The sequence below is a fragment of the Thermobia domestica genome, chromosome 18 (genome assembly GCF_964235325.1).
Source record: "Thermobia domestica chromosome 18, izTheDome1.hap1.1, whole genome shotgun sequence".
In the NCBI taxonomy this organism is placed as follows: Eukaryota; Metazoa; Arthropoda; class Insecta; order Zygentoma; family Lepismatidae; genus Thermobia; species Thermobia domestica.
Window position 1 is genome coordinate 161,772,298 of NC_137471.1, and position 72,089 is coordinate 161,844,386.

Genomic DNA, 72,089 nt, shown 5'->3' on the forward strand with positions numbered 1-72,089 from the left:
TCTGTGGTCTCGGGTTGGATCACCAAACAAGTTACATTCAAAGTCCGATGTTTCGTATAGTTCGCGTCTCACTTTAAGTACATTCTGTTTCTTATACAAGTTCATAAGGTCGTAATGTATTACATAAGCATATATCCAGTGCCATAACATCGATTAAGCTTATTCCTGAACTCTCAGCAGTGCATGTGATCTTTATTCGAGAAAACTAATCGTGCGTTCATTATGTTGAAATTTTATATTGATTGAAAATTACTTGCGAAACATGAACATACATATTATATAAGTGTATAGGTAATTCAAGCTATATGTATCTATTTTCTCTGTCCCGGCAATACGAGTGATTCTTAACATTCTAGTTTTCTTTTCTATTAATTTTCGTACTTTTGCTGCAATATGAAGAGTCAACATTGTATATATTTTTTTTATCGCTGTACGAATTTCGTTAATTTTTGGATCCCTTTTTACCCTACCTTACCCAGTAAAAGTTTATATATATGAATTTTAGAGGTAGACTATGCTAAGTCACTTTTTGGTCGAAACAGATTTAATAATACTTTTTAATAGATTATGTTCTTTCTAGTGGTGTAATAATATAAGTCTAAAAGCATCCTATTACTTTGTATCTACTTAGTATAGTTTGAAAAACAGTACGATAGGTCTTACTTAAGGAACTGGTTTTTCGCTTCTATTGTAAAATTACGAAATTATGACTTGGTTTAGTCTAACTCTGAGGTCCAGATATAATAAAATCTTAATCAACCATTATAAACCCACTCCTAGATGAAGGTCTTTCCAAGTCTTCTCTACAAATATTTATCTTGAGCAATTCTTTCTTTCTCAGGTTACTCCCCAGTTGTCCTTGATTTCGTCAAACCTTCTTGTACAAAAACGTTTTCTAGGCTGTTTATAGCTTGTGGTATCCTGTCTAGAATTGTTTTTGTTCATTGATCATAATTTCTTGCAATATGTCCAGCACATTTTCCAGCCCATATTAAAAAATCATTTCATTAGTACTAGTCATTAGTTGCCAAATAATTCATTTCTACTGTATATATTTGTCCTACAAATAGTTCAAATCCGCTACTTTTGGAACACAGACACGCTAGTTTTTGATCTTCGAATCTGACAACACTGACTCAATGCTTAAAGTCAACACAATGTGAGGACTCCATTTGGTCTAGTGGCTAGCACGCTTGACTTCGGTTCGCGTGGTCCCGAATTCGATTTCCTGTGGGAGTACAGTTGAACGACCGAAGTGGTTCGGATTCCATTATTATCATTAGCTCCACGTCTCCTTTAGACGCCCTAGCACAATTGTGAGACTAAAACAAACCAAACCAAAAATCAACACAATGTGTATTACTAACTGTAAGTCCTTGAATAACTGCATACAGCTATGGTATGGATCGGGTTTGAGGTGGTCGGTGATCAAACTAAAACAAGTGAAATGTAACTAGGGTGTAATTATAACTTTTAATTACCCATGGTTTTGTGTATATCACGATTAAGGCTTAGGGAAACAACCAGTGTTACTAAAAAATTATCAGTTACATTTAATTTCAGTTACAATTTGCATTTACGTGTATTGCTGGAACCAAAACTTTGACATTAACATTAACATTATAAACAACTACGAAAAACATCGTCCTTTGAAAACATTCTTGCACCATAAAATAAATTACGAGTAATTTAAAAATATTTTGCAGTTTAGCTACGTTATTTGCACTAGAAATATATATTTAAAATAATATTGGCAACACTAAAAATAATGGAACTGCGACTTGTAATTAAAACCACTAAAAACTGTTGTTGTAATGTTATAGAAGCAAACTAAAGCAATAATCATTATAAAAATTTAACACAAATACGTTATTTTAAGCAGTACAACAATCACTATCCATGTGTTTGGTATCTCTGAAACGGTTTGAAATAACAACTGTTGTAAATGACATTATGATCACTTCAGTCTTTTGGAAGCATCTACATGATGAGACGTGATATGTCAGCACGTTTTCGAAGTCAAGTCTTTAGAAAAAGTTATTTTTTTCATTCCTTGTAACTTTGATCCTTCATTCATTTGAAATACATTATACCATGATCATAGTATTTGACGCTAAGATACAAATGATGCACATTGCACCGTCTATGCCATTTGAGTTATTAGATATCTCCAAAATGTTGATGTTGGTGATACTGTATTGCCCGTTGTTACAATGAATAATGTATGTGGTATTGTGGTTTTATTTAATATCTAAATTAGCAGTAGGAGATGCCTTACATAGTTCAATTTGAGAAAATACAACTTTATTTTGCGTTACCAACACTGCTTGTTTATCTACTGGTATTGCAGAGTATCTAGAATAATTTTCCCTTCAATATTTCACACAACACGGTACAAATTTTCAGTATTATATATATATATATGCGTGGATCCAAGGGAAGAGCTATAGGGGCCATATCCTCCCTTAACGCTCAGGTATATACGGAATAAAATGAACTTCAACCCTGCTTTACACTGGATAAAGAAGCAAAGTATGGTTTAACCCCTCCCTTGATCATATCCTGGATCCGCTCCTGTATATATATATATATAGGCGTGGATCCAAGGGAAGAGCTATAGGGGCCATATCCTCCCTTAACGCCCATATCCTCCCTTATTTATCTACGAGGCATGCACAGTAGTATATTTCAGAATAGTTACTGTTTAGCTCAGAAAACGAAGAAAGGGGTATAAAAATGCAAATATGTCGCGTCAACGAAATCGGAATTGATAGAGGCGGAAGCAGATGTGTAGTAATACAACAACTTGGTTAAATTGATAATTGGTTCTTTATTCTGTAGTAGATCGTATCACAACTTTACGGGAGAGCAGAGAAAGACTTACTAACGCTGTCATATATAAAGCTTTAGTAACACGATCACATAGACACACATGGATGTAACTGTGAGTACTACAACTTGGATTTAACGAAAGCCGTTTAGATATTCAGTGGTTTGCAGGGTTGTATGAGACACAAAAGGATAAGACAATACAATTCTTCATACCTCACCTTCCAGAAGCTAGATACGTGCAATTTCTGGATAGATACTGAAACTGCGGTCGGATTTAAATACATGACGTATTGCAAGATACAAAATGCTTTGCATTACTTGTTTGTTTGTAGACAGGTACTAGCTTAGTGTTCTGAAAGATTGTGTATAAACTAGGGTTCGGAACATTCCGATTTTGGAATAATTCCGGAATTCGGAAAAATCCGGCATTTAGAAATTTCTGATTTTGTTAACATTCTGGAATTCAGAAAAATCCGAATTTTTCGAAATTCGGAGTTTTCTCAATTCCGGAATTTTCTAAATTCCGGATTGTTTCCGAGTTCCGGAATTCTTCTGAATTCCGGAGTTTAACTGAATTCCATAATTTTCCGAAATCCGAAAAGTGGAAATCCCGCTTCCGAAAAATGAATTTATTTTGGTTAATATTAATCGTGGCGAGAATAAGTCTTTGACCAGGTAATGGCGACTGCTTTGAAGGAAATGGGGTGTATGAGAATTCAATCTGTCATATTTGTAGTTTCGTGTGGAGAAAAAGCAAACTTGTGAACCAGCGGTTTAAACAACTTCAGTTATTTATGTAAACTTTTCCGACTTCATAAAAGAAATACGAAAGACATTTTGAATCGAAGAAATATAATATACAAGTTTGCAAGCGGAGACAAAGAAACCTAAGGTAACCAGACTAAAAACGAATCTTTTACCGCGTAGCGATCGCGGTTCAGTGGTCATGGTGCTTGTGCGAATGCACGTTGAATTTTTTTTTACTTTAGGATTTTTGATGGCGATTGATTGGCGATAACATATGTTTTATTATATTCAGATATTTGAATACTCGGATGTTTCAATACTTGAACTATCAAATCTTCAGCAATAATAATAGTAATAATAATAAACTAATAATAATTATTATTATCTCGTAAAAGATTAAAAGCTAGGAGCTAATTATCGCTCAGGTCATACCATTACAAGCAGAAACGTGACATTTGGAAATAATATTTTGGTTTGGTTTAATGTTGCTCACGAGAAGAGGAGTTTCTCATCTCGTTTCTAAAACAAATAAAATAACATGAGAATTAACATTTTACATTCGAGACGGGTCAAGGCTAACTCAAAATTATCGTTTCACTTTGGAGATGAGAATCGAGACGAGACGAAAAGTATGGTAAACATTTCCCGTCTTATCTCGATTCTCGAAATAGTGTAGGTCCATTCTTGAAGTAACAATTGCTCTGTAGACTAAATCTCATAGGCTATTTCGTTACATTATATTTCAGAGTTCATTGAATTATGCTCTGTGTAGGTATTTTGTAGCAAAGCTTTTATATTTACCTCTGCATATCCTAAAAATTAGTTTATTATATGCCGTACTGTTGCGTGATATTCAGTTATATTTATTACAGTTATTTCTTTAAAACATACAGTAGAATACTTTCTACATGAAACTTCAATGGAACGTTGCAGTTTAAAATGTTGGTAGTTGCAGAGGTGTGTCTTGAAGGTACGGAACCCTTTCCCCGAAATCTCTACTTTTAAGTAAGATTTGCCAAATTTCAACAGCAAGTTTAAAACTTATTATTATTATTATTATTATTATTATTATTATTATTATTATTATTATTATTATTATTATTATTATTATTATTATTATTATTATTATTATTACTATTATTATTATTATTACTATTATTATTATTATTATTATTATTATTATTCTTATTCTTATTATTATTATTATATCAACACCGTGTATAATCTTTAAAAGATATACGGTTTGTATCTGAATAATAAACACCAATTGACTGTCGATCTCGGTCGTAGAGAAGTCTTCAGGAGGGAAGGACAGCGGTCACGCTCTGGGTTTGAGTTCCGAAGGGGCAAGTATTTGGGCTCGAGCCAAAAATTGTTAAAAGTTATAGGCTTCAGCCAAACATGTTCAAAATAGCTGGAACTGGGTTTAGGCTTCTCAACGGCTCGAGCGGCTCGGCTTACAGCTTATTAGCTTCGAACAGAACCGAGAAGTGAGCCGAGCCAACAGCTCACCCAACCGAGCCGATTTGAGCCATCGGCTTAGTTGAGCTGAATCGAAACGTGCCGATGGACTAGTTTCAACTTAGCTGGCTTGAACTGGTTCACATGAGCCGAGTAGAGAACCCATCCCAACCGAGAAAGCTCGAGCCATTGGCTCAATTGAGCTGAGTCGATGGCTCGTTCCAACTGAACCGGCTCGGGTCATCGGCTCATCCCAACCGAGTCGACTCGAGCTGTTCGCTCAGTTGAAACGAGCCGAGCCGGTTGATATCACTACCCGAGTTGGTCTTCTGCTTGGGCTCAAGAATTCGACAGTGAAGGTCTCAACCTTGATTTTAAGAGCTACCGTATATACTTATATTGGTGACTACGACATTTGAGGCTGTCTCGTAATAATAATAATAAAAAACTCTTGTCTTCTCGTTATCTAGACGAGACGAGATACACTAAAATTGACCCACGAGATGCACTAAAATTACGAGACGAGACACACCCCTGTCGTGAGCAACACTAAAAGTATTCCACATTACTGCTTACATTTCTCATGGCTTTCGCTTTCCAGTCTAATCAGACCATTATTTCAAAACGAGTTAAAAAGAGTTGAACGAGCGAGCGAGCCATTATCAAACTCGACTCAACTCGAAACTCGCCCTCGAAAACAGCTTGACCTTGATCGCTACCCGGTAAACGATTCGTCTTTAGTCTGGTTATGTTAGTTTTCTTTGTCTCCGCTTGCAAACTTGTATGTTATATTTCTTCGATTCAAAATGTCTTTGGTATTTCTTTTATGATGTCGGAAAAATTTACATTAATAACTTGAGTTTTTCTTAAACCGTTGGTTCACAAGTTTGTTTTTCTCCACACGACACTACAAATATGACAGATTGAATTGAATTGAATACACCCCATTTCTTTCAAAGCAGTCGCCATTACCTAGTCAAAGACTTATTTCCGCCACGATTCATATTAACAAAACAAAAATCATTTTTCGGAAGCGCAACTTTCACTTTCCGGATTTCGGAAAATTATGGAATTCAGTTAAACTCCCTAATTCAAAAGAATTCCGGAACTCGGGAAGAATCCGGAATTTAGAAAATTCCGGAATTGAGAAAAACTCAGGATTTCGAAAAAATCCGGATTTTTCCGAATTCCGGAATGTTAACGAAATCGGAAATTTCTAAATAACGGATTTTTCCGAATTCCGGAATAATTCAAAAATCAGAATTTTCCGAATTCCGAAATTTGTCCGCTTTTACCTTTAGGAGTCCGGAAAGTAATAATTCCGGAATTGGCTATCTCTAGTTTATACACAACATTTCAGAACACTAAGCTAGTAGCTGTCTACAAACAAACAAGTAATGCAAAGCATTTTGTATTATGCAATACGTCATGTATTAAAATCCGACAGCAGTTTCAGTATCTAGCCAGAAATTACATTTATCTAGTTACTGGAAGCTGAGGTATGAAGAATTGTATTGTGTCTTATCTTTTTGTGTCTTATACAACCCTGCAAACCAACGAATATCTAAACGGCTTTCGTTAAATCCAAGTTGTAGTACTCACAGTTACGTCCATTTGTGTCTGTATGATCGTGTTACTAAAGCTTAATATACGGCAGCGTTAGTAAGTCTTTCTCTGCTCTCCCGTAAAGCTGTGAGACGATCTACTACAGAATAAAGAACCAATTATCAATTTAACCAAGTGGTTGTATTACTACATATTTCCTTCCGCCTCTGCCAACTTTGGTCAATCTCGTTGACGCGACATATTTGCATTTTTATACCCCTTTCTTCGTTTACTGAACTAAACAGTAACTATTCTGAAATATACTACTGCGCATGCCTCGTAGATAAATATTTCTGGTTCCAAGAGTTTCCGTTTTGTCCAAGGAATGTTCTTTTCCTTATTCCCAGCATGACCCTTTTATTACATTATATGAAGAGCATGTAGGCCTAAATACCTCATGTATTACATAGAATGTAGGTTTAACTATTCCAGCAAAGAAGAAACATGTGATCATAGTATACAACCCACAGAAGTGATAGCTGGCAATACAGTGGTCGTAATCCCTAACGACACAGGAAGTAAGCGGTGTCCTCCCCGCTGGTCTAGTGGCTAGCATGTGCGCCGAATGTATGTTGTATGGTGTCCCGGGTTCGATTCCCGGCGGGAAAGCATCTCTGCTTTTTTAACTGTCCTCGATGTTTCTGTGTTCGTGTCCCTGTCGTTGTAAGTTATTAGAAAAAGCAAGTTAAACGAGTGAAGCAAGTAAAATTAGCAATAAGTAACTTACTGAAACACTTTCGGTGAGTCAGTTTAAAAAAACTGGACAAAGCACTGACTTTTTGCGCCGTCCATGCGAGTTCGAATCTATCTCGGCTTGAATTTTTATCCATTTGAAAGAAAGTATTGTTTGTTTTCGCTACAGGTAGCCACTCTTTTCGTATTTTTCTCCGTCGTTCACAGTTAAAGTAACTGACTATTCTTATTTTTTTCTACGAATGATGGATCTTCTCTTTGGTTTCATGTCAAACATGCACACGTAATGAAAAGACGCTGTTGATAATAACAATAATATGAAATATTACTAGCTAACTCGTGTGTGTACTTCGACAATATAATTTTATATTATTATGTAGAAGTAAGTAAGGTTGGCTGGCGCCCGCCCTCCTAATTTTTTTCGATGCGCCTTATGGGTAGTGATAAGCGCAAGAGTCTTGGTCTTGCAGTTTTTGCAAGAGTCTTGCATGCAAGACCAAGACCAAGACCAAGACCAGGTATCCCGATGCAAGACCAAGACCAAGACCAAGGGGTGCAAGACCAAGACCAAGACCATACCTGCAAGACCAAGACCCAGACCAAGACTCTTGTGCAAGAGTCTTGTACAAGTACCGACTACTTGATTTTTTTATATATAGAATGTAAAAAGAAGGAAATGGATTTCTTGGCTTCAGTAAAAATGCTGCTGGAGTGAATGTGCCCCAGTAGTTTATGCAATCCGTGTGAGTCGATCTGACTCTGAAGCATATAGCTACAGTATGTCGACTTCTGAATTGATTGTTCGGTTTTCTGTAGATATTGCTCGTTTCCAATGCACACAGGTGTCATCTTGCGTAATGTGAGCTTTTTTAGTGGACAAACACTGTGTGCGTGGATTTTCTCGGTGTTTTTCTATTTCCTCCTACTTTCTTCATTCCACCATTTCAGTCGTTTCTCATCATTACCGTCTCCCTTATCCTTGATGCATAATTGTGCAACGTTAAACTAGATACTTCATTTCATTTCAAAGCATATTAGTGGTGTTCTTCTTCCAAAACTAAAGAGAAATGTAGCATTGAACATCGGTAATACCGTACACCATAGGTGTCGACTCATGAGTATGGCCTTGGCTCCGAGACTCAAGCATCCGTTGGAAATTTTTAATGTGTGCTCATAAAATTAATATCGAAATAACATTTTCATGACACTGACAAAAACTTAGTGCATGTGCCCGCAATTTGATTTAATGCTTGTACGTTGGCAAGTTTGGACGGATGCTTGTACGTTGAATAATTGTTTATTAATATATATTTTTGCCTCCTTATGCATACGGCACATCGAGGATTGAGCGATATAATATTATACTACAATAATAAATCTATATTATAAAATTGAAAGTGACTATTTTTGTGACTACTAATCTCTGGAACCACCTGACCGATCTCGATAAAATTTTCAACATAGATGAAGTTTGAGCCTGGGAGTGTTTTCATCATTTCACTTTGACGGAGCAACGTAGGGGAGGAGGGGGAGGGGAAGATATACAAAAATCAATTTAAATAGAAATAAAAGTGATAAGTTTGTGACTAAACAATTCCTGAAGCGATCTCAATCAAATTTTTAACATGTATAAGGTTCGGTATAATATATAATATATAAGAAAACTTAATAACTTTTGAAACACCTGATCGATCTTGATCAAATGTTCAACATAGATGAAGTTAAGGCCTGGAGAGATTTTTATAATTTTACTTTGATGGTGTAACGTAGGGGAGAGGCAGGAGGGGGATACATGTAAACAATAAAAACATGTGACTGTCTTTTTAACTTCATCACTCTTGAGCAAGCAGATCGATCTCAATCAAATTTTCAACATAAGTGAGGTTCGGACTTAGGGTGTTTTTTTGTCATATTACTTTCACGGTAGAACTTAGAGGAGGAGGAGGGGAGGAGAAGTGAACAAAAATAAATGAAACTTAATAACTCTTGAACCACCCAACCGATCTCGATCAAATTTTCAACATAGATGAGCTTCGGAGCTCAGATTGGTTTCTGCTATATCACTTTGATAGTGTAGCTTAGGGGAGGGGGAGGGAGAGATATTGAAAATGGCCGATATTAGAGTGGAATCTATAGTTTAGGTGGTCGATGAGATAAGGAGTGACACTTCCGATGCTGTTTAAATCCAAATTCAGCCCCGTAGCTTCGGGAGAAGGAGAGTAGAGAAATATAAAAATATTCGAAAGTGATTGATTCTCAGAGAGCGATTTACTAATAGTAAAAAGTAACTGACTAACGAAATATATATATATATATATATATATATATATATATATATATATATATATATATATATATATATATATATAATTTTTACCCAATTGTCTTGACGTAACAATTTTGTTTTAATACCTTCTTTCAACTACAGTCTCCTTCGCTCCCATTCCATCTACAATACCCGCCAGCACGTCCCTCATAATACAGTTGTTCCTCAGCCAATATCCTAACCAGTTTCTCTTCCTCCTCTTTAACAATATCTAAAATTCTTCTTTTTTCTCTACTGTGTGAGCGTGTGGCCCCCCTCACTCCCATTCCATTTTAATTTTCCCAGTTCTTCTTGGCTGAATTGGAATAAGGGTCCATGCACTGTACGCCGACGCAAACTGTGTTATAGTTTTATCTTTTTCTATGAGTTGGCAGTCCTGTGAGTGGTGACTTGTACTTCCTGTTCACCGAACAAAAGGGATGTGATGTGGTCGTGACGTTATAAAATATAGTACGATCGAATCAAACTTAATCGAAGAATATTTTTATTATTTTTAATATTTTAATTGTTACATGTTAATGGTGAACTCATTTAACGCCTTACGATATATATATTTCTTGTAAAGAATACTTCTTATGGATATTTTTAATATAATCTTCTGTCGTGACTGGCGCAGACTTACTGACGCTTAGTCTGAAAGGCGTGAGGGTGTGTTTGGTGATGATGGCTGCATAGGCTGTCCTGCATATGTTGCGTCCATCGAAAAATCTAAGACTTCCTTAACCATCGTTGAAAATGTCCTGAATTTAGTTATGTGAAAACGAAGTAAAACCGGAATAACTGCTTAAACGTAAAATTTTCACGAAACCAATGAACGTATGCTAAAACATCGCCTGATATCGAAAACAATGAAAACCCACGATTTATGAGCAAGGAATCCATGCAGGTAAAAGGTTGATTACGTTCACAGTTGAGGAGCAATAACCAGAACGGAGCCTAAATCATGACCATTGGACGGACAACGATAATCAATAAGAAATTTCATTACTGGGAATTACTACATGACCCTCCCCCAAATCCATCAATTTACAGTGCAGTAAAGTGTAGTGCGAAAAATTGCGTGTGTTGAGTGTTAATGCATCGTGTAATGTAAATTCTAGCCGGCATCTACAGTGCGTTATTTTCTTCAAAGAAACAAAGAAATCAATCATTCATTATTACATCTTCGTATAAATTCTAAATGAGTATAAATATGGGCTTATAGTGTGTTAGTACATGTTGAGTAAATTTCTCAATAAAATGTAATGTTATACACGTAAGTATTATACATTACCTGTGTTAATTGAATAAAAGTTACATATTGTACATGTTTTGTTTGCAATTATCTTTACTGTATTTACTACTCGAATCACTACTGGAATGGTGGATATTATATCTGACCACTTGTGTCTATACTGTTGATGTCAGCAGGCGTTGCGAGGACGGTGGGCACCCGAAGTCGCAACCTCAATTGAAAGTTATATTGTTTCGAGATCCAACTTGGAGGTTTGCGCATTCTTCACTTTGGTATTGTCAGCTGTGAAGCGAATGTCCTTTTCCCATCAACTACTAGAATCCACCATAGGTAAGGCGTACCGAACAAGAGTCAAACCCAGTGGGGTCATAAGAACTACTTATCCCGAACAGGAATACAAACCCTACCGGTTATAAAAATGGCGCTCCGAAACAGAGACAGAACTCCTGCACCGTACATGCAAAAAGTAGTGATTCGTGTGTAGAAACGTAAAGGTACAAGGTAAGTTTCTGACTCGTATTTAGAATTTTTACATAATTGTGAAAAATGGATGCAAGTAACGTTAAGTCATTGTTAGATGCAATTAAAGCTGAAATGCAAATGTTGCATGAGTCATTAGAAACTAAAAGTGCTGCTTCTAATAAAGAAATGCAAAATTTACGCGAATCTTTAGAAAATAAAATAGAAAAAAGTAATGCATCTTTAGAAAACAAAATAGAAAAAAGTAATGAGTCTCTAGAAAGTAAAATACTTGAAATGAATGAATCTTTAGAAAATAAGATAGCTGAAGTCAGCGACCAAACCAATAAAGTGCGTGAGTCTTTAGAAAATAAGACTTAGAAATATCAGAGGTAACAAAAAAGCAGATCGACGATAAACTTGAGGTGCAATTAGAAATAATCAGAAAAGAATGTGTAGGTAGATATGAACAAATATCCAAAGAAATTGACGAGAAATGTGAAAAGGTAAATGATAAATGTGAGAAAATATGGGGGAAAACAGTACAGAATTATCAAGGACTCGAGAACATTACGGTCGATTTGGGTAAATGTGAAGAAAAGGTGGACCGAGCATTCGAGAAAATTGAAGTAATTGAGGAATCGGTAAATAAAATTGAAGGTAATTTAGAAAACAAAGAAAAAATGATAGTGAGATTAAATGTTACAACTCATAAGTTAGAAAGAAATGTTGCAATATGGCACAGTAGGGTTGATACTCTGTCACAGAACACTACCCCTCCCGGTATTGATGTAATCAATATGAATCAGAACATTTCTTTAATAAGCGATAGGTTGTCAGGTTTAGAAATAAAGGTAGATGAAACCCAAACGAAGTTAACCTCATTAACTGAACATGCTAGCAGAGAGGGGAGTGAACGTAGTTGGCGTAGATCAAGTATATCCGGTGACGATAGGAGTAGCCATAAGTTAAAATACAGTAGTAAGGAAGAATTTAGTAGTGCCAACCAAATGGATTGTAGTTCTTCAACAGCAAGTGAGACAACAAAATTAAAGAAGCGAATTAAAGTAAGAAAATCAGACAGGGATGTCGTAAAAAGGGCTAGACGACGGATATTGCGTCATGGTGACATCGAAATGTTCCCAAAGTTTTTAGGTTTAGAAGATGATGAGTCACCAACTTCTTTTTTAGAGCAGTTTAAGATTGCAGCGCACGCTGTAAATGTACCTGAATCCCAATATTTAGATGTATTAGGGTTTGTTTTTACCGGTAACACTCGCGAGTGGTACAACTCAAAATTAGGTACATTTCGTTCATTTAAAGATTTCACTAAAGAATTTAAAGTTCAATTTGCTTCTGAGCAAGTCATTGCAAGTAAACGTTCGGTGTTGCAATCGCAAGCGTTCAACCCAAAAACTGATGGTACTGTCACCGACTTTGTTCACAAAAGATTCAATAAGATACGTGGTTTGTCACCTGATATACCGGATACTTTCATTGTGAACACGATTAAAAAGTTGATCCCTATTAGCATTGTTCCCAAATTTAGATTTCAGTTCATTTTTAACCGCTATACAAAATCTTGAAGCACTGTATTACGATAGCCGAAATATTAATGATAGGAACAACTTTCATGGTAGAACTGTACGTGTCAATCAGGTAGATGAAGTGCCTGGGAATTATGAAAATTTTAATAAAAGGTGAAATTATTGCAATGAAAACCGCAAAAATTCAGGTACAGGTAAGTTTGACGGACCCAAAAGGAAGGGAAGTCCGAATAAGAGAAAGTTCCATTGTAACAAAGGTAAGAATAGGTATGCTAGAAATAATGATCGCAGCGAGGGCCAAGGTAATAATCGTACTAATTACGAAGATGATCACGAGTATGAAAAGTCAAATCAAAATGAAAGAGTGAACTTTGTAAATAGTAACCATGATGAAGGTATGAACCGAATACAGCCAATGCCCACATATACTCAATCTGCACCACAATTTCCGTATTATAGTCCAAGGGTTATGTTTCCACAAAATAAAGATCAAAATTTAAACTAAAAGTGCTCTCCAACGCGAGTGCGGTTGGCAGAGTTGGTAATGCAAATGGTAATTTTGGTACTGAAAGTCAAAATGCACTCAAAAATGATTCGCAATGCAAGCTTGTTGTAATTGGAAAGAACGTAGTTAATGTTGTAAGCTGGGACACCGATTCATCTGAAAGCAGTGATGAAGAACAAAAATTTAATAGTCAATCTAGGTCAGCTGAGATAAAGGTACAGATTTTAAATCAACCAATAGTAACCTTGTGTGACTCTGGAGCATCAGTTAGCCTTTTGTCTTTAGAGACATGGAAACGAGTAGCGTCTATTTTTTCCCATCCTCACTTGCGACCTACTCCACATATTTTGTTGATGGATTTTTCAGGTAATAAAAAGAAACAGGTGCAAGGTGAAACAATAATGTGTATTGAAATAGGGAAAGTTAGTTTTGACGTACGTGTGTTAGTTGTCTTTGACTTAAATACTGAGTGCTTGTTGGGTAGAAATTTCCTTACTCAATCCAAGGCAAAGATAGATTTTGGTGATAATTCTATTACGGTTGAAAAGGAAGGAGAAATCGTTAACGTACCTATGCTAGGTGGTCAAGTTGACAATACTAAGGTTACGGAAAATTCTGACTAAAGATGATGTACAGAAAAAGGTAAATTTTGTGTCTCAGTTTGGTATTGAAACTAAAATGAATGTTACTAGCGACAGTGATGATGAATCGGAAATTTTATTTGAGATTGGAAAAGTGAATGTAGAATGTCCCATAGTAAATAATTTGGTAAGTGAAAAGCAAAAATTAGAAAAAGAATGGGTTAATCATGTTGTTCTTTCCGATCAAGCTTATAATAAAATTCGTAATTCTTGTTGTAATGAAAAGGAAATGAAAGTGTGAAATTTAGAAGAAGCTAATGAAGATAAATTTTTGTTTGATTACTATTCACAACAAATGTCAGAAATTGATTGTGAGATCGAAAAATCGCATTATAAATCGTTAAATAGAGCTGCAGTCTGTAATACATTTGATAGTAAAATAGAAAGTGAATTTGTTTCGATTTCAGAAATACGGGAAAAGGTTAGGGAAGCTCAATTGTCTGATTTTGAGAAAGATAAATTGTTCAAATTGTTGTTGAAACATAGGAAAATCTTTAAAAATATTCCCGGACGTTGTACCAAATTTGAGTATGAAATTGAGGTAGACACTGACCAACCTTTGGTTAAAAGGCAGTATACATTACCATATAAATTCAAAGAACATATTGATTCGCAAATTGATGAGTGGTTACAATGTGGTGTAATAGAATCTTGTGTATCAATCCATTCACACCCAATCTTCTGCCTGCCGAAGAAAAATACTAGTAAAATGCGAGTAGTAGTGGATCTGACAGTTTTGAACAAGCACGTGAAAATAAAACAATTAAAGGTAAACAAAATTGATGATTTGTGGTTAAAGTTTCAGGGTGCAAAGTACGTATCAAATATTGATTTAGTAGGAAGTTATACACAAGTTCCAATTTCTGAAAATATTACAGATTACATAGCATTCTTGTGGAATGGTAAAATGTATAGATTTACATCTATCCCTTTTGGATACGCAAACGGAGGCGTAGAATTAATGGCTTGTCTTTTGGTTGTGTTAGGTCATGCATTGTTTGATAAATTAGTTACGTATATTGATGACATTTCTGTACCAACTTTTTCTTTTGATGAACAGTTAGAAATTTTGAATTTATTGTTTACGAAATTAGAAGAAGCTAATATGACTGTAAATTTAAAGAAATCCTCATTTTGCAATACGAGTTTTCAATTTCTTGGTTTCATAGTCACGTAAAGTTTTGTTAAGTTGAAAGAATGATTATCAGAAGAGGTGCTGTTAAATCATCCGCTGTTAGATCACGATTTTTGTTTAGTGACAGATAGTTCCTTGGTAGCAGTGGGAAGTATATTATTCCAAGAAGTTAATGGTGAAACACACATACTTAGTTTTTACAGTAAAACTCTGAATAGTGCACAGCGAAATTTTACTATCACGGAGTTAGAGGCGTATGCAATCGTTACAGCCATACGTAAATGGGGACATTATAATATGGCCATCACGTGAAAGTTTACACAGACCATAACTCACTAGTGTTTTTGAATAAAATTCGCCATTGGAACTCTCGTTTGGCTCGGTGGAGTCTCGAACTACATGGATTTAATTTAGAAATAAAGCACATTTCAGGGAGTGAAAATGTTACCAGTGATGCATTGTCCAGGATAGTTTTAGCCCCTCCTAGTGAAATTTTGAACATAAACAACTTAGAAGTTCTCCCATCATTTTTCAGAAACCTCACATCAGGAGAGTTAACCGAAAAACAAAAAGAGTATCCTGAGTGCAGTAAATTATTAAATTTTTAGAGAAACCAAACGATCCCTACAGTAAGATGCAAAATAGAAATGTAGAGAAATTCTACAAACTAGAGAGCGGTATATTGTTGTATAAGAACTTCCATTTCCCTAATAGTTGGAGAATTTGCATCCCACAATCTGTAGTAAATCTGGTAATTGAAGAAATGCATAACAACCGTGGACATTTCGGGTGTGAAAGAACTGTAAGCTTCATCAGCGAGATCTGTTATTGGAATTTCGAGAAATAGGCAGGAAGAAAAGTCGTGTGTGGCAATGTTACATGCAAAATTAAAAAAAGGAAGGACATGCAAATATTTTGAACATACATCTTTAAGCGCAAATGTTGACAAAATGGTGGGGTATCTGTGTTCTGGCAGTTACCCAACCTAATTTGTTTATAACATTTAGAAATTTATTCCGCCTTATGCATAGTCGTTTTGACAAATGATTAGCGTCATGCTAAACGCCCGACATCTGAAGGAAGCATATGTAAGTCGAACGCTTTAGTATGGTACTAATCACAACCAGAAGAACTCTGCATATGGCCCAGTTTTCTTTATCATCTCTGACGAGTATGATCATTTCTAATTCATTTTCGTACTCATTGATAATTAAATTGCATCAAAGTGTTGCAAATCACTCATCTTCTGCTCCAACTGATATTTGATTCTTAAATCTGCGCCTTAGTTTGTCTTTTAACAATTCACTTACATGAAGGAGGTTAATGCCAGCAGCCCGCCCCATTTTTCCCACACTGACCTAACAATAACTCGAGCTTACTACGACACACTGGCCCGCCAGACTGATCATCACTCAGCACCTATAACGAGGAATTTAACTGCTAGTGTTTCGAAGGATAGATGGCGTTGTCGGCGGAAAACGAGTTTTACACGGGAATGACTTATCATACAGTGTTCAGTACTTAGTCCTGTATATGTATACCAAGTTTTATACCGACCATCGCGTTCTAACCGAAACATGTCCCTTGTTAGAAAAAATCATATGACTAGTTATATAAAATACAGTCAACGAATTTTAATTTTTGTAACCTCCAAATTGTTTAAAACCTAGAAGTATATCATAATAAATGAAAATAAAGTTATTTCTCATACTTTTCTTATAATTTGGAAAATAAAATAAAGAAATGGTAATAAATTCCTTCCCGGAAATTGATATGCAAGAGAACAACCCGGGAATATTCCCGTTTTTTATTTTCCTTTCCACCCTAAATATTCCCTCTGCCTATCACTACTCTTGAATGAGTTGACATTGGTAAAAGTTAACATTTTACAAATAGAATAAACGAAAAAATAACTAGTGTATTTTAATTTGCGGTGGAAAACAATAATGACATCAAAACAAAAGTACAAAGAAAACACACCAACCACTTTTCGTTCATTGTTATGCATATCATTATTATTATTATTATCATTATAATAATAATAATAATAATAATAATTATTATTATTATTATTATTAATAATATAAATAATAATAATATATAAAGTCAGCGGTCGCTCATGCCTTCAACATGTATACAACGGTGGCTTAAAACACATTATAAATTTCCAATGGTCTTTGTCAGGTCGGGCTTTATATTTGTGAGGAAGAAGAAGAAGAAGAACTAATTCTTTCAATAAACAAGTATTCTGTATCATTTTAAAACCTGATCGTATATTTGATTGCAACTACCGTCTATAATTGCCAGGAGAGTATCCATGAAATATCGAGTAGAGTGGCCGTTATGGCGAGTGCATCGTTTGTGTTTCCTGAGATGACGAGAGTTGTGTGGGGCTTTCTATATATATTTACTAAACTTACACACGTTTTCTTTCCTTTACACGTTCATAGATTCCCTCCTTTTTCTATATTTTTCCCAGTCATTTTACACTCCAAAATTTTCTCTACCTCTTGTTCTGTTGAACTTTGCCTTCAGCCCCGTTTATCTGTCCGAAATTCTCTCCTTATTCTGATCTTTTCATATTGTACCATATTTCTCTCCAAAAAATCACAGAAGAAACAATTAAAGAGAAAGCGCAGGAAAAGTGGTATGAAGAAGTTGTCAAGAAGAGCAGTTTGAAAGGAATAAACACATATAAAAGGCGTTATGAGAAAATAAATTATATGAACAATGATTTGCGAAGCATTTTTATTTCCAAAGCCAGGTCAGGGAGCTTTGAAACAGGGGTAAGATTGAAAAAATTTAAAGAAGTGAAAGAAAAATGTCAATTATGTTTTAAGGAAGATGAAACATTAGAACAGTTATTGTTAAAATGTGAAGAAACCCTAAAAATCAGGGAAAAATGGAAATGGATCGATGAAATGAAAAAGGAAGGAATTTTTTTTAAATTAGCTTGGAGGCTAGGCTTTAATGTAAATGGAAGGGAACTAAGTGAGAAAGAAATAGAAAAAAAACAAAGAACTTCTTGAATTTTGGTGGAAAAAGAAAATGGAAAACTTTAAATGAAAAAAGGGCAGTACTTACTTTCTCTTTTTTTTTCTTTTTTTCAAGAACCACACTTCCGAAGAGAAGGAAGGAAAATACCTTGAACCTGAACCTGAGCCTGAAATTTGACTTTTTCCCGATTGCGACACTTCTTTTTTCACGTATTTTCGCTTTATCATACTTACTACTTTCTATCTGTTTTATGAATTTGTACACATCTTGTTACTTTTTTATCATTTTCCAACTATTCTAATCTTTACATTTTACACGTTTAATTACCTTTCTAAATTGCCGATATTCTTGTTCAATACAGTGATAATGATACTGTGCAAAACTTTTGTAATGCTTACTACAAACAAACAATCAATTGCCGAGAGAGGAGTAGTAGTTGATGAAGAAGAATAAGAGGAAGAAGAAGAAGATTGGAAATATAAATTTGCTTTTGTGAACGTACTTCTAATTCATTTCATTAACGCTGGCAGCGTAAAATATAAGGGGAGTATAAGAATAGTGTTAAATTCTTATTATATTTCAATTCACAATGGCTGGTAAGGCGTCTGTTAAGTTGGAATTGATGTGCAAAGAAGAAATTGCTTATGACTTATCTTGTGATGATCCGCTCGAAGGGAGAGGGTGGACATACGAACTAAAGAATGACAACAAAGAGTTAATATTATCTACAACGGAAGGAGATGTATCAGTGGACAAGGATAAAGCTATGTGCTCTTTGGATGTGAAACTAAACGTTGATAGGGTGAAACCAGAATTAGCACTAGAAGAAGATCCTGAATTTGAAAGTAATATAGAAACGCTAAAAAAAATTGTGGTTCAGGAGACTGGTGCGTCGTATTCTAATGACTCCCAACAATTAACAACAAAAAGTTTAAATTCAGTTCGGCCAGAAAGGTAATGTTCAATTCTTCATTAACTAATTGGCTCAGATTGATAATACGGTTACATGGTTTCGGAAATTTTGTTGGTTAAAAGCAATACTTTACGAGAAATATTTAGGTATGGGAGATATCATGAACGTAAGTTAGTAGCCTACAATTTGGAAATTTCATGGCACACATAGACAAGCTGTATACCAAAAAAAAAAAAAAAAAAATAACAAGATTGATACGATCCATACAATTCTTATGTAGTTCGTATCTTGATAAAATAATTACTTCTTTATTATTGGTTACACATTTCTCACTAATTGTGGTACATATTTCAAATATGGGTGCTCGATGATATTGTTTTATTTATATAGAGACTTATGTAAAATAAATAATGAGAATGGTGATTATCCTAAAATTTTACAAATGTAAACCTGTAATGTATTATATTCGAACATAAACTATGGACGTTTGTGATTTTATTTTGATTTAGCTTGATTTTTCCGGCGGGCTCCGAAAAACATAAGTAAAACATAAGATAAAGAATATTTTAACCAACAATGGATGTTCATTATTTGTAGAGGTCCATACAACAGTCCATTTCATAGCTGCACTCATTTTTTCAAGGAAGTCGACTTTTTACTTTTCCAGGAATCTTTTTTATGGTATGGACCTGCATTTCTCAATATGGGATCACTTTAGGGGCTTGGTGTACGTACATAGTATATGAATTATTGTAAAATCAACGCTAATCAGCATGTGCTAGATGGCCGGTAAAAATGAGATTGCTATGCAGATTAGGGCATTACGCAGAATGTGGGTAAACAAGGATAGTGCAAAATTCTGTATTTAGGATGACTTACATGTCTTACGTGTTGAATGTGTTCTTGTACGTTCCTAAGTATTTTATAGGTAACATGTTGAAATGCTTTCTTTGCTTGTATATTTGTGTTCCAAAGTAACACAATACATTGACGTAACTTCTTAATTATATGGATCCCTTCATTCCCAAACATTTTCATAGTTACGTGTTATGATTTGCCACACTAAATTTTGATACTTCATTTCGCTTACAGTGGCACATCGGGCATTACTTCGCACAAAATATGAAGAGAATTTCACAGTCCTCCGTCGGTAAAACCATGAACTGTATACAAGAAGTTTCAGCTACCCCCTACGATAGAACATGTAACTTTATTTTGGTGTTAATGTTGGGGTCAGCATCAGTTCTAATTCAGAGAGGGTTTGTTGTTGTAGTGGCGTGGAAAACAGTCACTGTAAGGACCGCCAAATTTTAAAAGAATTTCCGTTAATGTTAAGTCTGTTTCGTTATATTATACAATGTAACTAATAACCGTTTGAACATTTTAATACAAATAAATTAGTTAAACGGCGGTTAAGCCCTACGGAGCGCCATTCTCTGCGTAATTATTTGACAACACAGGTTGTAAGTCATGCATAAAAAATACAGATTAATGAATTGGATCCTAAAACCAACGGTGCTGACAATCTCTTAAAGTTGAGGCTTGCAGGGTCCCTGACGATTCGAATGAATCGCTCTTACCATAAGACCTTACATAACACCCTAGTTGCATGCCTTCGGCATTCAAGTCTTGACAAATCAGAGTTAATTTCCGAACCCCAATTGGGCTGTCAACATTCAGGCCTTGAGGAGGCATTATAAGAAAATAAATATAATGAAAAGGACGGCAAGAAATACACCCTGGGAGGAGATTAAATGCTACAACATCACATTTCAATTCATCAATTTTTTAGTCATTAGTATTACTTCAGGCCCGCTCGTACCTACAAAATTGGTAGGTTTTCAAATGTAACTTTTTAAAGAGCGCTAGCTAATACTTATGTGTGGCTTACTAGCAATTGCACTTATCCTTATCGAGAATAAAGTCACATCCGAGAGCATTTGTCAGAATAGTGAAACACAAGATAACAGTAATATTAACTTGTTCATTAAATATTATTTTTGTTCAGGGCCTACTCGTACGTAACAATCTTAATATTTTCTCATAACATAAACCTTAATTTTACCATATACTGCTTAACTGACGTAGGCACTCCGTACTATCGATACATCATAATATCCGGTTTTTATCGTAGTAAAGAGTGAAATCGTAAACGGGCTTCCCTTTTTCTTTTTCTCGAGATCGGTTTATGATTCCCGGCACAAGAATACAGGAGTTATTTTCAAATATCAAAAAGAATAACATTTAATTTACTTTCTCTAAATGCAAATCAAAACTCTAATTATTTTCTATATATCCAAATTAAAACTAAATATTATATTAAAATCTAAAATCCGAACATCAATTTTATTACTAATATACTTTTTTCTAATTATGCCAATTATTAACAGTCAGAACAACATTTTGAAATTATAGTCAATTGCCAAATCTGCACATTAGCTGGGACCCAACCAGGCGTCGGACTGGTTTCATCACTTTAATTTTATAACGAAAGTAGGGATGTCCCTAGGGGATTAACTATATATTAACCTTCAACTCTTCTTAACTTATAATACCGCTTTCTCTGAAGTCAATTAACTTCAGTTATCATTAGTCACATTGAATGCAAATTGACTTTTCATAGTAGACTGCATATATATATCGAACGACGAACAAATCAACGAGCAGCTTTATCAAATTCAAGGTTATTGTCAATTACTTTCAATATTATACTAAATTGTGTTTAACTTACAGTATTTTGACGGCGATTTGATCTTACATTACAAATTTCCCATATTTTCTCATTGTAAAATCACAACATCAGATGAAAAACTTCACTATCTGAAGAGCACATTTTTTTAATTACCCAAAATTTTAATTTTATGATTAATTGTAGTTATTACTAGTACTTCTCTAATTATGGTCGTAATTATATCTAATTGCCTAACATGTCTCTAAATGCTTGATTGTGTGGGGACAGTTAATATAAACATAAAGAAGAATGATTAAAAACTCAAGCAAAATTTGATAATAAAATTTTATTGTGAAGTGTGGTTCCCAAAACTGGAAAGACCTGAAAAAAAATACAAAACTTAAACATCCTAATAAGAATTCGATACTGAAAGTCCGCATCCAAAACGGGATAGCCATACTCTTCACAAATGGTGCGGTATTGTTACAATTTCAAAGTCGGAAATCGCGTTCTAAATCAATTACCTGTTTAAAATTTCCAATGCTGTCTTTCCTTTCCTTTCCACATTCATCTTTCATCTCCAAATACTGTAAGGAAACCATAAAACATGACATCTAAGTAAACGTACCTGATTGTAGAGCGATATTGATGGTTTGTTGGACTGGTGCGTCAGTGGCGGTGGGCACACACTTTGATTCTGAAAAGTAACCTTCGAAATTCGGGGAAATAATCAAATAAATAGACAATAATCCTTTTATCATAATCTAAAAGTTTAAAAGTTGAAATTCGGTATTTCTGATTTCTCATCTCTTCTGGGGTTTAACCCGAGTTGGGGTGAAGTTCACGCTTTTTTTGTGCTAAGATTTTAATTTTCCATCTGTGCCGGTTACGCTTGAAAGCTGTAATTTAGCACGGTTACTTGTACTTTTCCAGTTAGTTAGTTTAATTTCGGTACTTTTCTCCTTTTTACAGCGTATTTACTAAACTTCCACGTAATGACACGCCTTCCCTTGCGACGTTTAGATTTACGCTGCATTGCGATACCTGCCATAAATTTCTTTTTAGGTTTGCGCTTACTATTACTGTATTTTGCCATGTAGTTTACTATACAATGTTCGTACTTGTTTTCGCTTAAGCTTTTTAGTTGCTCTTCGGAGTCGATGTATACTTCTTCCGCATGTTTGACTCGAAATAACTTCGCCTACAATTCGACTTTAATTTGCATGTAGTTCGTCTTTGACCGAGTTTAGTGCGTTCCGAATTACGCTTACCAAGGCACTTTCCTTTTATTCTCAACTTATTTCCTTCTGCATGCCTAATGTGTGGTTGTGCGTGCTGAGAATACGCTGTACGTGGAGGTCAACGCACATTGTTTTCATCATGAGCAATCAACTGGTCTACATTTTGTGTATCACTACACTTAAACTTTCGCTTTTTACAATTTCTCAATAGTGAAGTACTAGCTTGAAAATTCAAACATTTCGGGAACTGAAAATTAATAAATGTTGCATCTGATGTACTGATATGATCACGTCTGCTCATTTTAATTCTACTGATTATGCTCCTCGAAATCGAGTTTACGTTAATAATGTATTACGAAAACTCAACTGGGTATCATTGGCCATCTTATTTTTCTTCTTAACTTTGGTGTTTCATTTCGGTTCCTTAACGGAAATATACTTTCGACTGCGTGTGCTTTATTTGAAGTGTTACGCTTGTTTACGGTAAACATTTCCGACCGATATATTATGTACGAGACCTTCACTACGTAAAACAGAATTCGCTTGGCGGGTCTATTGTGAATTTTAAGTCGTTTCCTTGTACAATACTCAAAGCTGATAAAGTCGGAATGGATTTGCAGCACTAAAATGCTACTTACGTTAGACATACACTGTTACAAAGACAAATTTGAATTTGTTAATTCGCGCAAAACCATTTGCCTGTGACACAAAACCGACAACACTGTAACTTCGTTATCACACAAAATCATCAATTGAATTCTCAAGCCTTCCCTGGCTTTTTCGAGAGGGCGGATACGCGCAACTTGAACGCTACCGCTTATCATGTGTGAAACATCGGTATCCCTTGCCGGCAAAACAATTACATTAGAAACAATTTTTTACAGGTACGCGTAACGATTCTTCTTTTTCGCTATCTCTACACTGCATATTTCCTTTTCCTGACTGCAATCGACTTTCTGGTTTATTTGGCACATATCTTTCACAACTTGGGCCGGCTCGAATTCAAGACGGTTTCTTTTCCGCCTTGCAGTCTTTTATTTTGTTGGTTTGCCTACACTCAAACTGTGCCGTTCGCATGTATTCATAGAACACAGTGAGACCTTTCTTTCATTCCGCTACAGTATTTTTAAACTCAGCAGTTACCTAAGCAACATGATTGGCCGCGGTAACTAATTCAGAGAGTACTTCAGTAAAGGAGTTATTGGCTACTTTGGTATTATTACGTAAGCTGTCTCCTTTGGCATTCAATTCGCTCTTTCCTACGCTCCCAAATCGTTTCTGTTACAGGCTTTTGAAGATCACCTACTGATTCATGTATTTTTTGTCCTAGGCATCTAATATTCATTACCTTTTTTGAGCAATCGTTTCTAATTGTTTCTCTAATTCCTCTCTCAACATTGCTTGAAATTGTTCTAAAACACTAGCCTCCATATTGATATCAGTTACGAGCAACTAATTCAAAGTACAAAAATATAAATGTCTGAGTTTAATACGAAAATAAGAAACATGCACTTAAAACATGAAACACTAAGAATTTTGATATTACGACCATTAACAACCAATCCTTTTTTTTACAACTCAGGTTTCACTTTGCGAAGTGCTTCAATATAAAATTAACACAGATATAAACTTGTACCATATATAACATATTTTCTATAACTATTCTATCAGGCTTTGTTTCCATTTTGCACTAATACACAATAACACACTCAGCAAGGCCATGTGATAATATTTGAAAAATAGTATCACGTGACAGTTTCTACACAATAACTGTGTCTTCATCAGACTTCCACTCCTTCTGGTTGCTGGGAGTTGGTCATCACTTATATATACTGTCTGGAGATCAATTTTAATTAGGTTCCGCCTCTTCTTTAAAAAGTAACACTTGTCTGGCTTTCACTTTCACTTTTTGGCTGCACACGTATCCAATTAAAGGTTTACTTTTTCCGCTGGATGCGTCCTGTCCTCTAATTATCCTTATTTTCCTTGTTATTTTGTTTCTCTTTATTCCTTCTTCTTTAAGCAGAATCTTCTCTCACTCCTTATTTATCGAGAATCTTGCATTCCAGTTCATCACCTTACGTCCTGCTTTCATAATCTCTCTGGCTTCCTTCCATTTTCTCATCAAGGTCCTGTTCTCTACTTCTATGACCTCTGCTCCTTCCCACCCTATCCTGTGGTTTGTTTCTTTCTGATGCTTGTATATCGCATTGTTGTCCATTTTCAATCTTACATCATCCTGGTGCTGCTTAATCCTTTTTTTGCATTTTTTTTTGTTTCTCTTATGTAAAGTTTGTTACACTTCTCGCATCCTACTCTATATATTACTCCCCCTTGTTCTTTGTTCGATATTGCTTTTCTCTTTGTTCCTCTGACTAGTTCAATTATTCTGCTTCCTCTTTTCTTGTACGTCCTAATTCCTGCTTTCCGAAACATTCTCTATATGTTCTCTGTTTGTTTGCACAGTTATTGTGTTGAAACTGTCACGTGATACTGTTTTCTTTTTACATATTATCACATAGCCTTCCTCAGTGTGTTATTGTGTATTAGTATTAAAACATTTACTCTTATTCATAAATGCACATGAAGGTGCATAGTGTAAAACATGTATGTATGTGTGTATACTCAATCAGCTGTTTGCTATCCACTCACATATACATGGAATTAAAAATCAACAAGAAAAATTTTTATGAGCTACATTAATCTCTGTTGCTCTCAAGGTCAAAACATATTTACTTAACTTACATGAAAAATCTACATTACTCAGTTCTTGTTTTTATCTATCACTCTGCTTTATTTTTAATTAATTGTGTTCGCCGAGGTTCTGATGGAACTTGACTGTCGACACTAGGCTAATCAGATCCACACTCAACACGTTATCTGTATAACTAATGGTATTGTAAAAGCAGTTGTAGAAAAATGCTATAATTTAATCCGGAGAACGGTCGCCATGTGGTTGAAATCGTGTTTTTTGGTAGTTGTTAGATTCATGTTAATATAATCGTAACCTTCACATTGATTTTCGTCTTTTTCCCAAGATTTGTCACTTGTTTATTGCATTTATCCCAGCTTTGCTACGACAGTGTGACGTAATATTGAGGTCTCAAATATTCAGTAATAATAAGAATAATATTAATAGTATAGGTAACAAATTTCGTATGAGGACACATTGTATTAAAGCCTGTAAAATAACCCGTAGCGTAAGACACAAAATACAAAATAGTCGGGATTGGAGAGAAGTGCCAGGACCAACAGCGCATACCCTCTCGATACGTTACTACAACTAGCTACATGTTATAACGGAAAGTTTCCCTACAACTAGCTAAATGTTATAAAGGAAAGTTAAATATAATAACGGAAAGTTTCGAGGTAATTTTGGTGTAGAAAGTAGAGATTCTAAACTCACAAGAGCCGAAATTACAGTTGTTTTTAAGTAATGGTTATGCTGGCTAAGCTACGGGAGATGTCGAAGGGGTTTCGGGAAAGGGGTTCCATACCATCATGAGACACCTCTACAGCTACTCAAATTTAAACGAGAGATTTCCGCTAATATTTCGTGTAGAATATATTCTACTGTACGTTTTCAGGAAAAAAACTGTAAGAAAAAAGAACTGAATATAATTGAAAACTAAAGCTTGTAATAAACTAACTTGTGAAGTTTGCAGATGTAATTAAAAAACCTTTGCTACAAAAATATATACACAGACCATAATTCAGTGAGCTCTGAAATCTTATCAAAATGATGTATAAGATTCAGTCTACAGAGCAATTGTTGCTTAAAGAGTGGCATACACTATTTCTAGAATCGAGATAAGATGAGAAATGTTTACGATAGTTTTAGTCTCGTCTCGGTTCTCATCTCCAAAGCATGACTATAGTGTGAGTTAACCTTGTCCCGTCTCGAATTAAAATGTTTCATCCCGATTTTGTTTGGTTTGTTTTAGAATCGAGATGAGAAATTCGTCTTTTCATGGGCAATATTACACAAAACCGAAATATTGTGTGCTTAATATCACGTTTCTGCTTGTAATGGTACGACCAGAGCGATAATAAGTTTTTAATTTTTAAATATTCTTCGAGATAATTGTTATTATTAGTAGTATTATTCCTGAAAATTTGATAGTTCAAGTGCTGAAACAAACGAATATTCAAATATTTGAATGTAATGAAGCGTGTGTTATCTCCGATCTATTTCCATCAAAATTCTTAAAGTAAAAAAAAAAAAAAAAAAAATGCTTGACGTGTATTCGATCGAAGAACCTCGAGATTACTGGTCAAGCCCCTAGACCACTGAACCACGATCACAACGCTGTAAATGATTCATCTTTAGTCTTGTTACTCTAAGTTTCTCTGCCTCAGCTTGGGATGTTGTATGTAATTTTTTAATTGGTTTCAAAATGCCTTTCGTGTTCCTCTTATGATGATATAAGTGAATTATCTTCGGTAAAGTTTCTATTAATACGTTCAGTTGTTCTTAAACCTTTGGATCGCAAGTTGGTGTTTTCTCCACACGAAACTACAGATAAGACAGATTTAATTCTCATACTGTGCATTTGTGTCAAGACAGCCGACAATACCTGGTCACAGACTTATGTCCGCCACGATATAAATGATAGTTTAATTTGATATAGTGAAACAAACTACAGGAACTTATTTTGAGACATTAGTGAAATGGTACTCCATTTCATATTTCTACAATATTTAATGTAATAAAACATGTAATATAGCGTAACTTTATCATGTAATATAGCGAATGATTACATGTTTTCTTGCTACTTAATCATTATCACCATTTACATTTCATTGTTTGTTAAATTTGTTACAGGCGCGATAAAATCTTTGCTATCCACGGAGAAGGGAGTACGTTTGCTACATTAAATAAAGTCATTTCTCATTCTTATGAGGAATCTGATACTTCGACGCAGTTTGCCAAAGGATATCGTCGATCACGTTTGACAAAATATATGGTGACACAGGAAAGTGAAAAGCGTCATACGTCCGAAACTAGTGATAAACGCTCTAGTCAAAGTTCAACTATGTCAAGTGGTGAGTTAGGGCATTCAGGTGAAAAATCTCACATATGTGGAGTATGTGAAAAGGAATTTAGAGTATGTTCAAGTTTGGCTAGACACATGTTAATCCACACAGGAGAAAAACCTCACACGTGCCAAGAGTGTGGTAAGGCATTTACTCATCGTACACATTTGGCTACACACATGTTAATCCACACAGGAGAAAAATCTCACACGTGCCAAGAGTGTGGTAAGGCATTTACTCATCGTTCAACTTTGTCTGCACACATGTTAATGCACACAGGAGAAAAACCTTACACGTGCCAAGAGTGTGGTAAGGCACTTACTCATCGTTCGACTTTGGCTAAACACATGTTAATCCACATAGGAGAAAAACCTCACACATGCGAAAAGTGCGGTAAGGCATTTACCAAACGTTCAGGTTTAGCTAGACACATGTTAATCCACACAGGAGAAAAACCTCACTTGTGCCATGAGTGTGGTAAGGCATTTACTCATCGTTCAACTTTGTCTGCACACATGTTAATCCACACAGGAGAAAAACCTCACACGTGCCAAGAGTGTGGTAAGGCATTTACTCATCGTTCAACTTTGTCTGCACACATGTTAATGCACACAGGAGAAAAACCTTACACGTGCCAAGAGTGTGGTAAGGCACTTACTCATCGTTCGACTTTGGCTAAACACATGTTAATCCACATAGGAGAAAAACCTCACACATGCGAAAAGTGCGGTAAGGCATTTACCAAACGTTCAGATTTAGCTAGACACATGTTAATCCACACAGGAGAAAAACCTCACTTGTGCCATGAGTGTGGTAAGGCATTTACTCATCGTTCGAATTTGGCTACACACATGTTAAACCACACAGGAGAAAAGCCTCACATATGCCACGAGTGTGATAATGCATTTACTGAACGTTCAAGTTTGACCAGACACATGTTAATCCACACAGGAGAAAAATCTCACACGTGCCAAAAGTGTGGTAAGGCATTTACTCTTCGTTCAAGTTTGGCTAAACACATGTTAATCCACACAGGAGAAAAGCCTCACACGTGCCAAGAGTGTGGTAAGGCATTTACTCGTCGTTCAAGTTTGGCCACACACACGTTAATGCACACAGGAGAAAAACCTCACATATGCCACGAGTGTGATAAGGCATTTACTGAACGTTCAAGTTTGACCAGACACATGTTAATCCACACAGGAGAAAAACCTTACACGTGCCAAGAGTGTGGTAAGGCATTTACTCTTCGTTCATTTTTGGGTACACACATGTCAATTCACACAGGAGAAAAACCTCACACGTGCCAAGAGTGTGGTAAGGTATTTACTCGTCGCTCATATTTGGCTAGACACATGTTAGTCCACACAGGAGAAAAACATCACGCTTTCCAAGGGTGAGATAATCCATTTAGTCAAGGTTCAAGTTTAGGTGCACACGTGCTAGTTCACACAGAAGAAACTTACACGTGCCAAGCGTGTGGTATAGGATTGAAACTATGTTCAAGTGCGGCTACACTTATTAAATTCACACAGGCGGAAAAGATTAAACATGCCAAGAGTGTGGTAAGGCATTTAATCGAGGTTCCCAGTTAGGCTGCACACATGTCAATCCTCAGAGGAACAAAATATCACAGATGCTACGAGTGTGATGGCGAATTTAAACATCGTTTAAGTTTGTTTACACACATGTTAATCCATACAGGAAGAAGAGGTCACGTATGCTAAGAATGTGGTTAGGAGTTTAATCGAATTTTTATCAATAGAAGTTTAATCAATATGCCCTGAGTGTGGTATGTAATTTGAGAAACGTTGAAGTTTGGCTAGAGACATGTTAATCCACACATAAGTAAAGCATCACACACGTCAAGAGTGTGTTGAGGCATTTCATCTACGTTCCAAATTGGCTACACACATGTGAATTCAAACAGTAGCAAAATCTCACCTTGCAAAAATCCTGGAATAGAATTCATACGTGCTGAGCCATACAGGATCAAAACCTCACACGTGAAAAGTGTGGAAGGCGATATAGTCAACGCTAAAACCTTGAAATGCAGTTGAGCACAAGTCAACACCAAAGAGATGCAAAGAGCTTAGCAATGGATTTACTCAAGGTTCACATATTGCAAACTAAATGATAATCCACAAAGGACAAAAATCTCTTACGTGCGGAGAGTTTATATCAGATGTCGCATTCTGTTGGAGGAATAGAGATATATAATCTACGCTGTTTTCTTTTACGCGTGCTATGAAAATTGTACTATCCCAAATTGAGTGCTCGAGTAGAATAGTCGACAAAGGAATTTCATTTGTGTCTGACGTTATCCCATGTTTATTGTAGATCCATATCTAAGTTCAAGTTATAGTCACCAAAATGAGCAACTTTGTCACCTTCTGACAACATCTGGAAATGATTCGTGGCATCTTTCAAGTAAACTTTGAGCACTGTTCCTATATGGTCTGCAGAAACACCCGACGAAGACTGTTTTTGGACAGACTTACTTCTGCTCAAATAGTTTTGCACTCACGTACGAGATCATTCTGTGCTCTACTGCCCCATTAATTTTAATACTACAAACAATCCGCCTTCATGGTCTTGCGGTCTTATTTCTATGTAGAGAATTGGTTGAGAAACGACATTCCACTCTTTCTTATCGATATTTTCAGTCATGTTTCGCTCACCACTAAACAGCCATATTTACGCCACAGTCTGCAAAATTGTTTGTAACTCTTTGTACATTTTTGTAGTATAGTTTAAAGGTGGTTTTCTGTTCACTGCACTTTTGAGCAGCATTCTACTGTACATCACCACATTAAACGCAGAATATAAAACATCTGATTTGGCACACTTCTCTAGCGTGGGATCACGTTGTCCAAGTCACTCTTACTCTTTTCTTGCCATCTGAGTTTAACATTGTAAATTATTTTAATTGAGTGTTCTCTACCAATAAATCATAACGATATTTCACTGCATCTCCAACTGTCAAACGCAGACTCTAGCCGTTGCCTTACTACTGGGTTCACAATGGAAATGATAAAGCATAGAGATAGCACAAATATTTTTCCCGAAGCAGTAGCTCGAACTTTAACTTTTCTGCGGTTAGATGCCGTCTTTTTTTATTTTATGCATAGACGATCCTAACTACATACAAAGATTTGTTACTGCCAAACTTAACATACAGATTTACATTGTGGATAGCTTCATTATTCAAAATTATAAAAAAAACTGTTGACATTCTAACTAAAAGTTTTCCACATACCTTTCATTGTCCGATTACCTAGTCCCACTTTGGAGCTATACCAATGCATAACTTGTCCATATTACACTAATATATCGAAAAAGTAAATCTCACCTATATCAACAAACGCTTCCGAACTCAGCACCCTTTATTCATGCAATATATACTACCTCACTTTAGACCCCACACCAAATCGCTATCAGCATACTCCTTGTCCCTAATGTTTACGCTCTGCCAGTACACTTTACCCTCGTGAGATTCATTATTCTTAACCTTATAGTGGTAAGGTGAAAAAAATTTTTATGAATGGTAACATTTTTCCTCCTGGACCCAGGAACATTTTTGACTGATAAGATGTGAACTAGGATTTAAATTTGTATTATATTTACAATATTAAATACAAACACCAGACAGTGGATACGCTTTAAGCGAAACTATACATTTTTATTGAAGCAATACCTTTCTTGTTAAAATTAAGTTCGATAATTATGTGACTATTTTATTGCTTAAATACCGGTACTGAAAATAAAATATTTATTAACTAGAAAGAACCAGGATATCTCCTAATAGCGGTATATTCACGTTTCAATTCTGCAGCAGTCTCCACACATCATTTTTGCGTGACTTAGGCAAATCCACTTACAGCACTTTTGGCAAAATATCTGGCCACTTGTGTTTATACATGTAACATCGTCCTCGCTTTCCTACATGATTAGGTACAGAAGCATCTTCTAGAGTCAATCCGAAAAAGCTTGCTGTGTTCGCTAAATGTATAACATTACTATTAGTCGGTTCTACATTTTAGAAGTGATAAAATCACGTTATTTGCTATCGTGTAGTATTTCTTTCTTCGTCATATTCAGTACGTATCTGGTCTACTATGTCCACCCCACCTTTAGTATCGTTGTAAAATGTGACGATCCCTGGCATCCTGTTATCTCTGGAACTCTCATCTAATTTGACGTCATTGGGCATACTTGAGATCAGCACTAAATACAGATTTTTCTTAGATGCATACGAACCAATGGTGCAGTTCTAATGAAAACCAAATAAACTATTGTATTCTTTCCTCCTTTTGGCATTCACAAACGCGGGGGCAACTCTCTAGTTTTTACGAATTGTCCTTATAATAGTTAATTTACTGTCTCATTCCATTTATTTAACCAAATTGCAGCTTGTAAACAGATTATTGTAAAAAGGTCTTTTTGCAAGATGAACCGTGAATCTGTTGACACAATCTCTTCACTACTTCTTCAGGTTTGTTATCTATCTGGAACGGGCCTTCTGGTTGTGTCCTCACATACACTTATATATTTGTTGTGTAGTATAATGTTTCACCAACAAGAATAAAAATTTTAATTCCACATTTTGGAGGTATTTTAGGCATATAAATACGAAATCCACATGTTCCCCGGAAACCGACAAGTGTCTCACCCAAAGTTGCTAACATACCAATTAAGAAAACTGTTGTTGCAGTTCTTTACAAATAATTCAAAAAAAAAAAAAAAAAAAAAAAAGGTCACAGAATTGGGGCAGAAGGTTATATCTGATTATGTTATTCATTAGTATCTTCCATTTTCATCCATCATATGAAAGGTCACAGAATTGGGGCAGAAGGTTATATCTGATTATGTTATTCATTAGCGTCTTCCACTTTTTCATCCATCATATCCTGCACAGTAATCACTATCTGCTCAGTTTGGCTTCTCCGGTTCCCATCATCACATAGAGATGACCCTACGCAAAAGACACATTCATTTGTCTGATTAACAATACACATGTGTTAACTTCTGCTTTGCACCTCCCCTCATTCTCCGTCCTCGTTATCCCTTTACACATTTTTTTATTTTCCCTAATTGTATTGTATTTATATTGAATCAATCTGTCTATATTAAGTTGTGTGTTATATATGTTTACTTACATTATAATGCTAAGGATCAAAGTTCCATACGCCCATTTTTCTTTTTCTTTTTGATTTTTTGTTAGTTTTTATATCGTATAATTAAAAAAATTTCGATAGAGCACAGATCTCCACTTACACTTTGTAAATAATTTCTTTTCCATCACTCACGTTACAGAGGGCGTAACCTTCTCATAGGTTGCTAGCCACTATGATTTGCCGGTAAAACGTAGTGCATTGACATACTTTCTCAGCTGGCGCACATGTAGTGAAGCGTAGCTGCAAAGTCTAGACTCTATTTATTGCACTCATGTGGGCGCACAGTGTTGCTAATTCATTAACAAGCAACAGGTTGCAAGATATTGAGAGTTTTCACGAGCGTAATTTGGCTGGAGTACACAAGTAGTATAATTTTTAACCATCATTATGATCATTTTCACTCTTATCCTGTTCTCATCACATAGTTTTGAATACTGTTTCAGTTCGGTTATTTTACCGCATATGATAATTGACGATGGAAAGTCTTTCATACATCCTTTGAAGATAAAATTGCCGGGGTGGCTCAGTTGTAAAGCGTTTACCTCTGATGCATGGGGTCTCGGGTCCAAACCCTGCTCCCGCCAAGTTAACTTTGTGGTGGACAAACACCATGTGCTTGGGTTTCCTCGGAGTTTTCCAGTATATTCCCACTTTCTTCATTCCACAATTTCATTCATGCCCAGCATACACTGAACCAAGTTCCCAGAGTTCTCGTTCTCCGACCAGTGGCAACCACCAAGCATCATCAACGAGTTCACCACAATCAAGAAGTATACAAATGCACATAGCATCTCGAGCTCCGACTCTGACTCCAACCAGCTTATCCTCCTCTGCAGCCTGTCTACAGCTTGCTACAGCAAAACTACAATCCAAAGAACTTTAGTTCTAAGGTTTTACTTCTCTAACTTTCCCAGTATCGGCAACGCAAAGATATTTCGCAAATGGTAGAAACAAAAAATGGATTCATCATTAAATCACAGTCGGCTAACTTCGCAAAATAATTCGTGACAATCCAGTTTCGAAATGTTCAGGAAAACTGCAACTTTAACTTCTCTCAACAACATCCGACACTAGCAACTTCAGCCACATACCATGTCAATAGTAGTACGAGGGGTCCGTCTATCTATAACACTTGATATATAGGCTGAACTTCCTGAAGTGGGATACACCTTTAAAAATGCATCCGTATTCGGAACAATCAGGGACCAACGTACATAGTTCGAATTCTGAGAACATCACAGGATACTATCAACGACCTTTTGTATAAACAAATCTTAATTTTCAAGAAGAGACGCCGATTTGAACAATCGTGCTCATTACGACCAATTCCTCTCCCAGGTAAACGCTGTCAAGAAAACATAGTACATCCTACTAACAGGTGCAACCTAAGAACCTGTTATCCTACAAAGAGGTGCAAACTTTTCCTTTTCCTATGAAAACTGTCCGAATCTGCAACAAGTTCCAATCTGCAACACTTGGTATCAATTCCCGCCTCCGACATATAGCTACAAGTGCAAGTCTCATCTTGCTCCAGAAGAATTCAGGCCGAAACTTGTAGTACCACTATTGACTCATTATGTTCAAAATCGAAAAGGTGAGACTTCGAAAGACTAATCAATTTCTTTATATGCATAAACTATTAGCATTTGTCACCCACACTCTTCAAAACGCCCGCCTTTTGCACAACCATTAATATTAAAACACGTTCAGCACGCAGCTCGCAACATTCTTCACCTCGATTTTCATGACAGTTACAGTGGTTCGTACGTGCACTTTCATGTATCTCCACCCGAAACAACTATTTAACTTCATAGTGATCATGTATCTAGTTATTTGACTATGACTTTTATTTCTATTTCTCAACATTCTCTTGTACTTACCTCATAAACTCATATTTTAACAACTATTACACGAGGAACAATTTGACACATTACTTATCAGTAAAACGCATCTCACTCCCAAACTTAATTGCAAATATACCGGCTATAAACTCATTCCACACGATATGAAGCTTCCGGCTCGATGCGCCACTAGCGGCGTTACAATACAATACTACCTTACACATGTAATATTTTCCATAAGTAGAAGCTTTGCTTTATATATACTTAAACACAAACAAAATATTTGCTGAGCAAAACAATATATTCACATAAAAATATTACATACGTGTTACAGTTTCGCCAACTAACATTTTGGCTTCATCAAAAGGACGATCTTGGCACAACTAATCTAAACTAACAAATAATTGGCATAAATAATTAAATAATATTATAAATATATATAAATACACATAAATAAATAAATATATAAATAAACAGATCAACATACAATTACTCATACGCTTAAAAAGACGACACACACATAGAGTATATACTAGTGGTAGGCACAGAAACCGGTTTCCGGTTTCCAAGAAAAACCTAAACCGGTTTTTCAAAATTTTCAAAGACCTGTTTTCACCGAAACCGGTTTCGGTTTTTCAAAGAACGGTATCGGTTTTTTCAGAACTCGGTTTCGGTTTTCTTCAAAAAACCGGTTTCGGTTCATTATCAATTGATCATAAAACAAACGCCTGAGAAATATACAACCACTGTACACAAACATATTGTGTTGGAATGTTAACTTATAGAATGGGTTATTTTTTAAAATGTCAACACTTCCATTGTACCCTGAAAAATGTATTAAATAAATATTGGCCACGTTTTCTAAATATTCAATTGGAACTGAGCCAATCCACACAAAATTTGGAATCGACCAGCGAAAATGGCACGATTCTAGCACTTGTGGTTATCGAGATCTCATTGCCAAAGGATTGGAGACAAACATATAAACTTTTCTTTGCACACAAACATATAAACCTAGCATTTTAATATATAGATATTTATAGTCACATGTGATCAATTTAATGGGGAGAATACTGAAAGAACCACTATGCCCTGTATGATAGAGTTGCGTAATATTATGTAGTAGACAGAAGAAATGGTAATACTAGTACAAAAATTGCTTGATTTATTGTCTTCACGAATAAAGACAGAAGGAGGCAATCCTACGGAGGCTCATCTACCGCCTTTTCAAAAATTAATGTGTATTGTTTCTTTGAAACAGCTCTTTCTTAGTACCATCGTTGAATTAATCTACTATAGCGAACTTTTTGGCTTGTTTTAGAACTGGATACCGAAAATCCGGATAACTATTTACCAGTAAGAAATTGAAATGTATGTAGGCCTATTGGTGTTCATTTCCTGGACTCGGAGTACAAAATTATTGTGTAAATCAATTTTTTCAAGCGCTCTGAGCCCTCATTCACAAGCGGTTTTCGAGCTCGACACAACGTAATATTTGCGTTTAGTTTGCGGTAATGAAAATAAGCATTAATAAATAGCTTTTTTCAGTTTTGTATTGTGCTGATTTACCCACATTTTGCTTTGAATGAACACAAATCGCTACCACGCAGTGGTCTCATGCAGTGACACACATCACAAATGGAGTGTTATGTCGAAGCTTCAGATTCTTAAGGATGACTCTATTTCGTTCCTGTACAGAAAATGGAGAAATTTTGTGTTTTCTTTACAGGTCAAGTTGCTATGATCAAAAATACAAGAATTTTAAACCATCTAAAATGTTCTAATTTGTGGGTCATAAAAAGGGGTAAAAATAGATCTGAAACGGTAGGAGGACGGCAGGTAGCAGCATGACGTCACGCTTGTTCTCCCTTCCTATCTTTCTCCATTGTATTTTTTTTAAGAACTGGGTGACGCCGACATATTTTTTCGAAGTCGGGACGGAGTCCCCCGCGTTTAGAATCTATACTCTAAGTTGCCGTATATATATATATATATATATATATATATATATATATATATATATATATATATATATATATATATATATATATATAAACGCACGAAATATTGATTTAGGCTCTCATCGTCAAACAGTTTTGAACAATGGAATAACAAGGCTCCCTCTACGCGGTATGTTCTACCTCATATAGGTATTATTTTCTCCCTTAGTGTGATTCTAAAAACGTGAAGTGCATTCGATTTTAAAAATAGAAAAATTAAAAATAATAAATAAGGAAAATAAAAATATTAGGCCCATTGTAGTTCTAAACTGGCTATGATATGCTATACCACCAGTTACACTATCAGATTTAATTTCTTGGGGACACAATCGAAGGGTGGATACATTTTATTTGAGGGAGTTATACTGAAAAAGTTAATTTCACATTATTTGCGCAATATTAATATATACTACCAGTCTGGGGTGCACGTATAGCATATGGGTAGCGCCCGCCTCCTTGGCCCCCTTTGGCAATGGTACTTGTACCAGATTTGAATAACAACTCCAGGTAAGGAAAGTTCTATTAATATTTTATTTTGTTTAAAAGATGTTAGCTTAAAACTGTTAGGTTAAAACAAAAATATTGTTGTATTAAAAGATGTTTCGATCTGCACAATAGCTAACATTGTTAAAATATACTGGTAATCAAATGTACGAAAATGTCATTTTCTGTAATATATAAAACAAAATCCTAAACAACGTTTTTGATAACGTATAACGTCCTTAAATGTACTTTATTCTAATTTGAACGTTTTGGAACCCAAAAGTCTTAAGCCTAAAATGTGTCGAGCTTTTGATAGTAAACATTTGCAGGTGCATATGGTGCAACGATTGTCAAGGTCAACTGCGCAAACGCACTGAGCAAGCATTTAATATTCATTTCAGTGACCTGCAAGATAAGGGTGAAAGTAGCAATTAAGTGTTAAGCAATTAAGGTGAAGCAAAGCACAATATGTCACGGAGTGAAGTGTGGAAATACTTTGAACGTGCCGTGACTAGAGAAGAAACTAAATGTTTCTTGTGTAAAAAAGTACTTAGATGCAAAGGAGGATCGACAAGTGCTTTATTATCGCACTTGAGAACTAAACACATGTCTTGTATTAATAAAGTGATTGCACGGAACACCCAATCAGAAGATGATGACGATCCTGGAAACTCTGGTTCTACAAAACATATCACGTTAAGGTAAGAAGATTTAAACACTTTTCTTTCTTATGTAATTTGATTCAAGGGATATAAACCGTCGTGTGTTTTATCATGTAATATTTCATTTAATATTTAACTTTTGTTATTTTGGACATCCGTTTGGTCTAGTGGCTAACAAGCTTGCCTACGTCACGCGTGGATTCGGTTCCCGGTGGGATACAGTTGAACGGAAAAAGTGGTTCAGATTCCATTATAATCAGTAAGTCCAAGTCTCCTTTAGTCATCATGGCATAACCGTGGGGCGGTAAACTGAAACAAACCAAAACTTTCGTTATTTTATTTTACCTTAAAAGTGGCTTTAAGGGATAATGGGATGTACACTAAGGGCAGTTTTTAAATTCGTGCTAAAAAAGTACCGGGGCCCTTCCTGGCTACCATATATATATATATATATATATATATATAATGTGTGTGTGTGTGCGGTTTAGTCAAATCTTGTAAAATTGCAGGCACTTCCATATTAAATAGAGTTGGGAAAATTTGTGCAAACACAAATCAAACAAATCTCATGAAAACATAGAATTTTCATATAATATTTATGTGAATAATAATATCAAAATAGCTGAATTTACCTCTTATAAGACAATGGATGCAGCTAAGTCACAGTAGTTTCCACAAAGCTTCCTTCGATTTTTTTTCTTCTGCCTCGATTACTTTCCTAGCAACTTGAGAGGGCGGTGTTTCTTCCTTGTGATGTCCAGCGCTTAACGTACGGGAGGGGTTGCGGACAATGGCTGACAATTATTATTTATTGTCATTAAAGATGACACACTTCCAACCGATAGCGCGTTTCTAGTTGGCGTGACAACATTATTCATTACACTGAAACCCCTCTCACACTCAGCATTGCTGACTGGTATCGTTTGCACACACTGCATTAGTACCTTCATTCTCCCCAAGACCTGCCTGCCTCCACTATCCTTAAAGTCGCGATAAGTTTGAATAGTTTCTCGAAAACACAAAGAAAACAATTCACACAATTCTTTCAAGTCTTGTTCGCTATAATCAACATTAATATTTTCCGGCCAGTACTCAGGGTAAATAATTTTCATCATTTCGGAGTACACAATGTCCTTCTCAGTCAAGCACCTTCTGTTCATAGAACTGTCCTTTGTTAATTTCCGAAGCGTTGTTTTTACTGCCACTCATTTTTAAGGGAATTTCTTTAAAATATTTCTCTTTTATGGCTTTCTGTACTTCTCTCCAGTATATGCCTCCTCTCTCTTTATGGGCCTTAAACACTTCGATTGTTCGGTATATGAGCTTGCTTGCCTTCGGTAGGGCTATAGTATTTTCTTGCAAGGACTCTGAAAAAGTAGAAAGCTCACACAAGACAGTAGAAGAAAGAACTTCCTAGTTTCTGTCACTATCCGCTTCCCTCCTCCCCCAAGGATTTTATAGCTCAGCTATAGCCCCTGTTGAAAAACAAATAGAAAAAAGAAAAATACCAGCAGCGACCGGAGAGAAAAGAACCTGGTTTCTGCTATTTTCTCACTCCCCGGTTGCCCCAATAATGCACTTGAATTTTACATTAATGTGAGCTACCGAAACAGTGACAAAGGAAAGTTAAAGTACGGTTTTTATCAACATTATTTCAGATGCGGAGAAACTTTTTAAAAAAGCAACGAGAAAAGATCTGGGGCTGAGCCCCGGTAACCAAAAAAGTACCCGGGCTCAGCCCCGGTGGGCCCCGGGAGGGACACTTCTGGATGGTACACTTTTGCCGTAAATTTCCATATGGGTGTACCATTCAGAAGTGTTCCTTACTGTACATAAAAGTTTGAGGCTTTTTATATTGTTATAGCCCTGTGCATACTAACTAGGGTTGCCAACAGCCCGTTATTATATATTGCGGTGATTTTTATTAAGGTCGGTGACCAGTACACACTATAAACTTCTTACCAGCCTCTTTATGACCACTATTTTGAAATTTATAATCTAGAATAAAACATTAAACATCCTAATTCTTGAACAGTGTCTTATTTGCAAATACAAATTTTCATTGTATTATACATTCGGTGATTTTTTTTAAAAACCTAGGACAGTTCTTTTCATGATTTTCATTTTGCGTTTAACATCCCTTTTAGCAGCGATGCTTATGAGTGTTCTTTTCATTTATTTAACAAGAAATTTGATAATTAAATGTTATTGTGAAACATTGTTTTCCACAATAGATACAGACAGGGACGGATCCAGAACCAACTTCTGGGGGGCCGGGGTTGTCATACTGCTACTTTTAAAGGCTCCAAACTTTGGTATGGGTTTTGTATATATATAAAATAAGAAAGTTATCTCTTTTGGGGGGGGCGATCGCCCCGATCGCCCCCTTCCCTGGATACAGAAGTGTTTAATTTTCATAATTGTGCGGCATAAATATAGCGTGAGGATTTGTCCAAAATTGACACGTACAGATTAAGATAATATTTTTTCATCTCTCGACAATTTTAAAGAAGTAGCAGTTACTGGTAAATAGAAGAAAATGATCGATACGACTTCAAAACACAATGTATATATTACGCTTGTAAGTGCATGTATTAAGGATATGCAGAATACGGGTCCTAATGTATTTTGGTGGTCGCTAACGCTTTCGCCTTCGGTGTGAGCGGTCCCGGGTTCGATTCCTGGTGGGGGCACTCGGTCGAAAAAGTGTAAAACGCTTTTTCATGCCAGCCATCCTGAATGAGGTTTTCCTGGGTTTTCCTCATTCACACCAGGCAAATGCCAGGGTGGTACCTAACTTTAAGTCTCAGGCCACTTCCTTCCTTTCCCAATCCTTTCTTCCTTCTCTTTTCCCGGATTGTTTGCTCGCCGAGGGACGTCATCCCTCAAAACGTGAAGGGCTAAATGGCCTTAAATGCCGATAGGCCAGAAATCTAAATCCTAATGCATTTTGTCCAGGATAGTACATTTCCTTCCCATGGCTGGGTTCGAAGAGAGAGACTTTTCACTTAGGCCAATATCACAGGAAATTTTGAGCGGGTGCCGGTAATTTTTTTTCAGAGTTGGTAACCATAATACTCACCCATTTTAATTTTACGAAAGAAGAAGCATATATGGGGATGATGGGTAACATTATATGTTTGAAAACAGTTGCGCGTATACCTTACCAAAAAATTATATCCCTACTTTCATGCCCACCTGCAACGGGAGTCAAGGAGGACATTGCCCCCTGGATTATCAAAATTTGTTCGATCCCTCGAAATACACATGAAAACAAATTTGCATATTCACACACATTACTGTAGTAAACTTACCACAGGAGCGTAAGTAATTGTTTTACATGCAGTAGAACTTATATTGTGTGTTTCAAGGGGCTTTTATTTGCACTTTTGCTTGTATGTCAGCCTCCCTCCTTGGAAAAACACCGCGGGCGTTACTGCTTAAACTACTGGTGTTTAATATTGTGTGAGCAGTGATTTAATGGTATGGCCTGAGGATACTGCACCAGAACGACGAAATTTCCGTGGGCATTTCTCTGATTGGGCTTAACCTCTGGGAAACCAGTATTTTAGTAGTACTGTACTACTTACACCCGTTGCTTATTCAGTTTGTCCGGGGAGACTCTTCTGAAATCGTCAATGTGTATGTGTGTGTGTGTTTGGGCATATACCATCAGTTGTGAGGGGAACAAAGACGAAGGTCATTCAAATTGTTACAAGGCTCATTTTATTATAGAACGCTATTCTCACAAAATTGTATTTACACTATGCACGAAACACTCTCATGTGAATGCATTTGTCCCATCTACTTTTGGAAAATAGCATGGAATCAGTTTTCCGAAAGCTTGTTTCAGGTACTCATCGAAGACTTGTTGAGGCTTTGAGGTAGTGTTGGGTAAATTACTTGTAAAAATGTAACGCGCTATAAGTTACTTTACTTTCCCTTACTGCATATCGTTAACAGTAAGGGAACGTTACTTCCCCTGAAAAGTAACTGTTACCCTACTTCGAAAGCAACACAAGTAACGCGTTACTTTTGTGCCCGGAACTTTGAATATAATCATATACAAAAAACATTCTTTTCATTAAATTTTTCCTACTACTACTACTACTATTATTATTATTATTATTATTATTATTATTATTATTATTATTATTATTATTATTGAAAATTCTGATTTTTCCCGATCGTAATAAATGTTTAGAACTGTAGGTTGATAATAGTAGCACTGCTATATCCCTTCATGCGGACAGTTTAGGCTTGCTCATCAGCGTTAATTATGGCACCCATCAAACATATCTATACTAATAGCAACAATAAACAATGCGCTATTATTGAAATGCTGTGTTCACTTTTAAAAAAAAAATGTATGCGTAAACTGCAACTTTTGATCACTTGTTTTACATTTATATATTTGTGCAACAGAAGGAGTGAGAAGCGTGTACAAAACATGTGAGAAATGTGCACGACTTGCACCCTTGGAAGTTTCTGCACATTTCCCACACATTTTGTCACAATTGCACTCCTGTTGCACGCATATATATATATATATATATATATATATATATATATATATATATATATATATATATATATATATATATGAAAAGAAGTAATTAAAAGTCGTTGCAGTTTACGCGTACATGACTTTTAGGGATTATCCCAAAAAATGATCAAAAGATTGCGATCTTGGGCAAGAAGTTTAAGAATGATTAAAAAAATGCATCAAAGGATTGCGATCTTGGCTAATAATTAATTTTCGGATCAGGGATCACAAAATTTTTGAACGGCCTCTAAATTGAGTTTTCGTATTTTTTTACGGAATAAGCACATCATACTGAGTTTAGAGATAGTTTGGGTTTAATTGGATTCAATTGGCTAAGGATAAAAGTCAATGGAGAGCTTTTTTGAACGCGGCATTGAACCTCGGGTTCCATACGCCATAGAGTTAGTTAGTTAGTTATATCTAGTTCTCCAGATGTAAGGCATACAAGAAAATTTTTGATTGAAGTATATTGGATCTTTTGGGCTAATTGGATCAGGACCTACAAAACTTTTGAACGGCCCCTGAATCGAGTTTTCGTCAGTGGCGTATTTAGAGGGGCTTCCAGGCTTAAGAGCCCCGAAATCTTACTTACTATAATAAAGTATATGTAACATCTCGCAGAATTTTCACATTTTCAGGCAAAGACCCCGAAACAAAATCGTAAATACGCCACTGTATATATTAACCGCGATTCTTAATTATTGATTTATAAGGATAATCATATCCTATAAAACATTTTAGAATATTTTTTACGTCAAGGTTTTTTCGTTTCGATGATTAACTTAAAACGTATTTATTCAAGTTGAAAAAGTATATAGTAGAAAATCACTATATTATTGTCACGATAACCAATCGACATATTACTTCACCTACTTCGACACTTCCTACTTCACCTACACTCAATATACATTTCGTTTTTTTAATCTCTTGAGAAAATGAAATCTTGTTTCTTACTTAATTGCAATTGAAACATTTTTTCGTAGAAATTGCAACTTCCATAAATATAAACAAATCTCCATAAGTATAATCAGAATAGCACTAAACAAGAATGAAGTATTGAAGAAAGTATTAATATAGTATTAGTAAGAGCACGTGTAAAGTAATTATAAACATTTGGACAATAGCTTTATCCGCAATGCTTGTGTGGGTACTGTTTCGGTATACTCTAGAAATAATAATAATAAAAAATGCTTCAGATGTTTCTTCAAATATGTAGACGAACTTCTGCCTATTGATAAATATTTCCCGCCGGTACACTTCAGACATTTTACTTTTAAATTATGTCCTCATCCTCAGCTTTTAAGAAAAAGTATTTTTTCAAATATTTTCGTTAATCAAAGCTAGACTATCATTGCACTTGCAGTTCACTCACTGAATGTATTGATTTAGAGGTGTAAAAATCTACTACAAAATCTTCCAGGTGCTTGGCTTGCAATCAGTACACGTGATTTCCCTGAGGTTATACTCACCTTCTGAAACCAGCAAGTGGCCTTAAGATCTTATCTGTTTCTTTGTGTGTCGGTGACGGTTGGTCACTGACAGTTCATGCTCCATTGCTCCATTCTAAGAGATTTACAACAGGAAAGAAAATAAAGATTTGTTTCCGGAAAACCATACATATTATAGTTACTCTCCCGAAATGTAACGCAAAAGAAACTAAAGCAAACTAGGTATATTCCTTAGAAATTTGTGACACGTTACAGTTACTTTGGAAAAAAGGGCTTAGCGGAATAAGGATGTGAAAGCTCCCTCAAGCACATCTGCACCAAGTTTACAGTATCGATTAACATTTTGAGAAACTCGGTTTCCAAAAGTTTCAGCCCCCCAAGCGCTTTTCGAGGGGTGTTTGGAGGGGGGAAGGAAAATTGATTTTTTTTTCTCTCCTAAACGGCTCAACTGATTTGCATGAAAAAAAAAGATGTTAGGTGTTCTCAGCAAGAGAAAAGTCGGAAAATATTTTTCTTTAATATTTTGAGGTTGAAAATTGGTATTTTTTTTTTGAAATTTTCAAAAATAGTAGAAGACTAAATGGAACACCCACAATTTTTTGCCAGCTTTTTCTTGAGAGGGTCCCTAACAACATATATTGTTTTCATTTTGTTCGCAAGTGTACCTCATAGTGAAAAAAAGCAAATGTACATAGGTCAGCATCTATGTGGTATACCTATGATACACACTGTACACCACTAGGATAACCAATACCTTTAAATGGGGGAGGAGATGAAGTTGTTATAACATTGGAATCTTATGATAACAAGTATTTTTTGTCTTAACGGTAATTGGTCTCTGAGGATGAAGGGGATTCTCGACCATGTTCACACCTCCTTTGGCTACACCACTGCTGTACATCAACTGAAATTATACATTCCCGCTTTTTGTGTTAATTGTGCACATAATCAATGTTCTGTGATACATATAGATCTTTCTTTAGTAATTGTTCTTGTTTTTTTTTGTAACATTTGGTTAATAATATGCTTGTTGTTAATAGCTATTCATGTGTTTAGTTTGTTTCGATGGTATTACTGTATATGTGTGTTTAATATGATCAAATAAGGAATGAATAGAAAGAAATTATTCCTCATCACCGTTTCCGTCCAATGTTGGAACAATTTCGGTTTTCGTGAACAGAACTGTTGGCTGCTGTTCTCACGTTGCTGCTATTTTGTATTATTTATCATATGCGAGGTACTTATCGAAAATTATTCGACCCGAACGAAAGAAATTCCACATTCTGACTGTTTGCACTTCTAGTAAGTTACATTGGTTTATCACAACCAATATTTTCTAGACCGATAATTCGGTCAGAATCATAGTGCTTTTTCCAAAGTAGGGTCACGATGGCTTAGTGATAGAGCGCTTACTTCTGGTGCGGGATGACCTCGTTCGATCCCAGGTTAAAAAAGTTCATCGTGGATACCATCGTACCAGTGAGTCTTCTCGGGATTATCTATTTTCACTTACATTCTCATTTCACGAATTATTTTCCAATAATTAGCTTCCATCTATTACCTGTCTGTATTATTGGATCAGATTTGAGTTTAGCATTCCTTCGGTAGCAAAGTTATATGAGCCATGGAGCTACGAATTAACGTGAGATTCAAACCGCTTTCGTTCCTGCCGGGAATCGGAGCCGGGTCTCCTATGCCAAAGTCCCGTATTCTACCCACATAGCCGTGAGTGATTTCTCTGTCTTCATTAGCCTAGAAGGCACACTATTTAAACGTTTTGGATTTCATATAATTTCAGTTCTTCCTCGATAGCCAATTCTGTACTGAGACAAAGTAGATCAATCATATACTTATCTTTCCTTTTTCGAATTCTAACGAGTTTCTTGTAACTTGGACCACGTTCTAAGACTTTTGTTAGTTGAAACATCGTCTTTAGTTTTAGTTAGTTTAATCGTATGTCATTATACTCAACGTTTAATAAAATATCCCAGGATTTCTTCAATTTCTTTGGGGTGACCCTTGCCCCTGCCCTGTACCACATCGAGTTGTGTATTAATGGAATCTAGGGCTAAAAATAATAAACATTCCCTTTCCTCCAACTTCGATCCGACATTTTGTTCTCAAGTTATCGCTTTTTTTCATCTTCCGACAGATTTTTGGCTGGTCATAGTACCGAAAGGAAGTATTTGTACACCCAGGTTGGTCTATACTTTTTGTCATATGTTGGTGTCAGGAACCTACTCCCAAACGTTGTCAGTGTTGTTTTGAAACACTGTATATTTCTACCCGGTTTCTGATTAGCTCCTGTCTGCTAAGCACCTTCCAGTTTTCCCAAAACAAACCAAAAATAAACTACATTAACTTCCCACCCAGCAATGAAATATTTTCAAAACGTTTCTAAAACGTACCATCATTTTCCTTCAGAAAATGTATCCTACTTCCCTTAAGGAAATATATTCCATATGTTGTTGAAGACATTTTCCAAATAATACTGAAAATATTTTCGCAATATACTCAAAAACGTTGTAGAAATATTTTATACGCCGTTAGAAAAGTTTTCCAAAAAATGTTTTCTGAATCATTTCCACACATTACTGAAAATGTTTTTGAAACGTTTTATACAATGTTAACGGAATGGTTTTTAAAATGTTTCGAACGGAATATTTTAAAATCATTTGCCAATAACACTGAAAATCATTTGTCTAAAATAAAGATTTTTTTTTCTAAATATTTTTACAATGTATTGTGTACTTAGTTGAAATGTTTTCTGAAGATTTCTGATCCATTTTTAACAAAAATTAATGTTCTATAAAATAACAATTTTAAAATATTTTCCACTCATACCAAAAAATATTTTCTATACATGACAAAAATATTTAGTGGATATTTTCCGTACATCACGGAAAATATTTGGAGAATATTTTCTGTACATGACAAAATATTTAGAGAATATTTTCTGTACAAGACAGAAAATATTTAGAGAATATTTTCTGTACAAGACAGAAAATATTCAGAGAATATAAGGTAGACATATCAAAAACATTTTCAAATTATTTTCCTTGGTGTTTTGTAACAGTAGAAAATGTTTAGAAAATATTAAACTAGTTTCAGATATGAATTTGTGCTAAGAAAGAAAATATTTACGATTCATTTTTCAAATAGCAATTGATATGTTTTTGATTTGTTATTGTATGTAGTTTCAGAACGTACTTAAAATACTTTCTAACGAATTCTGGTTTTCACATAGAATATTTTAAATTCTTTCTGAATATTTTTTCGTCATTACCACGATAACACCTACAGTTTGAAATACATTTCTTTCTTCAATACTGAAGGAAATGCATACTGAACAGTTTTCCAACTCTTGTAAGTTAAAATATCTGGATTTCATTTTTACAAATTGATGGGGTGGTAGAAGTCTGTGTATGTTGGAACCGGTTTAGAACACACGGAAACTTCTATAGCGGCCCATACATGTACACACTTGCATGACCAACATTCATAAAAGATTTGTCTCATCATGTATGTTGGAAGAATTTTTTGCCCACACACGCACCAACATGCTGTTCAACTAACTAGAAGTTGTTTGAGAAATGTGGAGGACGGAGACCGTGAAGAGTCGAATGGTAATTCAATATGATTGCTGCCAACTAGTAGTGACCATCGAGGTCTCTTAATTCTACATGCCAGTACACAGGAATAAGTGTGAAAAACTGAAAATAAAACTAGTTACAATAATATTTTATCTTAATTACCTGTGGAGATGACTTATCAGGCTCTTCATCACTGCTGTATTCATCTAGGTTGCTTTTGCTTACACGTGTTTCTTCCTAATCCGATAAAAATTAAAGTTAATCGTAATATCACTGGGGTGTAGCCATGGGGAGGAGGGCGTCGGGGCCTGTCCCCCCAAATGATTTCCTGGACCCCCTAAACGACCAGTTTTTAAAACATCATCGTAAAATTATATTGCTCCAGTCATTTAAATATAACAAAGTTTACATATAGTTAATAATTTACGTTAAATTATTTACCGATTGAAAAATAATATGTTGTATCTTCTGTGTAAGGAATGACCAAATGCACAGGTTGCTACCACATCTACTACAATCGATTGATCTAGTGCTCCTGTGCGGATCACTTCCAAATTGGTTGAGTTGATTTTGAGTTTAACGTCCCGTTCAGCAGCGAGGCTATATGAGACGTGGACCTACTGATTAACGTGGAATCCGAACCACATTAGTTCCCACTGGGAATCGAACCCCGGTCTCTCACGCCAACATGTCCAAATTGGATGGAAATGGTTTAGATAATGGAACTAAATTATTCCACACAAATTATAATATTTTGTGTAATTTTTCTTTAGATTTGTGTCAATATAAACTCATAACAAACAAATGGACTTCGAAATATATATATATATATATATATATATATATATATATATATATATATATATATATATATATATATATATACTTATTTGTAACAGCAGATTACACGATTTACTGTGATTTTATATAAGAGGCTGATCCAGAGGGGCGATAATCCCCAGAAGATGAAGATTTCTTATTTTATATATAAATAAAACCCATCCCAGAGTTTGAAGCTCTTAAAGGTAGCTCTAAGTAGCAGTATTATAACCCACCGACCCCCAGAAGTCCGTCCTGGATACGCCCCTGTTTTATATTTGACAGTTTGAAGACAAACGTAGGCTTTTTAAGACCTCAAAATCTCTAGCTGTAACACATTTTTTGGGGTTTTGTACATTGTAGCTGTCTCTCCTCAAAAAGACCCCCCTAGATAAGCCTGCTGGCTACACCCCTGTGGTACCATAACTTTGGCATGTAAATTTCATGAGCGGCAGAACCATTTAATTTCCTTTTTCCCACTTTGATGTGCTCTCTTCTGTAGTTGGAGCGCAACGTATTTATCCTCCTTTTAACAACTATCAAGTGTGGAGTGAGGTTGAAATTCTCTCAGCTTTTCTAGATTTTCAAATGTAGAATTCTTTACGTCATTCCCCACACAGTAGTTTTTTTTAATTTTTATTTTACCTTCCAAAAACATGGTACTTCTTTGTATACCTGAAAAAATGCATGCACAGAATCCCTTGTCATGTAACGCATCTCTCTCTCTCTTTCTATGTTTTGATGCTCCAGGAATAACGATCACCCATCTTGAACGACCTTGGCATGCGACGGAGGAGAGAGTCACGTGATTTCTTCCGCTGTCGTGATTGGCGGACCTAAATATAAAACAGACACCTTGCATGAACGAGCCCATACACGGTAAACATGCATGCAGAACGGCAAAAACATCAAACATGTTTTCAGAAGATTTTGAAAACTTTCAACATGAATGAACGAGGCCATACACGATCAACTTGCCTGTGGTTTTATCATTTTTCATACAAGTCGGGCTGTTTCTTCAGGCATGTGTTTACGTGTATGGGCCGCATATCACATAAAATTGTTGAAATAAATTCTAGTATTCTAACTTATACGTTGAAGAAAGAAATGTACTTCAAACTGTAGGTGGTAATGACGGAAAAATATTCAGAAAGAATTTAAAATATTCTATGTGAAAACCAGAATTCGTTAGAAAGTATTTTAAGTACGTTCTGAAACTACATACAATAACAAATCAAAAACATATCAATTGCTATTTGAAAAATGAATCGTAAATATTTTCTTTCTTAGCACAAATTCATATCTGAAACTAGTTTAATATTTTCTAAACATTTGCTACTGCTACAAAACACCAAGAAAAGTAATTTGAAAATGTTTTTGATTTATCTACCTTATATTCTCTGAATATTTTCTATCATGTACAGAAAAATTTTCTAAATATTTTGTCATGTACCCGGGATCCCTTAATATTACAAGGCGACACCACAGGGGGCATTGTGCAGTACAAGTGGAGAAAACTAAATTATCTCGGACACACATTTTATATCTATGCCAATATTCATTTAAAAATATGGAGGAACAATAACAATCGGAACAAATCACATGCATTTTGTGAAAAGTATTCTTAATGAAACTAAAATAAAATGCTATAGTAGTTTCTTACAGAAGTATTAAAAATATACGAAACTTACAAACACGTGTATATAATGAGTTTTTTTTATAAAGAATCACTATAAAACGTGATCATATCACCATGAAACCATTTTATTGCACCATGACTCTTAACACAAGGACAACGTGGACCACTCAGATGTCCACAGTCGAAGTGTCTTAATTGTGCTCTTCGTTGTATGTTTTACACAACACTAAAACAGCTATTGTAGTGCGTAGAATAAATGACAGAGCACAAGGAAGACATCCCAGTTATCAACATGTGAGTGGTTCATGTCGTCCTTGTGTTGAAAGTCATGATGAAATAACTCGAGTATAAAGAAATCAGGTCTACTAAGCTAAAATACACAATTACAAAAGGAAAAAAATGCAAGACTGGACTAAGATTTGAACCTGTAACTTCAACTTACCGTGAAGATGCATTAACCACTAGGCTACTCACTGTTTCCGAATAGTCATTCATTTTACCACTCCTGAAGTCCGTGCTCAAGCATCCAGACCGCATTGACTATACCGCAACTTGGGAAGTACTAGGGCAACCAGTGTCTATACTACAGAACCCAACTGGTGGTACGATTTATACATGATAAATGGGGAAAATAAATTATTTTATATCATGTAAATGTTTAATGCGATATACAATCGATTATTTCCTTGAGTTATCGTATATAATAGAGAAATTATCCTTAAAATGATCTAAATTCCACTATCCTACATTACTTATGATTACATAACAAACCGAAAGCCAAATAAAGGAATAAACCTTTAAAAGACAATACATAAAATAAAATCCTGTAGATTTATTGAGAATAATTACAGTAATGATTTATTAAATTTTACATTAAGTATACATTTCTCGTACACAATATATTTAATGTGAATACATAAACAAAAAGTCTATATTAATTTAAGTCTACTAATTGCTTACCGTACATTATAATAGTTTGAAATGTATATACACCTCATCAGTGTATCAATTTTAACAAGTTTTATTTAACATTAAAAAAAAAACACTTACTTTGTAAGAAAAGTTTGAACAGAGTTGCATCTTACAAACTCTTTCCTACACCCTAGTATTGTAGTTCAGAAGATGACGGTACCAATCACCGAAAACCAAGCAGCAGATACATGCGTTATTTACGTCCCCCTCCCCTCAACAGACACAAAATAAGTTAAACTATTTCTTGAAAAGTTTTCTGTCACCTTCATCTAAGAATATATTTAACGATACGAAGCAGGTATATTATACATTACTTTAGAATCTGAAGTGTGATTTAACTGCCATAAATTAAAACAGCATAATATGTACGCAAATTAGCTTAAATGAGTACCATACACATCACACGAAGCGAGCTACGCCAATAAAAAAAAATCACAGTCAATAAGAATTAATTAGATTTTCAGTCTATATTTTTAAATTGGTGTTATGTTGACGCTATGAATTTTGGGCTTCCTATACTAAATGTCTCTATGCCAAACTCTATATATAAAACGTTTTTCGTCGAATCTGCAAATTGAGCAAGCCGCGCGCTAATGATGGGAGGCTGATGATAGTTCATCACATAGGAAGACACTTTGAAATGCTAGGTGAGTCACAACACTTTCTTCCTTTTTCTGGGATTCATCCTTACTTACGGCCAAATTTGGTACCGTCTATGTAGTACCTGTGTGCGGCGTACCTTGAAATCATCTCGGTTGATAGCCTCCAAACACAGTGGACTCCTAAAATAAAGCAAATGTTGTAAAATTACTATTTGTAGCATGTGGGGCAAAATTTAAAAACGAAAGATATCTCAGAATCAAGGTTAAGTCAAGCGAAGCGTTTTATGCGTTTTTTTTTATCTTACCTCAGGCTATCCAAAATACTAAAACATTGTTTCCTATACTTTTGGAAGTTATATACTAAATATCTTAATAACTATCACTCAAATTTGGTACGCTGAATAAAGTTATAGTGTAGATATAGAATTGAAACTATGATCCAAACTTAAAGTAATGATATTACAGAACACAATAAACTTAACTTAGGATGAAAATGGAAACTGTAGATGCATGAAACTGTAGTGCAGCGAAGGAAAGAAAGTAACTCAGCTGGGTTACGAGCTTGACAGAGTTCATACACAGAAATCGTTCGGTGGTTTATATTTCCTGCTTCGACTTAAAAGATAAAGAAGTTAAGCTCGCTTTAAAAAGAGTTAAAAAGAAAAAAAAACTCCGTTCGACTCTGGCGCCCAAATCCCAACTCCGCTATATGCATGCCAGCCATAAAGTAATAGAGATATAAACTTTTTTTAAAAAGTGCAGATTAAGCCTAGCTTAATATTTACATTTTTTTAACGATACCTACAGTATGGCGCTAAATTCGTCGTACAAAAGCAGAGGAGTGTTTCCTGAGAGTAAAACAAACAAAAAAGTTCCAATAAACTCAGGGCGAAAAGCCCATCGTTCACGTGTTATAGGCTGCCGAAAACATGAAAAAATCAATTCTAAAGGTCCATAGCTCCAAAACTATGGGACCTACCAAAGTGGGATCAAGACTTCACTTAGGAACTAATATGTGCTCTATCCAAAAATACATGTTTTAGAATCCTAAGGTACTCACGCAACAATTTTTATGGAGGTAGCTGGAGAGTACTTTATATCATAGGCCCGTAGTCAAAGTCCCTCGTTAAACATTGTTGTGGAAGCACCTCAGGATTATGAAACACGCATTTTTGGATAGGGAACATACTAGGTTCTAAGTGAAGTCTTGACCGGACCAAGGTAGGTCCCAAAGTTTTGGAGCTATGAACCTTTAAAGTTCATTTTTTCATGATTTCAGCAGCCTATAACACACAAACGATGGTGTTTTCGCCGTGGGTTTATTGGAACTTTTTTTTTACTCTCAGGAATCACCCCTCTGCTTTTGTACACCGAATTTAGCGCCATACTGTATAAATTAATAAGGTAGAAGTATATGCGGTCCTTCTCACTATGCTCACTTATATATATATATATCTTAAAGGCTAGTGATAAATAACACCAGCCCTCTGCTCCTATACCACCCTGTGATACCGGAGCAGGACGTTTGGGCGCGAGACGTTTGGACGCAAAGCCGTATATCTAAATAGGTTAATCTACTTAAATGGGTTATAATGTACTTCAAAAATAGAAACCGGATGATTACGTACTAAAAGCCTTAAAAATAGGCATTAATATCACTAAAACTCAAAAAATAACTGCACAACCTAAAATTAAGAAGTTCGGAAAGGTTAAATTTGATTAACATTTTCTCTAAAATGCCATGGCAAACAGTCACTGAAAGTCTCAGTTGCAACAAATGCTTAATTTAGTTCTAATATTTTTTTTGTATAATGCAGAAAAAATGGGTCTAATTATTTTGTTTTTAGAATGATATATCCTAATTTCAGAAAAATCGGAGACAATGACCTGCAGAAATTTTTCTCAGCATGTATCTATATTGGGCTAAAATAAAATTTGCTGTAGGCATCCTACAGCACCCCAAATTAAACTTCTGTGAAGTTATCTTTACAATATCTCTAACGTAAAGGATATTCATAACTTCATAGCAATTCATAACACTGCATTACTGCTTATTACTACGCATTTGCAACACAGATAATTGGAATAGAAACAACACTGAAATCTAATATACCTATTGAATAATTTACTTTGTCTTATGTTACAATTACCATGACATTAACATTCCATGACGGAATTATGGGACAAATCCAGCATTATTCTGCAATGTCAACAGTTTCAAAATTCTGTACGGCGAATTCTTTCATCAGCTTGAATCTATTTTCTTCTTTCAGTTCAGTTGAATTTGAGTTTAACGTTCCGTGAACAGCGAGGCTATACAAAACGTGAACCTACTGATTAACGTGGAATCCGAACCACGACGGAAGCTCTCGTCGGGAGTTTTCTTCTTTTCTTGGGCGGATCGTCTTCTCGAAGCATTGCCTCGTGTCCTGCTTCTCTTTTCTCCTTCGAAATGCATCAATAAAGCGCCAAATCAACCAATGTCGTTCTTTTACGTTCGATATATTATAAAGAACAAAAGTTTGTTAATTTTGGGGTGTCATTGGCTGCCTACAGTAAATTCTATTTGACCCAGTCTTCCTATTTAAATGTATAATTAGTGCCTATTTCTATGAAAATTTATTAATATTATAGTGTCTCAACTTTCTATCAATACAATAGAGTCTCAACTATATGGTTTAATGGGCATATCGAATAATAATAATAAAACATTCAATTAATACTCACTTCCTGAACTACCCAATACATAGCATAAAGAACACCATTTTCATTTCAAAACCAGCTTGTATTCATTTTTTCTGATCTCTCGGAACAGGTCAGTACTTAATAAACATTTCTAATGTTTTGTATCATGTGTTTTAATAATCTATTATAGAAAAAGAAAATGCAAAAAATTAAAATATGTACAGTAATTTACAAATTTTAAGTGACATCTTTATAGTAATTAAAAATTAATGAGAAACGTACATTGTTTTTAACTTAAATTAGATATCTGGAGCCTTCCATTTCAATTGAGGCAAAAATAAATAAATAAATAAATAAAAAATAAAATTGTACCATCACCATCTCAGATATTGTTCAAACTTTTTTTTAATAGAAACTAGACATGTTTTTAAGGGACCCGTATTTTTTTTCGGAAAAAAATTCCCACCAAGTAATGGGCTATCAAGAACGGGGAGTACAATACATGAATTGTAGAAAACATGTAAAATGGTCAAATTCGGAGCCTCACAATTCAGGAATGGAGACATGTAGAGTTATAATTCTTGTTGTGGTATGCACATAGGGATATGAATAAACTATATTTTATTATAGTTTGGTTTGCGTATCTTTTTGTACATAAATTAACAAATGAACGTAAGTTTATGTGAAAAGTCGAAGTTTATGCTTTCTCTCGAGCACTTCCGGTTCGAATTTTAAATTCCGTTTTCAAGGTTGGTAAGACCTAGTTACCCGCTTCCCCCCCAAAAAAAAGTATCGCTTCTGTGTGCAACCGTTTTATTGCAAAAAATTCTAGAAATCGTCAAATTTTCAAAAATCGTCATTTTCTCGAAAACATCATAATTTAGAATTCTTAAATTTTGTTAGATGGTTCAACTGTACATTAATAATAAACATCAAATAGCATTCTCGACCAATGCTTCATGAATGAACTACAGCCTTTTTAAGTTAGCGAACTTTCTTTAACTTTGAAGTCACAGTTGGCAACAATGAAAGTGTAAAAAAATGTTACCGCAAAGCATCGTGTAAAATTTCAAAATACAAATTCTATTTTACTGCATGTGGACTTCGCTTAAATTGGACTGTTATTCTGCAAAGCGAAGTTCAGAATGATCACTGGAGAAACGAGCAAATGTCCTTCTTTACGGGAGTGATATATTATTATGAAACAACTGACAGTTTTGCTGTAATAAGCGATGACAAAACACACGATTCGGCTCGTAGAATGAATAAGATTCTAAAAATACTCGAAGAAAAGGGATAATATACGTTATAGAAAAAGGCTCGAACACGTGAAAATAAGTGTCTGCAACTTAATAAACCGTTTCAATGATTTCTGATAGTGCTGCATTCCACTTTAAAAATTGCTTTCAGATGTCCAAGATGCAGACTGGTCCGATAAAGCAGTGGCTTTTCAGTGAAACCGGCCGTGGTAAGGGTCTCTGCGACGTATTGGGGAGAGGGGGGGATAAGAATGTGGCAACCCGGGAAAACGAAAAACAGATTCACAGTATTAATCCTGCAGAAAAATTCGTGAGTATAGTGCAAGTTCCAACTCCGGGTATTACTCTCGTCTTGTTGCCAAAAACCGAATTCGACAATTAAAAAAAAAAGTGGGAAAGTGTGCGACCGGTAACTGGTATTTACCGAAGTCATCTTTGGCTTTTATGGCAGTAACGGGTCACCATGGACTAACTTCATGTTTTCCCCAAAATCGAGCTTCTGCAATTCAAAGTAGATTTAAGAAATCTGCAAAAATGAACTTTTGTTACATACATATATGACAACCAGTGATGGGTAGCAGAAATATTCTCAATAAATCAAATATTACATGAAATTGCAGTGTTGTTTGTGTTTCCAGGAGGCGCGGTGGCTCAGTGGTAGAGCGTTCACCTCCGGTGCTTGTGGTCCTTGGTTCGATCCCAGCTCGCGCCGTGTGGACTTTGTGGTGGACAAACACCGTGCTGGTGGGTTTTTCGGGGTTCTCCCGTTTCCTCCCACCTTCTTTATTCCACCATTTCACTCATTTCTCATAATCACTGTCTCCTTTAGCCTAACCGGCATAAACGTGGGACGTAAAACTCCCAAGATTTCATTTCATTTTTTTTCCTTTGTTTCCACATGGACCTTCAACAGGGTACAGGTTTCCACAAGAGAATAAGAGAAGAGAATATAAGTGTTTTGTGACTATCGACAACGTGCTACGAGTTGTGAGTGTAACAACACCTATTGGAGCATCTGCCATGATTACATGCTATTAGCGAAGAAGACACTAAGCAAGCAAATAATTACTTCAGTGTGGAAAAAATCAGTGAAACTGTTTCCGAAAACCATTTTAAGTAAGTTTAAAATTTGTTTCGTAATCGTAATTTTCACCTCAGGTTACATCGGTTTAAGAAAACGGAGTAGGGGGAGGCTCTTCTTATTATTTCAGAGAGCCTTTTTGATCAAAATAATAAAAAGGAGCAAGGAAAAACTTTTATCCTTTATTTAATGAATGTGAACCACAAACATCATCAAATTGTTGCACTTTCATTGTTTTCAGTGTTGCCAACGGCGATATTAAAGTTAATGAAACTTCGCTAACTTCAAGAGGCTGTAGTTCGTTCATGAAGCATTGGTCGACAATGCTATTTGGTGTGTTTATTATTCATGTAAAGTTGAAAAATTTAAGAACATTTCAGGATTTTAAATTATGGTGATTTCGAGAAAGGTTATTTTTGAAAATTTACGGTTTCTCGAATTTTTTGCGACAAAACGGTTGCACACACAAGCAATACAATTTTTTTTTTGAGAAGCAGGTAACTAGGTCTTACCAACCGTAAAATGGAATTTTAAAATTCGAACCGGAAGTGCTCGAAAGAAAGCATAAACTTCGACTTTTCAGATAAACTTACGTTCATTTGTTAATTGTGGGCCTTGCCGGACAAAGGGAACATAGGTCTATGTGCCCTTTTTCCGGCAATCGTTTTAAACGATCCGCCATGTTGTTGTGATTGTGCCCAGAAAGTTTCAAACAAAAATCTCTATTCGTTAGTCTGTGGCAAAACTTTTTTTGAATCTGTGCAGCTGGAAAGAACAAAGAAATAGTCGACAGCAGACAACAGTGGTGTTTACGTATTTTGCCTGTTGTTTTGAGGTTACATTTATAAAGGAAGTTTATTATTAAATAACAGATATTTAAAGCAATGGAGCAGTCAAAAGCTAAACGTAAACGTAAATCATACAGTAACAATATAAATCTTAAACGTGAAAATGCTAAAGTGAATCGACTTAAAGGTGAAATGTATGTAAACAGATGTGGGAAGACTGTAAGTGGCAAACAGTTTGGTTATGTTCCTGATTGTTGTAGTGAGAAGTGTTGTATTCGTTTTACTAAAGAACATCAGGAAGAATTATTTTCGTTCTTTTATAATCAAGGTGAAGAGCTCCAAGACTCATTTCTTTCTAATTGTATAACAAAAACAGAACTTAAAACTCACGCCATTCATCCCAAAAAGGCCCGAATCAATACATGGACCTATAGCCTAAACGTTGGTGGTTTGAATGTATCAGTTTGTCAGAGTTTCTTAAGGAAACTACTACAAGTTAGTCCTAAAAGAATAAGGGTAATCCAACAAAAAATGTTGAATTCACAAGACTTTACAGAACGGAGAGGTCATCACACCAACCGGCCCCACAAATTGAAACCGAACGTTTTGCATTTGATGAAGACGCACCTTGAATCAATTCCACACAGCCTAAGCCATTATAGTGGTAATAAAACCTCTCTCAAATACTTTGACAACCCAGAGCTCAACATTAAAACGTTGTACACTATGTTTCAAGAGTTTTATAGGGCTGAAACTAATGAAAACTTGAAAATGGGCTACCCCCACTATTTTAAGTGTTTTAAGTCTAAGTTTAGTAATGAATTTGGTATAAGAGCACCTAAAAGTGATGTATGTGATTATTGCACAGAGTGCAAAGAAAAACTGGCAAGAAATCCTAATGACCCAATCAAAGTACCGTATCAGGTTCATCAGAGGAAGTATAAGAGAAGACAAGCTTTAAGAAATGAGTACATTGAAAAAGCAAAAAATGATCCATCTTTTTTGGTATGTGAATTTGATTATGCACAAAACTACGCGGTGCCAAGGCTGAATGTTAACAGCCAATTCTATAAAAGGCTTTTATGGCTATATGCATTCAATGTACATGTTTTTAATGATGACGAGTCTTACTTTTACTGTTTCATGGAATCACAAGCATGTAAGAACTCGAACAGTGTGGCTTCATTTTTGTATGATTGCCTTAAAAAATATGTAGAAACATCACAAGTAAAAACTATTGTTTTGTTATCAGACTCTGCGGGAGGACAGAACCGCAATGCTACAATGATTAAGTTTTGCTCTTGGTTCAGCAAAGTGTTTAATGTTGAACTAATTCAGTTGTTTCCAGTTAGGGGACATTCTTTCACACAGTGTGATCGGAACTTTGGGCTCGTTCGGTCTCATATAAAAAAGAAAGAGGTCATTGGAACTGCAAAACCATGGCTTCAAGCTATGGTTCAAGCTCGGCAGAAACCCAGCCCCTTTACTGTAATAATGGATCGAAATCTGATCAAAAGTTGGGACGAGAGCCTTGAACCTTTTTTTTAAACATTCAAAAGACTTCAAAACATCTGAAGTTCACTATCATGAAATATGTAATGATCAAATACAAATGTGATGGAACTGTATTGTGTTCTCCCAATTTCATCCCTACCTACTCGCCTTTCAAGTTCATGAAAAATGTTAATAAAGCAACATTAGCACAAGTTCAACCAACAACAGTGCTATTTCCTCAAGTGTCACAAGCTAAAATGGTTGATGTTAGAAGTCTGATGAAGTACTTGACCGCTGAGGACCAAAACTGGCTGGAAAGTTTGCTTGAAGAGAACGCTGAGGCCTAACTAGACCTAACAAAACATCCTTTCTATGATTTAGGTATGTAATTTTGTAATAAAGTTTGTTCTTTTAAAACTTGTGTTTTGTTTCCAAACATGATAACTGGTTGCTGGAAAAAGGGCACATAACATGTCTTACAACTTTTATTTTTTACTAAAAGTACTTTTCAGTAATCACCATAGTAATATCACTAACATATAAAGAATGAAATGTCCCACCAAAAAATATTCATCACAGGTGTTTCTTTAATTATAACTAAATATACATTACAACTCTTAACTTTGAGAGCTCATTCCCGAAAGTACACTTTTACTCTATGTGCCCTTTGTCCGGCAAGGTCCTCAATTTATGTACCAAAAGATACGCATGCGCAAACCAAACTATAATAAAACATATTTTGTTTATATCCCTATGTACACTCATGTCCAAAATGATTGTCGCATATCTATAACTGTCTTCTTGTAAGAATATAATTTGATAATGATTTTGCAGGGTACTATTGATACTGATACTAAATGTATAATCGGGAAATGTATACTTGTTGTAAATTTCAGAAGAAAAGAATTACAAACACGAAAATTAGAATGAGTAAAACCAAATGTTGCTAAATTGACAAAGTTTTATTTTCGTGTTATTGTTCTTATTTACTGCTCTTTTGACATGAAATTTGCCACATACATCGTCTTTCCCGATTATACACATACTACATTATAAAAAATACCGGACGAATTCGTTAAACAAATTATATTCCTACAACATATTTATAGACATGCGACAATAATTTTTTTCATGAGTGTACATACCACAACAAGAATTATAACTATCTGTCTCCATAGCTGAATGGTGAGGCTACGAAGTTTACCATTTTCCACGTCCTCTAAATTTCGTAAATTGTACTTCCCGTTTTGATGGCCCATTACTTGGCGGGAAAATCTTTTCCGACAAGAAATATACGGGTCATTTAAAAAACATGTCTAGTTGCTATAAAAAAAAGTTCCAAAAATATCTGAGATGGTGATGGTACTTTTTTTGGCTGAGTTGAAATGGAAGGTGCAAACCATTATTTATGTTATTTATATGTTGATTCATTCTGCAATAGCAATCTACATGTAACTATATATCGGAACCTTATATCTATTATAATATTTATCATAGGTAGAAATACGTAATACGTTGTGCATAGTACTCCGTAAGGAAGCTATGATGAACTCAAGGCATTATGTAAAATGATGATGCAGAACCACAGGAGTGAAGTAAAGCTATATTAGATGTAAGGCATAGTTGTATGGGATATAACATTTTTAGACTACCCTCGGTTACTTGCATATCCACCGTCGCTGACATGCCCGCTCCATACGGACGCACACCAAGCTCATCCTGCTACGCCCTTGTGCTCACTCTGTTAATAATATTCGTGCTTTTCAGTGGCTATCTAGCACTGGTTGGTTCGTATTTTTCGCACTGTCGTTCTATCATTGCTTTCTTTCATGGTAATCTTTATTTTCAATTTTCAATACATATATATTTGCGCCTGATTTACATAAGAGTTGTACTTTTGCACAGAGTTAACTTGTTCTAAAGGAGAATATACTTTCGGAAAGAAGAACAGGTTACAAATACAAAACACCTAAAATATAAAAACTTACTCTTTTCTTTATCATAACACTATCGTATTCTAGATTCCTCACCCAACTAAATGAGGATTTCACTTACGAAGTATCAATAACACTAAAACTGTATTCCCGTAACCATAGCCGCCCGTTGCAGGGAGCACTTGCTCTAACAATGGATTTTCCTAATTATTATTAAAATATACTAAATTTTTTTATTCACACACAACAGTTAGTGAAGTTAGCAGTGAGTTGTAATAATTGTTTTTTTACATTAAATATTATGTGGTTCTAGGTATTTGTATCCGTGACTTTGCTTGTATGTCGGTCCTTTTGCAGACTCCCCCCTGTAAAAAAATCCTGTGGGAGTTACTGACTACATTTCCCTTTAAAATTCGCTTATATACTACATATACATCTATATAGCAACTGATTTTTAATACAGATGAATATATTTATGATTACGTCAACCACACGATTAAGTTAATCGAGAGCCGTAATTAGTAGACACTACTTTAATTGGTTAGTGCATGGCATACACGACAATGACAACTAGCATATCTGAGGATGTTTCATACTGTGACCAGAAAAATTTACTGCGAAATATCCCATACTGCAGCTAATTTAATATTATATAAGAATTTCGATACTCGAAAAGAAAGATCAATTGAGACGTGTTAATTTATCCTGAATGACTGAGTCCTGCAACCAAGGAAGAGGGGTTCAAATAACTAATTGTCTATAACAGCCCAAGTACCGGCAATAATTAAGTGCAATGAGCAATTACAAAGACGAGACGGCTATTTTTACCGCAAAACTGTACAGCTGTTATTCCTTTTGCTTAATGTAACCAAGTAAGTTGGTTAACACCTTTTGACAATTTTCTTGGTAACTAAAGGTCAGAAGGTATAGCGTCGTTGGCTTCCCGCACTTCGACCTGCTCGTCACTGGGGGTGTGGTAAGAGGATAGCAAATCACCAGCAACCATTCACTGCTCAGTGAGCAACGAGTAACCAAGCTGGCAACTCCCCATAAACGTCACTACAACTTTTCACGGGAAAGCAACAACGTTATACCTTCCGTACTATAGTAATCCAGGAAAAGGCAAAGTGTAGTTTCACTGAGTACTGCTCGGTTACTATTCGGCTACACGACTTCTAGCGTAGTTTTAACCGAAATTCGACTACCAGCAGCTAAGTTATCATTTAATTCTTACTCTGCACACGAAAACAAAAAAAAAGTTCATATGGACACGTGGTCAAACGTCTATAGTTACAGGCTGCCGAAAACGTGGGAAAAGGAAATTTAGAGGTCCAGAGTTCCACTACTGTGAGACCGATCCCAGTCGAGTCAACATATTACTTAAGAGCTACTACGTGCCCTATCCAAACATCCATATTTCAGAATCTTGCGGCACTTACACATTAATTTTTATAGAGCCAGTTGAGGAATACTCAGAAAAGTTGAAGTGCTCATAAACTGTCCATTGATACGCAAACACCGCAGAATTCTGAAACATGGGTATTTGAATAGGGCACATACTAGTTCTTAAGTGATGTCTTCCTTGACTGCGCTTGGTCCCACACTGAAGCTATAGATTTTTAAAGTTTATTTTCTTATGTCTTCGACAGTCTGTAGCTTCGAAAGTATGGACTTTTGACCACAGGTCCATATGAACTTCTTCTTTGCTCTGATGTGACAAATCACCTCTGTAGGTTTGATGCTTTAAATTTTCTTACATCCTATATATATATATATACACCAAGGTTGGCTGGTTTAAACCAGCTGGTTTTTTCAAAAAAACCAACTGGTTTAAACCAAAAAACGAAAAAAGTTCGTAAAAGTGTAAGTGTTTGTAAAATCTTGATGAACACACATTTGTGGGTTATCACGTTTCACTCCCGTATATTATTCGTATTATATTCAAACCTAAATTCCCCATTCATTACTCAAAAAGATTATACTACAAAAGCAACTTTTTTTTAAGCTTATACATTTTTGTGATTTTTTGTAGTTGTTATTATTGTTATGTAATTGTAATCAAAGAAAAATACTAAATATTGTTTCGTTTCAATGTTTACTATTGAAAAAATACTTCGAAATGCCGTACTTAGTGTGTGTGGGGGGGGGGATCATACAGACCCCACGAGAGGCATTTAGTGAAATGAGAAGTATTTTTGGTATCTATTTATCTATAAATGAAGCTGAACCAAAGTGGACTCAAATAATTCGTTTTTCTTATTGATATGCAAATTAAAACGTTGTATTTCTTTAATTTGGACCAATAAAAGTCATTGTTAACTAACTTGAACTAAATTAGTTCTTCTGTACTCCGTAGTACTTTGAAATTGTCCATATGTAATTCTGTATAATAGTTTCACTTGTGCAGCTGTTTATCTTTTTGCTCTTCTGAAATTACTCTTGACAATTATATTAAGAAGCATGTAAAGATCAGTTCAATGTATTTTTATGAGGATTCCTTCGTGAGTGAGTCGGCAGACGTATCGCATTTGTGGTCAATTATTCCTGGTTCCGAGTTCAAATGGAGGACAATTTCTCTCGGATGTAACTCGACAAGCGGTTTTCATTCCGCATTAAGCTTATGTGACCCCTTCCAGCATAACCCTGTTGTTGCATAATAACATTAAGATGAAACAAACTTATTTCTGTCTATATATTATATGAATATATAGAACAAATTATTTAAACCAAACAAACCTGGTTTAAACCTTAAAAAAACGTTTTTTTTGTTTTTTTTCAATAAAAACCATGGTTTTTGCCAATCCTGATACATACTAATATAAAGAAACGTGGAGAAAGTAATATTGTCTACTGTAACGGTTAGTGACATAGCCAAGAAGGCAGCAACCTTCAAGAACACAGGCTTATCTTCCCATTTAGCAGTAATAAAAACAAAAAACAACGTGCCCTGCGAGGCACTAACCCGTCTCCACTCGCTAACGCTCACTTGGCATTATTATGTGAATTAAATGTAAAACTTTGGTAAAGAAAGAAACCAATTATTACACTTTTACCCAAAATGTAGGCGATGACCAACTTCGGAATAAATACCTGTTAGTGTGCTATTTCACTATCATCGTTTATGCGCGTAACCCCCGTCGCTGACGTGCCTGCTCCCTACGGGCGCACCCTTATCACTCGGGCTTTCGTGCTGCACTTCTGCCCTGACTCAGTTAGATAGCACTCGCGCTTTTCAGTGGCCACCTAGCACAAACTGGGGCTTAAGTTTAGAGTTGCCTCTCCAGTCTGTAGGTGCCCTTGGACTTTACAACATACAAAAAACAGTGCTTAAAGTATTAAAAATTATTACATTTCACTTAACTTTAGTACTCCGTTGGCTTTACAAAAATTTAAAAGGTTTTCTTCATTATTTTTGAGCATCCATTACACATGTTCGCCATATTTTACAACTACCATGCTGCTGAAACAGTGATGCCAGTTTTGTAACAGCGAAATTCCCGTCCGAAGGCATGAAATTTCCCGATTAGACGAAAAATTTCCCGCCAACTAAAACAGATACAATTTACAATATCTAGTGATACATAATTTTGAAAAATATCACTTTAGAGGGCCTATAACATACAGTTGAACTCATTCTCGTAATATAAAAGCTGTTACAGTTATGCTATTTACAGTTATGCATGATAATATTACAAAGATGCTGGCACAATATTAAAAATATGATTTCAAAAACCTTTGAAACCTGTGAACCTTTTTTTTTTTTTTTTTTTTTTAACGAACATCATTCTTTTCTTTATCGGCAAAGTTACACAGTACAATTTTCTGGTCTTGTGTTGCTGCACATTGCATTTTCCATGCCACAAAAAAAGCTGTAGCAATAGGCAAGTTATTTTCCTATTGAATTACATTAACTAGATGCTTGAAGTTTTTTGGGTGATACTGAAGTTAACTTTTACTACAAAAGAGCTCGACGTTAGAACCCTAATAGCATGTTGGTTTGCAGCAAGTCTTTCATTATATTTGATTTTAACTTGCTAGACTTTCCGTGTACTGTACACCTGCTGCAGGCTTTTTGAAAGAGTTACCCGCAAATGTCGTAATTTGATTTTCACTTGCTAGATTTTACTTACCTCGGAGGCTTGCTGGAGATTTGTAGCAAGTGTATCAGTTCTAGTTTCTACCAACAGGTGGCACAAAAGTCCAATTTTAGAAATTTCGCGCCAGGTCGCCATTTGTACAGGTGCTAAGGTAGAAGCAAGGTTCGTATATAGGTAGAAGTGGATAATTAAGATAATTACGTAAGTATCCAGATGTAGAGATAATTTATATTTTAAACGTGTATTGTTTGACTAAGTTGAGAAAAATATACTTGAGTGTATGTTCGTATGCAGTAAATGTTTACTTGCATTATACCCTTGTGTACGGGAAGGTTCTAGATTACTGGTTTGTAAATGGCATTCAAAATTAATCAGTTTCTACAGCACAATATGTCTTTATATACGTAAAAACACACACACATATCTTAATTATCTGATATGAGCCGTAATTCCTACTGTCTATTTTCAGTTGTTACTATGAAGTGGACAATCAGGACAAATAAAAAAATTCAAAATAACTTATCACTGGTCCATCTCTATCATTATTCGATGTTACTATATATTGGTTAATAAAACCAATGTCCTATTTTGTAACATTGGCTACAATGTGACTTGTGTATTTAATATGTACTCGAACTCATGTTTAAATACTGTGCTACTGCAAGTGAAGATTTGCTGTGAAGTTTACTTGCATTATACCCTTGTGTACGGGAAGGTTCTAGATTACTGGTCCCCCATGTAGATTAGTAGTTGGGTAGGTTTTAAAGTTTATACATTTAGCTTATACAGTATTGCCGAGCGAGCGTTAGCGAGTGAAGGCGGGTTAGAGCCCCGCAGGGCACGTTGTTTTCTGTCTTTATTACTGCTCAATGGGAAGGGGGACCAGTAATCTAGAACCTTGCCCTTGTGTACATTGATAGTTAATTGAATACTTATGTAATTGTAGCTTTTTGATCCTGATTTCCACTTCATTAAAATCGAGAACGGGGGAAAGATACCGATGGTAATTGCAAATAATGGCTTAACTTTAATTATTCCCCTCCACTATCAAAAAATCGAAATACTTAATTCACAGTGTACTATTACCTTTTAGATGTATCCCTGCTCTATCAAACCTACGAAAAAGTGCAATAGTCTACTCAATTCACACAGTATTGCCGAGCGAACGAAGGTGGGTTAGTAGCCCCGCAACGCTCCTTGTGTTCTTGAAATTCATTACCGTGGTGGTGGTAGTAGTAGTAGTAGTAAGAACTCGAAATTACCATTCCTTACCTCATTTCTCCTACAAATTTTGCAGATGTCTTGTCAAAATGGAGGGGAGTAACTAAAGTTAATACAAAATAATGGAGAAGTCTAGGAACGCCCCTCCAGTTTCACTGGGCAAAAAGCTGCGGCATTACTCGAGCAGACGGCTCTACCAAATTTTCACACATTTATTGCGTTTTCCGATTTCTTCTTGCAGAGCATGCACTAAATGAGGAGCTAATGCATAAACCACGAACTAATTTGTGCTAGGTGGCCACTAAAAGCACGAATGCTATCTAACCGAGTCAGGGCAGGAACGCAGCAGGGGGCCCGAGCGGAGCGAGGGGTGCGTCCGTAGGGAGCAGGCGCGTCAGCGACGGGGGCATACGCATAAACAAGGATAGTGGAAAAATACATAAGACATCCGAAATAATTTTCACCTTCAAACACACTTAAGTAATTGTAATAACTCTTACTTTCAAAGTGGCTTCACTGGTTTCCCGGGTACAAATGGCCCGCTGCGAGGAGGAATTCGTTTGTTTTGAATTTTTACTTCTTTTCCACACGTCACATAGTTGATTTTACGTTTTAACACACCATGACGCTGCAAAAACTATAATATGACACTTCTTATCACCCAAACGACATAAGTGTATTAACCGCCTGCCCGGAACACCGACATATATTGCCACAAAAGTGCCGAAGCCACCCTTCCCCATCCTGCTTGCTCTGGGGTGAGGAGCAAGGTTCTAGAACACTCTTCCTCTCCATTGAGTTGTAATAAACGTAGAAGCAACGTGCCCTGGGGGCTTCAAACGCGCTTTCATTCGCTCGGCAATAGTGCGTGTGGATTAAGTATTGATTTGTTGTACAGAAAGCAGCGAATCTCACTCACGTGAGAGGACCAGTGTTCTAAAACCTTCCCCGAACTAAGCTAACTGAAGCTCGTAATTTGTTTGGGAACCATGGATCCGCTTCCAAATTACCCGATCGAGTCACCATAGGAAACCGGGAAAGGGGGCATGTGTTAATTTTAGTCAAAGTTTTGAGAAAATTACCGTGCGAAATGGAGAATTTGTCGTTTGTATGCTTGATAATACGTGAAGATGTATTTGTTTCATAAGTGATGATGGAATTACTTAGCGGAATGTTACAGCATCGTTGGATTGTGGAAGTTTCCGAGCGGTACGTGCTAATATTTAAGAACGACACCGCGTTTGTTAAATCGAACAGATATTGAAGGAGGTCCAGCAAAAGGTGAACTATTTGTATTTTCCAAAATACAGGGTAAATAATCATAGTGAGTTTTTTTTAAGCTACAATAACTCTTAACAAATCTGTTTACACAGCACATTTAAAGAAATAAATAATATGGTATGTATTAGCAGGGTTTGAAAAAACCCGGCCCGGGCTTTTTTGAAAAAGCCCAACCCACCTGGGCCCATATGGGTTTTTCGGGTATAATTGGGGTTTTTCAGATTTTTTCGAAATGTTTCAATGTCTTTGGGCTAAAAGTGTTAAAATGTGATTTATATTTGAAGATTGTCATTGTCACAACTTGCAACAATTTTCTACTCACTGCTCTTTTGAAAAAATTGCCGTCATTTTGAAATTTTACATTAGATTCCCGAGAAAATCTGTACAGCAAATTTAGCGTAACTCATGCTTTTACTGTCGAAATTTCAACTTAAAAGACTGAAAATTGCGCTTTGTACCGTGGATACTCGCTGTTTTGAAAAAATGGCCGCCATTTTGATATTTTACGTTGGTATACCGCCAAAATCTATGCAGGAAATTTAGTGTGTCTCGTGCTTGTACTCTGAAAATTTTAACTTAAAAGGCCGGAAGTTGTACCCTGTAGTGTGTGTGGTAGAGGCAGTCAAACGAGTTGAGTTGCTTTTGTGTTTAACGTCCCTTTCAGCAGCGAGGCTATATGAGACGGGACCTACTGATTAACATGGAATCCGAACCACATGAGCTCCCTCCGGGAACCAAACCTGGGTCTCCCACGCCGAAGACGCGTACACTAACCGCTTAGTCATGAAGGAGCTCGGCAGACAAACGAACAAATATACATCAAGTCATCCAGAAGCCTGACTGACGTTTGCCAAATATGAATACCAAAAGGGGTCTATTAATTTAAAACAAAGATACAATTCATGTTATATGAAATAAATAAATGTTTCAAAATGTTTTATATGAAATTAACATTTTCCAGCGTAAATGAACTTCCCATATTTTCTCCATGAGAATACGGACACCTCAGATCCCCCCTCAACTTTCCAACACAGTGCAATGAACTGTAGTCTGGTTATGAACAAAAGTATAATAGGCCGCCGTGGCTCAGTGGTAGAGCGTTCACCTCTGGTGCATGGGGTCCCTAGTTCGATCCCAGCTCGCGCCAAGTGAGCTTTGTGGTGGACAAACACCTTGTGCGTGGGTTTTTTGGGAATCTCACGTTTCCTCCCACTTTCTTCATTCCGTCATTTCATTCATTTCTCATCATCACCGTCACCTTGAGCATAGCAGGCATAACCGTGAGACTAAAACTAAAAGATTCAATTTAATTTTTTTTTTTCCAAGAATATAATAAGCGAAAGTTCACTAAGCACCAGCTGCTTTTCTCTCTTCGTACCCTGCAATTAATTGTGCGGACTGAAGATGCCTAAAAACTTAAGATGTGCTATAAAAATGCTTTATAGGAAAACAATATGCAAATTATTTAAATCAGTGGTACAATCTGCCTTCAATATTCTTCGCGCGTTTAGCAATATTTATTTACATGGCTGTATTTGCCAAAATTACGTTCGTCAGTTTAATCTGATGAAAAGCTGATTTTTCTCCTTGTGTCGTGTGTAATTGTCAGGACCAGATTTACATTTTTCTAAGACCTGGACCAAAGCAGAATTCTGTACCCTAGCCTCTGAAAAAGATTATAATTCTTGTTAACTTATCTAATGTGTTGCCGGAGAAAAGGTTAGTCATCTTCCCTGTGTTTGTAAATGTAGAAACACTCAAAGCCATCTTTTTTCTTTTAATGTTCCGGAAATTATCCGAGTTTCCATAAAATGCAATGGAAAAAGTAACATTGCAAATTTCGCTCGCTATCAAGTCGGATTTCGCCCGCTATCAGGGTGGTGTAATAACTTCCTCGAAACTGTTACCTGCAACAGTCCACTGTTCATTCACTAATTACAGGATTTCCAGCCAGTCAGATTTTTTTTTTTTTAACTTTTCGAATAAGCTGATATTGATAGCAGAAATGGAACGGAGTTAAAATACGAAACATTTCCCTGTCACGACTAAATTTACGGGGACGCGGGACACTCGGGCCCAAAAACGGGACTGCCCCGTTTTTTACGGGACGTATGGCAGGCTTAAGCGTAAAATAAACAGTTTTATTGTTGAAGTATTCATTTCCGATCCTTCTGCGTTTAATTTCCTGAGCACTTCTTTCACGGCGTTGAACTCAGCACTTGAAATAGTAAGCGGTATATAGTCTTCGAAACCCCGAGCATTAAGCTTCTTAAATTTGACAAGAATTTTTACGCTATTGCTGGTGTTGATTCTACAGAATGCTTATTTGAAGAGTAGCAACAAATGACTGAACTAAACTGTTATTGTTGGAGAACCAAATTTTAGTTGAAGAAACTTGTGTTTTACATCAAAAGTAAGAAATAATACTAGTAGTTTTACTAATGTATTTACATGTGTACTAATAGTACCGGCACCTATGACCTTAAACCCGTCAAACGTATCAGTGATAATATCCCTCGGGGTTGCCAAGTCGACGAGCATACTATTCACGGAAAATATTTTCGAAAGTACAAAATCGCTTATTTTACTTCAAATAGGCTATAAGCATAACCCATACATTAATTTGTTGTATAACTATCTCAAGCTAAGGTAAGTTTAAAAAAAAACCTTTAGTGCATTCAGAACTTTATAAAGGTCTTATGTTGAATGTTATTGTATACCTTAACATGAAAGCCTCTAATTCGCCCAAGGAAAGTCTAAAATCTGATGAAAATCACTTACAATGTGATCACCTTAGTTGTACCAACAATATACTAACAAATAGGTCAAAAACTCAGGTGGGTTTTAAAGTGGGTTTTTTCAGGTGGGCCCAACCCGAAAAAACCCACCGGGTTTTTTCGGGCTGCGCCCACTTGGGCAAACCCTGTGTATTAGTTACAAGTTTTCATCTATTTTGTCGCATAGGGTGACCCTGTCTTTTCGCCATCAATTGGATGGCATTCTTGATATGAACATACTGTTTGACAGTGACATAATCTGACGCGTTCAAGTAGTTCGGCAAGCATCCTATCGTTTGACAGAGAATGGCATTCTAATATGCGCTTGTGGTTTTACAATTTATTAATATTTTATATTTTTTTTTAAAAAAAAAGCTTTACTTTCATTTGAAAAGAATTAAAGGAAGTCTGAGACAAATACCTTATAACCCTCTATACTAGCACCTATCCAGGACGCGGAGCCGCCTCCGCATAAACCCATCTTTTTTAAAGTTAATTTTGTGGACTGTCTCATCAGACCCTTACAGGCTTATGGGATATAATATTGCCATATTCTTCTCTGAGTACGGGGCCGCGGTGGCTCAGCGATAATGTTCACCTCTTGTGCGTGGGGCCTGGTTCTATTCCAGCTTGCGTTAAGTGGGCTTTGTGGTGAACAAACACCATGTGTAAGGGTTTTCTCTTGGTTCTCCCATTTCCTCCCACTTTCTTCATTTCACCATTTCATTCTTATCATCACCGTCTCCCTTAGCCTCGGAGAAAAGTTTTGGGACGTTAAACTCAATATTTAATTTCATTCTCTGAGTACAGGAGTCTTTGCTTAAATACTTCGGGTACTGAAGTACCATTTTTTTGTTGATATCTGAAAGTTAATAATCGAAACAACTTCCGCAACGTTATGCGAGAATTGGTACTATTGAAATGTAGCATTTTCTTCAATACTAGTGTGGACAGCTTTTTTTTTTTTTTTTTTTTTTTTTAAGGAAAACGGAACAGTAGAATACATTATCTGCCATTAATCGATTTGTTACTTTCATTCTTATTAAAAGTTCGTTTCATTCGTATTTAAAGTTATATAGCCTGATCTCTTTCATTATTACTACTACTCAGCTGATGATGTAGGGATAGTGTGTCTGGTTCCCAAGCATCGTTCGGTAGGTTGAGCGTGGGCACCAAGCTTGCTCCGGGCAGCCGTCTTGACTGAAGTTTTCCTAGTTTCTCAGTGCCACCAGGCGAATGCCAAGATAGTACCTTTTATAAGGCCATGGCTGCTGCATTTCAAGATCCTTGACCTTCCCCTTTCCCTAAGGATTGTATGCGTAAAGGACTAGAGAAATTGTATTCAATTCATTATTACTATCTCAATTATTTATATATTGGAACCAGAGGGGACGTGGGGAAAAAATTGTCGGAGCTGATCTTTGATTTGTAATCTTTAGTTGGGCCGAATGACTTCTTGATATGTCTTCAAGTTCCCAGGTGTGGCAAAACCAAGATGTCAACTAAATCTAATATGGCCGTCACTCTGTCACTCAGGTTTAGTGTTTCTCTCTGTAACTTGGAGATTTAAAGCACATACATTGGCTAAATCTCAACAGAACACATTACATATTATGCTGGGTCAACCAAAGAACGTTTGTTTGTTT

The 72,089-nt window shown here is 35.8% G+C and overlaps 2 protein-coding genes across 2 annotated transcripts in view; both read left to right on the forward strand.

Annotated features, from left to right (window-relative positions):
* The first annotated feature begins 18,359 nt into the window (after positions 1-18,359).
* On the forward strand, positions 18,360-33,228 carry LOC145676081 (uncharacterized). Its single transcript, XM_081746954.1, has 2 exons — positions 18,360-19,136; positions 27,833-33,228. Exons 1-2 carry the CDS (start codon positions 18,772-18,774, stop codon positions 29,442-29,444), a joined length of 1,977 nt encoding a protein of 658 aa, XP_081603080.1. The 5' UTR covers positions 18,360-18,771; the 3' UTR covers positions 29,445-33,228.
* Positions 33,229-65,291: 32,063 nt separating this feature from the next.
* Positions 65,292-72,089, forward strand: part of LOC145676207 (uncharacterized) — a 13,066-nt gene continuing 6,268 nt past the window's right edge. The window contains exon 1 of the mRNA XM_081747129.1: positions 65,292-65,365. The gene's annotated coding sequence lies outside the window, so the exon portion shown is untranslated. The remainder of the gene's footprint in view (positions 65,366-72,089) is intronic.

Excerpts from the sequence above, each read along its gene's own strand:
- LOC145676081 (XM_081746954.1), top strand. The coding sequence starts at position 18,772 with ATGGCTGGTAAGGCGTCTGTTAAGTTGGAATTGATGTGCAAAGAAGAA. Across the intron at positions 19,137-27,832 it reads AATTCAGTTCGGCCAGAAAG|GCGCGATAAAATCTTTGCTA; the intron begins GTAATGTTCAAT and ends AATTTGTTACAG.